Source organism: Drosophila gunungcola, unplaced genomic scaffold (genome assembly GCF_025200985.1).
Source record: "Drosophila gunungcola strain Sukarami unplaced genomic scaffold, Dgunungcola_SK_2 000053F, whole genome shotgun sequence".
In the NCBI taxonomy this organism is placed as follows: Eukaryota; Metazoa; Arthropoda; class Insecta; order Diptera; family Drosophilidae; genus Drosophila; species Drosophila gunungcola.
In genome coordinates, this window is record NW_026453217.1 from 276,934 (window position 1) to 349,022 (window position 72,089).

The 72,089-nt window shown below is 41.0% G+C and overlaps 1 protein-coding gene across 1 annotated transcript; it reads left to right on the plus strand.

Moving 5' to 3' along the window:
* Positions 1–17,289: 17,289 nt before the first annotated feature.
* LOC128264038 (28S ribosomal protein S5, mitochondrial) lies at positions 17,290–30,309 on the plus strand. The gene is made up of 2 exons (XM_052999336.1): positions 17,290–17,500; positions 29,195–30,309. The coding sequence occupies exons 1-2, from the start codon at positions 17,359–17,361 to the stop codon at positions 30,271–30,273; spliced, it is 1,221 nt and encodes a 406-aa protein (XP_052855296.1). The 5' UTR covers positions 17,290–17,358; the 3' UTR covers positions 30,274–30,309.
* Positions 30,310–72,089: the final 41,780 nt, after the last annotated feature.

A 72,089-nucleotide genomic window follows, 5' to 3' on the forward strand; every position in this document is an offset into this window, starting at 1 on the left:
TTGTTAATACAAAATAGTATTAAATTTTTCATCGGTAATCATTAGATCCCAAAGCCAGGAAAAGAACACACAAAACCAGCTTCATACAGACCGATAAGTTTACTCTCTTGTCTGTCAAAACTGCTCGAAAATTGCCTTCTGACGCACATAATCCTACATCTTAAAGAGCACAACGTTATTCCGGCGCATCAATTTGGCTTTCGAGAAAGCCATGGAACAATAGAGCAAGTTAACAGATTAACAACAGAAATACGAACTGCATTCGAGTCTCGGGAATACTGCAGTGCGGTATTCCTTGACGTTGCGCAGGCTTTCGACCGAGTCTGGCTCGATGCCTTATGCATAAAATCAGAACGTTACTACCGGAAAACACTCACAGGATACTTGAATAGTACCTTTACAACAGAGCCTTCGCCGTGAGATGCAACGCTTAAGCCAGTCTGGACTTACGGCTACGAATTGTGGGGAAACGCGAGCAGCAGTAACATCGACATTATCCAGCGAGCACAATCAAAAATCCTGAGAACTATCACTGGGGCACCTTGGTATTTTCGGAACGACAACATCCACAGAGATCTTGGCATTCTACCCGTAAAAGATGAAATATCAAAACAAAAGGCGTCCTACCACACCAAGCTAACTTCTCATCCAAACCAGCTCGCCAGACCCGATTGCAACGAAATGACCTTCCAGCTCAGCAACAGTTATTAGAGCCCTTACATCCCGCGTCAGTCAACTTGACTGTCAGATATAGCTTTTTAATTTAAGATTTTATATACTTATTGTTAGTCTCAATTCAGAGAAGATTCAATAAATAAAACGCAGGTCACGCGCCAAAATTGCATTTTACATACTTTCTGTTTTATATTTGTGTGAAGATCGCTGCCCTACAGTGTATTATTTTTTAAGGTATCGATTTTTTTGTAAAAATTTTTCAGATTTCTATAATAAACGCACGTCGCAGTAAGTAGTCCATCTCGCTCATTCTTATTGGATACTTATATGATGTGCTTGGAAGTTTTCTAAATGAAACAAATAAAAGTTATAAGTATTTTAACAGTTTCTGAAAGTAAAAATTTTTTGTAAAAAATAACAATTCTAAAAAGGTAATATTATATCAAAATTTGTTTTTTAATATTAAAAATGTTTAAGAATTTTAAAACTGTTTAAAATTTGTTTTTATAACATCTTGTATTTAAATTTTTGTCATTTAGAAATTGTCAAAGAACATGTAGAAACACGAACTTCAGAAGTATCCAATAAGAATAAGCAAAATAAACTTACTTATTGATTCATAAAAGAAATCAGTGGCGCTTTTATTAAAATTAAAACGTAAAAATTAAATAATCACTTAGTGAATTTTTAAAAAAATTAATTTTTTATTTCTTATTTACTAGTTTACACAATTGTCATTAATACCGAACTTAATTTACACTGCTAACGATATTCTGTTTGACGACCGGTCAATTCGGATTCAAAAACGGACTGCCTGATTTTGGTTCAATAATCAATAATCAAACCTCGGCTTAAGAGATTTATCTCAAAAATCCGATTAAGAGAGTCATCCAAGAGAGTCGGAAAATAGGATGATGAAATTTGTCAATTAAATTTGAAATTTAAATTTTGCAGAATTAAAATTCAGGCGGAAATCGATGTTTACGTTAGCGGACTTGGGGATCCCTTTTGGGGCTCGGGTGTTTACAATATCGGCTTGGATGTTTACAGAATCCGTTTGAAGCGGAGAATATGAAACTGATCTGGGTGGGAATCGATTGGAGGCTTTGTTTAAAGAATGAAAAAAGGCTCTTGGCTCAAAGTTGTTTATAAATTAAGTTATGTGTCATATAACTTGCATGCTTATTTGTGTATGTACCTACTATGTAGATTAAGTTGGTTGCAAATATACATTTATATATAAAATGTATTACACACTTATATATTTTTGTATTTTTAGTAAAATTCGATAATAAAATTTAATTATTCCTTTCTTAAATTTTCTCTTTGATAAAGAAAAACAAAAGGTGAGGAGGAAATTGAGATCAACTACGACACTGTCAAACGAACTCTACAAAGAATAAGGCAGCCAATCTTGCCAAAGTCTCTGACAACCAGAGAGCGTTCATTTAATGTTTGAAGATGAAAACGTCATAAGCCTTTTTGTTATGACCAAAGGAAATTCTCCACAACGCTTTTTCAAAAAAGTTTACGTATCAAGCTCATTTGCGTATTGCATTTTTTCTTCGGCTTAATTGAAAATAATATTGAGGAGCAAAATCGTAATTGATGCCACTTTTAAAGTTGGTCCTTTTGGAGATTTTAGGCAACTTTTAATAATTTACATTAAGCATATGCTAATTAATATAAATAGATTATATTATTTTTTGCATTGCTTTAGATAACGCCGTTTATATTCGTATTAATGACGCGAAAAACTGAGCTGTGCTACCAGCACATGTTTATGTATGTTGATTGCAACATTTGTTGCTTAAAAGCTTAAAACGCTCTAAAAAAAATTGCATCCCTCAATGAACTTATTTGCTTGTTGGTTCCATTTTACACAAGCATGCAGAAAAGACGTCCGGATTCGAAAAAATGCTAAAATGCAATAAACATGCATGTGTGCTCTTTCTCAAGTTTTTGTATTTACCGCTTCTACCCGCTAAAAAAATAGTCGAAGCTTTTAATATGCTGAAATGCCAAGCACAATCTTTTTTAAAGAAGATGTTTTCTCCATTTTTAACATATTTCGAGAAACAGTGGCTTAAAAAGGTTGGTTCTTTATTATAAGCTATTACTTATAAATTTGTGTTTTTCTTAGTTCTTTGGTATATTATAATGGATTATTTCTATTCTTAGGAAGGACCTGAGAACATTTCGGTTTTTAAGCGTTGAACTCGAATTAAGGCAATAAGATTCGAGCAAAAGGACATTTTTTTTAAATTTGTACAATGTTTAATTGATGCAGAATTTGAGAAAAGCCGCGAATTCGCCCTCCTGTTCCAAAACTGAGGTGTTGGAAATCAACCAATATCGAAACAGTTATGTTTGAGTATATAGTATTTTAAGAAGGACCTTAGAACAATTTTTTTTTTCAGAATCTTGCTCAAAAAATCATGGACGCAATGGAGTTGTTTGAGAACGGAGTAATAGATTTTCAGGGACTTTTAACTCGCACGGTTTCGCTTAACGATCCTCTTCAGAAGCAGGATATCTTTAACAGTGTGGATGACACGGAAACTAATTTGGCTGAGCTTTATTCTTCAATGTCATCTATTTCCCCAGACGGTTCCAATTTAAGTCAGTTGTCGGATACTGCTATTGTCCAAATGAACCCATGTAATGTGTGCCTATTGAAGCCTAAATCTGTGTTGCTGCGACCATGTAATCATGTAAATATCTGCGGCTTATGTTGGGATAAAATTGTCGAAATGATTCCTTAAAAAAAATGGGATTGAAGATGATGAAAGTGGAAATTTGAAACCGAAATGTCCCAGCTGTAATCAGCCTGTTGATGAGGCAATTCGAAATGTTGTTATTTACAATTAAGTAAGAAGTCAACTAAAGTGATGTTAATAAATCCAAAAACAAACAGTTTGAAGTAATACATATAAATGACAAGGTTTTTCCTTGAATTGGGACGGCATGATCCATCTTCACGGTGGTAAAATATTTATTTTTTAAACGTCATATCTCCGCGCGGAAATATGTCGTTTTTAAACGTCTTATCTTCGCGCGGAGGTATGTCGTTTGTAGAAGGGCGGAGATATGTCGCGCGGAGATCTGACGCTATGCCACTGTATCCTATGCGACTCTGTTTTATAGCGCTTCCACATTTGGAGGCTTCATCGTATATTCGTTCGTTACTATGGATTTGTTTAGGTCTTAACAATTTTCTTTTAAGCTATATATTGCAAGTTATTGTTAAGTAAATTAAGTTGACATTCAACATAAGGGCTTTGACAAATAGGAAACCAGTCACAAGCACTGTATTTATTCCAAAGCTCATTGTTTTCAATCCCTTAATAGTCCTTATAAGTAAACGATCCTTCGATATAGCTGTAACGATCCTGCTTTGCTGAGGTAGCTCAACGGTGTCCAGGTGTTCGTTCCAACATTTATTTATGTCAGGAGTGGTTGCTGGAAGAGTTCGACCTGGTTCCCAGAGTATGACACGTAAGCGGGGTTCAGTGAAATCGAATCGGTATGCGTTTATTAAGAATTATCGTGTACATATGATAGATAGAGTTCGTGCTGCAGGGGCTCTTCCGCCCGTAGGATGCCGGGGACTTCTGCGTCGTCGTCGCGGCCGGCGGCGGTGGCGGCGGGCGTCCTGTGGGTGAGAAAGAAAAGGCCACGTCGTCCATCTTGGCTATGCTTATGTCTATGAGGATGAGACAGTTTGGAGGCCGCTCGGGTCTACCAGTTTCGAGCAGAGGGTGGAGACCGCTTGGGTCTACCAGTTCCGAGAAGAGGGTGGAGACCGCTTGGGTCTACCAGTTCCGAGAAGAGGGTGGAGGCCGCTTGGGTCTACCAGGTGGGATCGGTTCGGCAGACGGCCGAGGAGCGCCTCGGAGAACTGAGTGGTGGAGTCCCCAGAAGATCGGGTGTCACTAATGACGGTCGGTCTTTGGGTGTGGGATCCCAAAGGTCGGATATCACTAATGACGGGATCCCACACCCCACACGGCCGGATATCGGCCGCAGAGTGAATCTGTATGGGCCACCGGCGCCCTTTTTATATCCCTCCCGGCCCTTGCCAGTCACAATTAGTGTGACTGTAGTTTCCTAATCCTATAGCCAGTGCCATAACGCGTGTGGCTTGTGGTGGCCGTTGGTCAGTGTGACCGTTTCTTTTGTTTGGCGCGCCCGCCCGGATTTTTAAATTTGAATATTTCCGTTTTAACTTATATTTATTTCGGCTTCTTGCCTACTTAACTTCTTGCTTCTTGCATTTTACTACTATCTTAATCTATAACTACTGCTTATGTTTATTATTTGTTTATTCTTATATATTATGTTTATTCTGTGCGCTCCTGAGCGTCTTTTAGGTCGTAATGGTATTTTTGTGTCTCTGCTGCTCCTTCCATGTTCTCGATCGCTTCGCTTCTGATGCCTCGTAGTCTCTTCCACCTCGCTGCCACTGTTTCTGTCGCTAATCCTGACCCTTTGGTGACCCTATCGAATAGTGCTCCCGGCAGTCGGAGTTCTCTTCCGTACAGTATTTGTGCTGGACTGAATCCCGTTGATTCGGATGCGCTGCTGTTATATGCTAGCACTAGCTCCGGCAGATTCTCGTCCCACCTAGTTTGTTCCTCCCCTGCCATTTGTGATATCATGGTTTTTATGGTTCGGTTTGTTCTTTCAGTTGGGTTCTGCTGCGGCGTATATGGTGCCGTGAATTGTTGCTGTATGCCCCACTATTCCATGGCGGTCTTTGTTTTTCCTCCCGTAAACTGGACCCCATTGTCTGATATCAGTGTTTTTGGCGCACCAACTCTGGCGATTATCCGTTCACGAAATATTTTCAGGAATGCCTCTGCCGTTGCGCTCCTTATTGCCGCGAGTTCGGTCCATTTTAAAAACCTATCCACTATCACTATTAGTGTGGTGTTTCCATGCTTCGTGCGTGGTAGAGGTCCGACGAAGTCGACACATAAGGTTTCCCATGGTGCTTCGGTTATTCTTGTCAGCATTTTCCCCGCTGTTTTTTGTTGAGACAATTTGTATCGTTGGCAGCTCTCGCAAGCCTTTACGAATTTTACAAAATATCGTTGCATAACCTTCCTCTGCGTTTTTAATATCCCCATGTGCCCCGCTTTGTGTTGCAGTGGTTTTCTTTAAGCACCGTTTGAATCTCGCTTTCTGAAATGCACAGCTTCCATGGTTGTCTATCCCTTTCTCTCCCGCATCTTTTGTAGAGCCTTTCTCCTTCTACTCTGAATTCCTCGTTGCTTGGGTCTTTCTGCGCAGTTCGCGGTTTTTATTTCTACTGGTGGAGCAATGCGTCTGCTACTGCGTTCAACTTTCCTTTTCGGTATCATTCCTTGCTCAGCTTCCGGCTTGCGTACGAGATGACATGTTCCCCCTCGGCGTCTTCCTGGTTTAGTACTGCTCCTATCCCCAGATCGCTTGCATCTGTCTGTAGCTTTAATGGTTTTGTGAAGTCTGGGCATGCTAGTACTGGTGCCATTGTTAAACTTTCTTTAATCTTCTCGAAAGCCTCTTGATGTTGGGTCAGCCATTCGAATTTTTTTCCTTTCTTTACCAGGTCTTGTAAGGCACTTGCTTTCTCAGTGAACCCAGGGATGAATTTCCTGTACCATGATGCCATCTCTAAAAAGCTGTGTACTTCCTTAGTGCCTTTTGGGGTTGGTAATTCTCGAATGGCTGCCACTTTCTCCGGATCCGTTCTGATGCCTCTGTCGGTTATAAAGTGTCCCAAGTATTTTAGCTCGGTTTGGATGAAATGACACTTTTCCGCATTTATTTTTAGGTTTGCCGCTTGTAGCCTTCTGAAAACCTCTCTTAATTTCTCCAAGTGTTCTTTTTTGTTCCTTCCGATTACCACGATGTCGTCCAGGTATGCGAACGCGAATGGCTCCATCTCTGGGCCTATGACCGTATCTAAAGCTCTCTGGAATGTGGCAGGTGCGGTTGTGAGTCCGAACGGCATGACCTTCCACTGGAACAAGCCTCGTCCCGGTACCGTGAACGCTGTGTATTGCCGACTGAGACCTTCCATTGGTATCTGCCAATACCCCGATTTCAGGTCTAGCGTGCTTATGAACTTTGCTTCTCTTAGCTGATTTAAGATAAAGTCCATTCTCGGTACCGGGTAGGCGTCTTTTTCTGTTCTTTCGTTCAACAGTCGATAGTCCACACACATTCTCCACTCGTTGTTCTTCTCTTTTACCAATACTACTGGCGCGCTGTATGGGCTGTGTGATGGTTCAATCAATCCTAGTGTCAGCAATTCATCCACTTGCTCATTTATTATCGCCTATTGTTTCGTGGGTAGTATCGTTGTTTTACCGGTCTGTCGTCCTTCATGTAAATTTTATGTGTCGTGATATAACTGTTTCCCTTCATTCCCTGGAATACTTGCCTTTGTTGTTCCAGAAATTTGCTGATCTCCTCCTCCGTCGGTTCCGTATCGTCTGTGCTCTGCCCGGGTTCTTTTTCTTCTTGTATTGTCTCTGCCTCGGTGATATCTAACTCCAGGTTGCCGCATTGGATTCTTGTGCGAGTTTTGGCCAGAAAGTCCATTCCTAATAATATTCCTCCTGTCACCTGATTTAAGATGAGAAAGTCAAACTCGAATTCTTCTCCTGCGAACTGTATGTTGGTTGTAAAATCTCCATCCGATCTTTGCTTTGATCCGTTCGCCAATGTTATTTCTGTCCTTCCCTTCCTCCATTTTCCATATTTTCTCAATTCGTTGTATCTTCTCTTGCTGATCACACTCCGTGAAGCTCCTGTGTCCACTGTTCCTTTTGCTTTTACTGGTCCGATTTTTACTGTGGCCAATATTTGAAATCCGTCACAACTTAATTGTTCCCATGTAGCTGGTATTTGTTTTTGGTCCTGAGCCGCCAGCGTTATCTGCTCAGGCCTCTGGTGTTTCCCGCTCCAGCTCTGCAACAGTCCGTTCTTCTTGTTCCATTTCTGCCGCATACCCAGCAAAACAGTCTTGGGGGGTTTTTGCAGGTTCTTGCGGCGTTCCATGTTCCTCCGCATCTCATGCAGATTTCCGACGTCAAGTTCTGGTTTCCTGTTGTTATTGGTCTGTTGGTTCCTTCCATTGTTTCTATTTCTTCCACCTCTTCTGCCAACCTCAGGAATTCTGTTAATGTTTTAAATCCCGACCGTCTCGTGTAGAGCTTTATTTTGCTTCTGCAGTTTCTGTATATCCGGTCCGACTTTGTCTCTTCTGAATACTCTGTGAATCTCATCAATTTCCTCAGGTTCATTGCGTATTCTCTTGTTAGCTCTGTTTCTCGCTGCCGTAGTTGCGTTATATGTGTTTCCAACTGTTCCTGATATCTTGGTGGCAAAAAGTATTCTAACAGTTCCTCCCTGAGGTCCTCCCATGTCCTTATCTGGCTTGGTGTGGTGTTCCACCAGTCCACTGCCACTCCTTCTAGGATGAATGGCATCGTCTGGATCAGGGCATCTTTGTGTATGCCGTAGCCTTTGGCCCATTCCTCCATCTTGCTGAAGAATTCCAAGGGATTGGTTGTTCCTTGATAGCGGATCCCCCAACTCCTTACTCGGTCTAGGATCTCCACTTCTACCTTTTGTTCCTTCCTGTCCGGCATGTCTGGAGTTTGTGATTCCTGCCGTGGTGGGGTGTTGATTTGTTTCACCAGTAGGCCGATCTGGTTCGCTATTGTGTTGAGTTCCTCCGCTGGTATGCTGCTCTGATCCGTTGCTCCTTTTTCCTTCTTGTGCTTCTCTGCTAGCTCTCCCAGTCTTCGCCTGATCGTCTCCGTGTGGTTTGGGTTCCTTGCGAATGCTGATAGTATCTGTATTAGCTCCTCCACTTTTCCTGTTGCGTCTAATCCGAACTCCCTTGCGTACTCGATCAGATCCGCCTTTGTTGCTAGGTACACCCACGTCGACCTAACTCTGCACCGGTGTCTTTCTCATTGCAACCACTTTAACCTGTTCGGGCGCCATGTAACGATCCTGCTTTGCTGAGGTAGCTCAACGGTGTCCAGGTGTTTGTTTCAACATTTATTTATGTCAGGAGTGGTTGCTGGAAGAGTTCGACCCGGTTCCCAGAGTATGACACGTAAGCGGGGTTCAGTGAAATCGAATCGGTATGCGTTTATTAAGAATTATCGTGTACATATGATAGATAGAGTTCGTGCTGCAGGGGCTCTTCCGCCCGTAGGATGCCGGGGACTTCTGCGTCGTCGTTCGGCGTCGTCGTCGCGGCCGGCGGCGGTGGCGGCGGGCGTACTGTGGGTGAGAAAGAAAAGGCCACGTCGTCCCTCTTGGCTATGCTTATGTCTATGAGGATGAGACAGTTTGGAGGCCGCTCGGGTCTACCAGTTTCGAGCAGAGGGTGGAGACCGCATGGGTCTACCAGTTCCGAGAAGAGGATGGAGACCGCTTGGGTCTACCAGTTCCGAGAAGAGGGTGGAGGCCGCTTGGGTCTACCATCGGTTCGGCAGACGGCCGAGGAGCGCCTCGGAGAACCGAGTGGTGGAGTCCCCAGAAGATCGGGTGTCACTAATGACGGTCGGTCTTGGGGTGTGGGATCCCAAAGGTCGGATATCACTGATGACGGGATCCCACACCCCACACGGCCGGATATCGGCCGCAGAGTGAATCTGTATGGGCCACCGGCGCCCTTTTATATCCCTCCCGGCCCTTGCCAGTCACAATTAGTGTGACTGTAGTTTCCTAATCCTATAGCCAGTGCCATAACGCGTGTGGCTTGTGGTGGCCGTTGGTCAGTGTGACCGTTTCTTTTGTTTGGCGCGCCCGCCCGGATATTTAAATTTGAATATTTCCGTTTTAACTTATATTTATTTCGGCTTCTTGCCTACTTAACTTCTTGCTTCTTGCATTTTACTACTATCTTAATCTATAACTACTGCTTATGTTTATTATTTGTTTATTCTTATATATTATGTTTATTCTGTGCGCTCCTGAGCGTATGTTCTCGATCGCTTCGCTTCTGATGCCTCGTAGTCTCTTCCACCTCGCTGCCACTGTTTCTGTCGCTAATCCTGACCCTTTGGTGACCCTATCGAATAGTGCTCCCGGCAGTCGGAGTTTTCTTCCGTACAGTATTTGTGCTGGACTGAATCCCGTTGATTCGGATGCGCTGCTGTTATATGCTAGCACTAGCTCCGGCAGATTCTCGTCCCACCTAGTTTGTTCCTCCCCTGCCATTTGTGATATCATGGTTTTTATGGTTCGGTTTGTTCTTTCAGTTGGGTTCTGCTGCGGCGTATATGGTGCCGTGAATTGTTGCTGTATGCCCCACTGTTCCATGGCGGTCTTTGTTTTTCCTCCCGTAAACTGGACCCCATTGTCTGATATCAGTGTTTTTGGCGCACCAACTCTGGCGATTATCCGTTCACGAAATATTTTCAGGAATGCCTCTGCCGTTGCGCTCCTTATTGCCGCGAGTTCGGTCCATTTTAAAAACCTATCCACTATCACTATTAGTGTGGTGTTTCCATGCTTCGTGCGTGGTAGAGGTCCGACGAAGTCGACACATAAGGTTTCCCATGGTGCTTCGGTTATTCTTGTCAGCATTTTCCCCGCTGTTTTTTGTTGAGACAATTTGTATCGTTGGCAGCTCTCGCAAGCCTTTACGAATTTTACAAAATATCGTTGCATAACCTTCCTCTGCGTTTTTAATATCCCCATGTGCCCCGCTTTTGTGTTGCAGTGGTTTTCTTTAAGCACCGTTTGAATCTCGCTTTCTGAAATGCACAGCTTCCATGGTTGTCTATCCCTTTCTCTCCCGCATCTTTTGTATAGCCTTTCTCCTTCTACTCTGAATTCCTCGTTGCTTGGGTCTTTCTGCGCAGTTCGCGGTTTTTATTTCTACTGGTGGAGCAATGCGTCTGCTACTGCGTTCAACTTTCCTTTTCGGTATCATTCCTTGCTCAGCTTCCGGCTTGCGTACGAGATGACATGTTCCCCCTCGGCGTCTTCCTGGTTTAGTACTGCTCCTATCCCCAGATCGCTTTAATGGTTTTGTGAAGTCTGGGCATGCTAGTACTGGTGCCATTGTTAAACTTTCTTTAATCTTCTCGAAAGCCTCTTGATGTTGGGTCAGCCATTCGAATTTTTTTCCTTTCTTTACCAGGTCTTGTAAGGCACTTGCTTTCTCAGTGAACCCAGGGATGAATTTCCTGTACCATGATGCCATCTCTAAAAAGCTGTGTACTTCCTTAGTGCCTTTTGGGGTTGGTAATTCTGGAATGGCTGCCACTTTCTCCGGATCCGTTCTGATGCCTCTGTCGGTTATAATGTGTCCCAAGTATTTTAGCTCGGTTTGGATGAAATGACACTTTTCCGCATTTATTTTTAGGTTTGCCGCTTGTAGCCTTCTGAAAACCTCTCTTAATTTCTCCAAGTGTTCTTTTTTGTTCCTTCCGATTACCACGATGTCGTCCAGGTATGCGAACGCGAATGGCTCCATCTCTGGGCCTATGACCGTATCTAAAGCTCTCTGGAATGTGGCAGGTGCGGTTGTGAGTCCGAACGGCATGACCTTCCACTGGAACAAGCCTCGTCCCGGTACCGTGAACGCTGTGTATTGCCGACTGAGACCTTCCATTGGTATCTGCCAATACCCCGATTTCAGGTCTAGCGTGCTTATGAACTTTGCTTCTCTTAGCTGATTTAAGATAAAGTCCATTCTCGGTACCGGGTAGGCGTCTTTTTCTGTTCTTTCGTTCAACAGTCGATAGTCCACACACATTCTCCACTCGTTGTTCTTCTCTTTTACCAATACTACTGGCGCGCTGTATGGGCTGTGTGATGTTTCAATCAATCCTAGTGTCAGCAATTCATCCACTTGCTCATTTATTATCGCCTATTGTTTCGTGGGTAGTATCGTTGTTTTACCGGTCTGTCGTCCTTCATGTAAATTTTATGTGTCGTGATATAACTGTTTCCCTTCATTCCCTGGAATACTTGCCTTTGTTGTTCCAGAAATTTGCTGATCTCCTCCTCCGTCGGTTCCGTATCGTCTGTGCTCTGCCCGGGTTCTTTTTCTTCTTGTATTGTCTCTGCCTCGGTGATATCTAACTCCAGGTTGCCGCATTGGATTCTTGTGCGAGTTTTGGCCAGAAAGTCCATTCCTAATAATATTCCTCCTGTCACCTGATTTAAGATGAGAAAGTCAAACTCGAATTCTTCTCCTGCGAACTGTATGTTGGTTGTAAAATCTCCATCCGATCTTTGCTTTGATCCGTTCGCCAATGTTATTTCTGTCCTTCCCTTCCTCCATTTTCCATATTTTCTCAATTCGTTGTATCTTCTCTTGCTGATCACACTCCGTGAAGCTCCTGTGTCCACTGTTCCTTTTGCTTTTACTGGTCCGATTTTTACTGTGGCCAATATTTGAAATCCGTCACAACTTAATTTTTCCCATGTAGCTGGTATTTGTTTTTGGTCCTGAGCCGCCAGCGTTATCTGCTCAGGCCTCTGGTGTTTCCCGCTCCAGCTCTGCAACAGTCCGTTCTTCTTGTTCCATTTCTGCCGCATACCCAGCAAAACAGTCTTGGGGGGTTTTTGCAGGTTCTTGCGGCGTTCCATGTTCCTCCGCATCTCATGCAGATTTCCGACGTCAAGTTCTGGTTTCCTGTTGTTATTGGTCTGTTGGTTCCTTCCATTGTTTCTATTTCTTCCACCTCTTCTGCCAACCTCAGGAATTCTGTTAATGTTTTAAATCCCGACCGTCTCGTGTAGAGCTTTATTTTGCTTCTGCAGTTTCTGTATATCCGGTCCGACTTTGTCTCTTCTGAATACTCTGTGAATCTCATCAATTTCCTCAGGTTCATTGCGTATTCTCTTGTTAGCTCTGTTTCTCGCTGCCGTAGTTGCGTTATTTGTGTTTCCAACTGTTCCTGATATCTTGGTGGCAAAAAGTATTCTAACAGTTCCTCCCTGAGGTCCTCCCATGTCCTTATCTGGCTTGGTGTGGTGTTCCACCAGTCCACTGCCACTCCTTCTAGGATGAATGGCATCGTCTGGATCAGGGCATCTTTGTGTATGCCGTAGCCTTTGGCCCATTCCTCCATCTTGCTGAAGAATTCCAAGGGATTGGTTGTTCCTTGATAGCGGATCCCCCAACTCCTTACTCGGTCTAGGATCTCCACTTCTACCTTTTGTTCCTTCCTGTCCGGCATGTCTGGAGTTTGTGATTCCTGCCGTGGTGGGGTGTTGATTTGTTTCACCAGTAGGCCGATCTGGTTCGCTATTGTGTTGAGTTCCTCCGCTGGTATGCTGCTCTGATCCGTTGCTCCTTTTTCCTTCTTGTGCTTCTCTGCTAGCTCTCCCAGTCTTCGCCTGATCGTCTCCGTGTGGTTTGGGTTCCTTGCGAATGCTGATAGTATCTGTATTAGCTCCTCCACTTTTCCTGTTGCGTCTAATCCGAACTCCCTTGCGTACTCGATCAGATTCGCCTTTGTTGCTAGGTACACCCACGTCGACCTAACTCTGTACCGGTGTCTTTCTCTTTGCAACCACTTTAACCTGTTCGGGCGCCATGTAACGATCCTGCTTTGCTGAGGTAGCTCAACGGTGTCCAGGTGTTTGTTCCAACATTTATTTATGTCAGGAGTGGTTGCTGGAAGAGTTCGACCCGGTTCCCAGAGTATGACACGTAAGCGGGGTTCAGTGAAATCGAATCGGTATGCGTTTATTAAGAATTATCGTGTACATATGATAGATAGAGTTCGTGCTGCAGGGGCTCTTCCGCCCGTAGGATGCCGGGGACTTCTGCGTCGTCGTTCGGCGTCGTCGTCGCGGCCGGCGGCGGTGGCGGCGGGCGTACTGTGGGGGGAAAGCTAACTACAATGTATTGGGCCGACGGGGTTCTACCCCCAGAGAAGTTTGCTCACACCAATGCGTAAGCCTTACCTTTTCCGCTCGCCGTCGGCCGCAGAGTGAATCTGTATGGGCCACCGGCGCCCTTTTTATATCCCTCCCGGCCCTTGCCAGTCACAATTAGTGTGACTGTAGTTTCCTAATCCTATAGCCAGTGCCATAACGCGTGTGGCTTGTGGTGGCCGTTGGTCAGTGTGATCGTTTCTTTTGTTTGGCGCGCCCGCCCGGATATTTAAATTTGAATATTTCCGTTTTAACTTATATTTATTTCGGCTTCTTGCCTACTTAACTTCTTGCTTCTTGCATTTTACTACTATCTTAATCTATAACTACTGCTTATGTTTATTATTTGTTTATTCTTATATATTATGTTTATTCTGTGCGCTCCTGAGCGTCACATAGCACTAACCAAAAAACATATAGACTGGTCATTTCATACAACGCATTTGGACACAAAAATAAACGGATCGGGCGAGGCCCCCCGTGCTCACAGCAGCAGGCCCCTGCACTTCGTGTGCGTTCGGGTTTTTTACTCTCTCATTCTTATTCTCATTATTATACTCGCGCACTCATTGCACGAGTCCAGTCATTCTCATACACGGGAGCATGTGTGCGCTTATTTCATTTCGGCGCATCAAGAATATTTGTCTTTTGCCACTTTTCAAACTTGGAACCTTAAGAATATGGGCGTATTTACTATTGGGTTATGATAAAAATATGAATATTCCGTCCGGGCAGAGCAAATGGTGAGCAGAGAGCATTGCTCTCTGCATAGAGTAAGAACTATATAAAGGCACCATTTGCTCTGCCCGGACCTCTGCCCAAGCTCTGCTGAGAGCCATGTTCGAAGCTAACCTTGATTTACCATTATTAAAGTCCGTCGGAGTCGTGGTATTAACAGTATTCAGTACAATTGCTGCAAAACTATCCAAAAGTCGACTTTCGCTAAGAAGATTACTATTGAAGTCGCTAGCAATGTTAATATCCACGTGGGCAACTGATAACTCAGTTATAAAGTCAACTAAAGGCGCATTGTCTATTAACCGATTTGGTGGGTATATACAGCCAATAAGTGCTTTGTTGCTTTGAAATTTGCTGCCCACCTCTCAGAATATATATTTTCTATTGCACTGTCTTTGCTGTATACATTTGTCTTTACATTTAAGTTTACTACTAACATATATGGCTACACCCCCAGCATGACAATCGCGATCAGAACGGTGTAAGACTTAACCATCACAAGCTGCCAGCAGGTTATTCATATTAGACGTAAATCATGTTTCTGAAACGCATATAACATCAACTTTAGACTGTTTAAACATACACCTAAACACATCGATTTTCTTCAATAGGCTCTCTGCATTTGTATGAACTACTTTCAGGCTTTTTTATAATTTGCTAGTATTTTTACCTATCCTAACCCTATTTATCATCCTGAATTGTTTTAATGATGACATTTTAGGTACGCAACCTCAGTAAAAGTAAAGGAATTAAAAAAATATATATAAAATTCGGTTGTGGAACGAACTGCCACAACGCCTCAAAACGATCACAACCACAAAGCAATTTAGAATTTATTTACCTTTTTTAAAATCACAAAGTTCCAATGTTAAGTTAAGTAGGGATCTACACAATTTGCTAGTTTTAATTAATTTTAAGGAAATCCTTGTAGCACCAGGAAATAATTAAGAAATGTGTAAATAAATCACATAAACTTATATCTAATAAAGAGAGCCAAGATCTATATTTAAGAGCGAAAGTCTTCCAGTGCCGCAGAACAATTATTCAACAACATCCGCATCATTGCGGACTGAGTAGCACTAGTGAGATCATCGCAATTAGGGCTTAAGCGCTCCTCCATACTCTCAATGCGCAATGCGTGAGATGCAATGAAAAGCAGGGCTGGTTGAACAGAGTTCAAAGGCTTCCTCCTTCCATGTACGGCACGCCATGCCGACTTTTGATGGACGGTGGATGGTGGAAGGTGGATCTGTGTGAGCTCTATCCATCAAAAATCCCAACCGTTTCGTTTGGATGGGCTCTGTGGGACTGGGCTATTAGTCCGCCATCCAAATTTGACTGACTTATTTTTGCGATAGATGGGATATGTTTTTTTTTTGTTTTTTTGAGCATTCTCTACAAAAACGTTTTCAATAATGACAAGGAACAAATGAAAATTGGAAGGCTCCAAGGAAAGAGGAGTGCACAACTAAGTTTGCTATTATATGTATAATTGAAATTCATCATTCAACTCCTCTAAATTATCTGCCAATAAAATCAGCTGCAACCCAAGGCTTTTGTGTTATAAAGCAAATAAAATTGTTGGTTAACTATTATTCGTTTTAGTCCTGCAGAATCTACGTTAACAATCTATGTTCAAGATTTGATGAGCCACATCGGATGGCGGGCAAAACCCATAAGGTTTTGCCGTGCCAACATTTTTTTAGTTGGTCCTAGATGGTTAAAATAACGTTCCTAATACCCCAGACCCACAGAGTTCATCCAAGCGAAACGGCTTGGACTAGAGTTGCAAAAAAAAATTTATGATATCATCGATAGTAACGATTGTTGGATCCCGGTCTTAAAAATACAATTTGGGAACGACGGGCTTAAATAAAGCCTAATAGCCTATTTCCACAGAGATCCATACACCTTCCACCATCCGTTGAAGGGATCCCAATTAGTCCGTCGTTAAGATTTGCCGGTCTAATTTATGCGCTAGTTAGACGATGTTCCAACGCAGTCCCACCCTGAAAACCCGTTAAGATATTAGAAAAAAGTGAAACTCCGATCCGACTTCCGATTTCAGCTGATTTGATTAGCTGTGGCTCAAAGATGGTTGACCTGTTGAGCGTGTTTACGTTTTGACGAAAAGTGAAGGCGGATGTGCTCTGTGGAAATCGGATTTTCACATTTCTTAAAATTCCAACCGTTTCCAACTGCAGGAATGTATGGAAAGAAGGCATATCGCACTACCTCTAAGCTACTGTTTATAAACAAATACTGGTTCTATCCTAAATAAAATTTTATTTTATCCTTCCAAAGATACCAAACAAATAGTTTATAAGGGTCCTTTTTGAAAGAAAACTAACATAAAAAATTGAACTTTAATTGCATATATTGCAAATTGAACAATTGAACAATTGCTCTATTTACCAGATCATTTAGCTTTCTGTGCTTTTGACTGATGTAAGACATGTGTTTTCATGGAGCCACCATCAATTTACATATGCCAAAAATTCCACCTGTTTTCCTCGGATGGACTGTGTGGGAAGATGGTATTACAAATTGGATTACGTTCCGTATCGCACTTATGCTCATGTTTGTTCCAGCAGCACTTAATGCGAAACAATTTAAACCAGAGGCGTGGTCGAAAAGGAAAGCTATCTGACACAGCGATTTCTAAACATGATTATATAAAACTGACAAAATTTGTATATAATTATTCCATAAAATTTAAGAATATATAAGAAGGGATAAGAATATTAAAAACAGATTGATTTAGTTGAAACGATGTTTTCAAAATTTTTCCTACGCCGTTGTGACTGTTTAATTCATTTTTTTTTTTTTGATGGAGCCACCATTGTGACTATTGACAAAATTAGAAACGTTTTCCAAGTTTCATCGTTTCACTTTCGTTGCTAACCGGCTGATGGTATTTTGACGTACATCTACTTAATGAACCGGTTAATTTATCCGCTTACGCTGCGATTTATTCCGGGCTACTCGGTTCCGATGTTTTAAGTATTCTTCGGTATACAAAAATTAATCAAAATGAATCAGAATTTTGTTGGAAGATTTTTTGTGGAGGCTTGGAGGTCGAAAATATTGTATTGTGGTCAACATTTTTTTAATCCCAAACAACAGGTTACACAAAACTACTTCTGCTTACGCAATACTAGTTTTTTTAACAAACGTAAGTGACTTAAAAGCTAAATAAGTACAGTGGGCAAATAAGTAGCAAAGTTATGTAAACTTCAGTACACAGTGCACTTAAACTTTTTTCCCCCTTATTTACATGGGTATGCTAAATCAAACAGAAAAACTTCTTAGCCAGGTAAAAAAGACGTGACGAACGCACCTACAACAAACAAAATTTCTGATTCCAATTTTCTTGACTAAAATGAACAAAACATTCAACAAAATGTAAACACTACAAAATTGTTTCTATTCGTCACGCTTAGTCCAGGTGTTTTGATTTTTTCCTATCTCATCGTGCCGAATTGGAACATTTTAAAATGAGCGTGCCTAGATTAGCTATTTCTAGCCGACTTCACGCTAAATACCCACACAAGAAAAATATTTCAGCATTCGAAAACAAGCCCTTACAATATGTTAAAACTTATTTAAAGTGCGCTATTGTGCGAAATACATTTTTTTTTTTATTTTATTTGCTTTATAATTCTATTAAATCTGATATTTTATACCAAATGGTCATTTATGGTATCAATTTTGTAATTTTAAACTGTCAGGGTGATACAGGTCTCAATATGGGTGTAACTATTCAAAATTTTTATATAGAAACAAATTTGTCGGGATGTAAAATTTGCAACTAACAGCTTTTGGAAACACAATTCAGGTAGACTCGGATGATGAAGCAGAAGGTTCGGGGTAAAATAAAAGAATTTAAAAAGGCTTTGGCGAAATCGACAGGTATTGCCCAAAACCAATGAGCCTGGAAACAAATACGGAGTGCTGAAGAAAAAAAGTATCAGTTCTCATATTTATACAGTGACTCGAAGCTTATTTCGTGTAAGAATATTTGTAAAATATTAATTTTTTTTTTAAATAAAATTGAAAACAATTCTTTATTTAAGCAAACTAATATGAAATCAGATACTTTGCAAAAAACTGAGCCAGATGTAAATATCTTAAAAACAACAGCTTACGAAAAATGTAATGTTCTGTTGGGAGCCAGACAACTTACTCGTTAATTTATAATTTATATATCCTTGAAATTGGTATTATATTTTCAGTCAGAAAGACACATTCCCGATCCTATCAGCATCACTAGGAAAGTCGATATTGCCATATCAGTTATAAAGCTATTAGTAGTAGTAAAAACAAGCCGAATCGGAAAACATATCATGCAGCTCCCATGGGAACAATCGAAAAAAAAAAATAAATGAACAAATTATAACGACTGCTGTTGGTTTGAATATACTTCGATAGAAATAAATGGTTTTTTGTTTCAGAATTACTTTTCTAATTTTATTAAATTTGGACAACGATGTCAAATAGCTGCTTGTAGATCATAAAATCATAAAAACGGAATATTGCTGTTTTAGGAAATATTAAATTTTTGGAATAGCTGCAAGGGTATATAAAATTCGGCTTGCCCAAGTGTGATTCTCTTCTTCTTAGTTAAGCTTTAAAGTCTTGCCAAACGTAGTTTGTAATAGTTTAACTAGTACTGATGTATAGCTTAAAGTTTTTTTTTAAGTCGTGACAATAATATTGGGTACTTTGACTATATTTTAACAAAAGCTTCTGATATCAAACAAAAACGAGGTACAAAATTGTGACGATCGCACGTTCAAAATAGAAAATATCTGATATAAAATTTTGTGAAGCATTCGACTAAGTAAATACACTTTTTAAATGTTATTCAACAGAAACGGGAACTTTTTATCAGCTCAGACAAGCTATCGCTGCCTGGGCAAGAATTTTCTCCTAAAAGTGTGCATCACCATTTTGTAACATAGTTTCAAGTTAAATGAATACAAATTTTTACTAAATATTTTTAAAATATTAATAACTTTTTTAAAATTAAATTTAAAAATATTAACTTTTTTAAAATTAAATTTTAAAATATTAATAACTTTTTTAAAAATAATTTTTAATAACTTTTTTAAAATTAATTTAAAAAAAAATATTTTAAGCAAGATTTAATTTTTAAAAATGCAGTCATTAAACGTAGTATTGATTTGATTGGGGTGTCGCTGGAAGCGTATTTATGGTCAGACTTTTTGCCCCACCAGCTCCAACTGCTCCAATAAAGAAACATTTTTTTCGCCCTTTCACCCCCATTTCTCCAGAACCAAATGACTTTCTAAAATTCTTAGTATTCAAAAACTTTTATAAAAGCGATACTTTTTTATTTTGCTATATCATTAATTAAGATCGGACTATTCTTTGCTGATTTTTAATATTGCGGCTATATATAGCACACTTTCCGATGCTTATCGTCACTACGTGGAAGGCCGTCCACTTTGATGTTTCCATGGGAAAAATAGGAAAAATATAAGAAATAAGAAAGGAAGCAAACTTCGGCAAGATTTGCGTCATACATTAAAATTATGATTTACTTGCGAATATGTTCAAAAACAATGAAGCTATGATGATAAGTAGTTCAATTATTCGACAGTTTCTATGGCAGCTATACGATATCGTTTTCCGATTTTAATAAAATAAAAAGCGTAATTCTGAACTGTCAAATTATTAATAAATCAAAAGGAATTTAAAAAAAAATACAAAATAGAAAAGTTACATTTAAAAAACATTTTTTATATCCTTGCAGAGGGTATTATAATTTCAGTCAGAAGTTTGCAACGCAGTGAAGGAGACATCTCCGACCCTATAAAGTATATATATTCTTGAACAGCATCACTAGGAGAGTCGATCTAGCCATGTCCGTCTGTCCGTCCGTTTCTACGCAAGCTAGTCTCTTTCCCAAAAGTTGTCTTTCTATTGCAGGTAGTATATAAGTCGGAACGAGCCGGATCGGACGACTATATCATATAGCTTCCATAGGAACAATCGGAAAAAAATACAAAAAAAATTATAACTTTGTTGTTTTTAAATTTTTCTATTAGTTCTTCAACATATAGTAATGGTTAAATATTTCAGAATTACGGTTTAGATTTCATAAAAATCGGACGACTATATCATATAGCTCCCATAGAAATAATACAAATATATAAAATAACTATCTAATAATTGAGCTGCAAATCGTCATAGCTTCAATTTTTTTAAGCATATACGCAAGTAAATCATAATTTTAATGTTTTCAAGAATATTTAGTTTTTGCAATAGCTGCTGGTATTTGAACTTCGGTTTGCCGAAGTTTGCTTCCTTTCTTGTTTTTCTTATATTTTTATTGTTGCCATTGGAGCTTTATGATATAGTCGTCCGATTTTACTGAAATTTAAACTGAAATTCTAATATAACCATTACTATATGTCGATAAGCTAAAAAAAAAATTAAAAACAGCAAAGCTATAATTTTTTTTTTTTCCCGATTGTTTCTATAGTCGTCCGATCCGGCTCGTTCCGACTTCTGTACTACCTGCAATTGAAAAAAAACTTTTGGGAAAGTTTGATGCAGATATGTTTAAAACCGAGAGACTAATTTCCGTAGAAACGGACGGAAAGACGGACATGGCTAGATCGACTCTCCTAGTGATGCTGATCAAGAACATATAAACATTATAGGTTCGGAAATGTCTCCTTCACTGCTTTGCAAACTACTGACTAAAATTATAAGGGTATAAAAATTATACCTTCGTTGTTTTTCAATTGATTTAAATACACTTCGATACAAAATATCATAAACTGCCCTGTTCCAAATTTCACTTCCAAAAGATTTGCACGGAATCTAAGTTCCCTCTGTTAATTCTCTGTTAGCTTCAGCAAAAAACCCACGAAAATTTTTCGCCAAGCATTTGGCTGACGGATTTAGATCCGCAAGAACAGAAATTAATTCTGTTAAAATACTTTGCGATAACCTAAAGCGCAAATAAAATTTTTACCTTATTCTTTGATGTTTGAAGAAAAAGTTATAAAAGCTTAACAGATTTGGCTGATCGTCACATATTTGACTTTTTAAAAATTATTTTCTGATGGGACCTCAGAAATTTGATAGAAACAAAGCAAGTGTTGTCATGGTACGAAAAAAAAAATTTTTTTTTCGGACTTATATTTAGCAAGCGTTTTTCGGTTTGTTTTTGTATGGTTAGAAATGTAAATTATCTAAGTTTAGTTTTGTTTTTCCTATTACCCTTTAATTTAATGTACTCATTGTGCAAAGCGTTTTGTTTTGGGACCTTTTTCATCGTCTTTGGCAACTTCGATCCCGAATACTACTTTTGAAAATTTGCAACACTTGTACCAAGCATATGATTCACGCACAAAATTTAAAATACAAAATGTACGACCCGGTTGCCAGGAAACAAAAGACTGCCGCAAGCTGGGTAACATGTGCAATCCAGGGATGCTTAAGTCGGGTCCAATTTTCTCAATAAGGAAATGAAATAGATCTTTGTAATTTCGAAATAATAGTTACTTGATGGCGAATTGGCAAATAAAAAATGTTCGCTTTGCATCTTAAATTCCGGTTATTGCGTTTAATGTCCAACAGTTGTTGTCCTCTCAACACGTTATTTGGCAAAAGTTGCAAAAGCATTGTTAAAATCAAACCAACAATCTTTGAATTATTTCGGGCAACACAGCTGATTTACAAACGAGTATGTTATTTTTGGCTACCAATGACTTTTTGACTGATTTTAGACATTAAATGTGAGCACCAACAATGCATAAAGATTAGGAGCAGCACCGGGCCAGAAGATGTTGATCAGTGATTGGGTTGGAAAACTTAGGCAAATAATAGGCTTTTGTTAAGAGCAATAGCGGCAGTCAGCTGTTTTATTTCCTTCCAAATAGTAACTTCCCCAGGAATTTGGCTATCAAACAAGGGAACTTTGATTATGTTAAACGGAACTCCGCCAATGTTAACGGATTCACTTCCGAGTGAAAACTGGAACAGTCCTGATAGTTGATTGTTAATCATTAAAGGATTTAATTTTTGGATTAGCTAAAACTTGTTAGATAAGCTTTAAAGTCTTGTCAAACATAATTTGTTAAAAAAAATAAGTACTGAAGTATAGGTATACGTTTTTTTTGTAAAAACCATGGTCACAATATTGGGGTACTTTGACTATATTTCGAACAAAAACTTCTGATATCAATTAAAAACACATCTTAACGAGGTTAAAAATTCGTGACGATACAAAATATCTGAAATAGGGAACTTTGATTATGTTAAACGGAAATCCGCCAATGTTAACGGATTCAATTCCGAGTGAAAACTGGAACAGTCCTGATAGTTGATTGTTAATCATTAAAGGATTTAATTTTTGGATTAGCTAAAACTTGTTAGATAAGCTTTAAAGTCTTGTCAAACATAATTTGTTAAAAAAAAATTAGTACTGAAGTATACGTATAATTTTTTTTTGTAAAAATCATGGTCACAATATTGGGGTACTTTGACTATATTTCGGACAAAAACTTCTGATATCAATTAAAAACACCTATTAACGAGGTTAAAAATTCGTGACGATACAAAATATCTGAAATACAATTTTCTGACGAAAAATGATAAAGAATTCGACTAAATAAAAACTCTTTTTAAATGCTTCCATTAGGCACGCTGAGATAAAAATGGTTTGTAGGCAAACACCTGAATGACAGCATGACTTTTGACGGCTTGCTTGACATTGCGCTATCTGAAGTGATCCATGTTAAGAATTCTTTTGGTCGCTTACTTTGTGTCAAATCCAGAAACGTGTGTTTATTAAGAATGTCACCACTGCAGGATTAGAGCTTAAAGATAAATCTGAAAAGTCTGTTGAACGAATCCACTGCTTTCGCAAGACTAACTTTGACCGCTTAAATACATGTATATCTGGCTTTAAATGGTCCGAACTTTATTTATGCACTAACATGTCTGCCGCCTTTTATGTCTTTCATAGTGCACTAAAATCCTTATCCTTAATCTCCTCACTAGAGTCTGACCATGAGCCATCTGGTTTTTTAAGGTATCCCAAGGAAGGGGTTGGTTTCGGAGAGGATCTTCCTCAGCCGAGCTGCATCGGTTGTTTCCTCTATGTTTGAGCCAAAGGTATACCAAGCTGATTGTTTTCCTTTTCTTATGGCCTTCTTATAGGAGGCTAGTTCCAATTTATATTGTTGCCATTTTCGATCATCATTGCAAATTCTTCGGCAAACACTGATCAGGCAATTGCCAATCTTTTTGCGCAGTCCTAATCAGTCCTATTCAGAAGGAATGTCGAAGTCTAACATAATTTTTTGTCCGAGTCTGAGTGAAAGCTTCCTTCTTCTAGCGTAAAGCCAGTCTACTCACCGGGTCCTGACGGTGTTCCTGGCTGTGTGCTTAGATACTGCTCAGAGACTCTGTGCAGACCCACTCACAAATTGATTACCCAATCCTTAGAATCTAGTGAATTCCCATCTATTTAGAATAAATCATTTGTTGTTCCCCTTCAAAAAAAAAAAATAAATCAAAAACTAGCAATTATAGAGGTATCTGCATGTTGTCCACTATCCCCAAGCTTTTCGAAAACGTTATTACCCTCCATTTGCAACATCTTTGTAGATCGATTATATCTTCTTGTCAGCATGCATTTGTAGCACGCAGTTCTACTACGACAAACCTTTTGGAGCTATCATTGTTCGTTATAAAGGGCTTTAGAAATAATTATCAGACTGACATAGTGTACACGGATTTTATTCCGTAAATCATTCGCTCCTTGCACGGAAGTTAGACTTATTAGCGTTCTTCTTACATGGATTTCGAGTTATTTCAGTGGTAGGATACAACGAGTCCTTTTTAAAAACTCGGTCTCTAAGTTGATCCAAGTTACCTCAGGCGTGCCGCAGAAAGCCACCTTGCCACACTTCTTTCGGGCCAATACACAGTATGCCACGTATACTTTGGGTGGTTGTGAGTTGACTAGAATTTAACAAATTGATGACCTTGGCGTCCTTCTGGTCCCAAAACGTAAGTTTTCTGACCATTTTACTTCCATGGTAAATAAAGCCAGGGTAGTGCTTGGATTTATAAAAATGATTGATTTGATGATCCCTATGACACAAAGACTTTGTTCATTTCACTAGTTGGTCCAATCCTGGAGTTTAGCTCTCCAGTTTGTAGTCCCCAATATGATGTGTATATAGACTGGAAAGAGTCTGTGCAAAAGAACTTATTACTGTTTGGTCTTTGGGGCCTTAAGTGAGATGCAAACCTAATTTTACCATTTAACCCTAGTAGACCTCACCTAATTTATTTACCATATTTATCCATCCGTAGGACGACGCTTGGTATTACTTTTAATTGTAAACTTATTCTGGGGGATGTGGGGAGTACCGAGTTACTGGGCCGCCTACATTTCTCAGTGCCTAATCGTATCACTAGAAACTAGATTCCTCTTATTTTGAAACATTGTAGATCAAACTAATGACTATAGTAAACTCTACCATATTATTTTTATTAGTGACTCTTTTCCAATTTAAAAAGCATTAATCTTATCTTACTTAACACGTAATAGGTATATGTAGTTGGTTTTTAGTTTGGTATTTATTTTGAATTAGTCTGTCCGTTCATTTACTGCCCCTTTTCTTTCCTCCCTCGCGTTTTCGTTTTTACGCCCCGAGGGGAAGAGGGCTCTTACAAATAAATGCTTAACTTTGAGGAATATACATAGAAGTTTTTTCATCGATTTCAACAAAAACTAGGATAGACTGATGGGTCAAAAGTATTTTTGGTTTATCTTTCTAGCCTTAAGGATCATTGTAAACTCGGTACGTAGGCCTCTCCATCAGCCAGGTTGTCGTTCCACACCGCTTCCAGCATTGCCGGCCTTATGTGTTCCGATCCTGGCGTTTTGTAGGTGTGGAAAGATTTGATGGCACATAGTGTATTTTCTTCAGCTATAATATTTTTTCTAGCATAGCAAACAAGGCCTTGCTGGTTCTTTATCTAACAGACTTTAAATTCTGGAAGCTTAAGTGGAGCTAGTGAGGTCTAAGCTATTGTGGGCGTCACAATCATCTTGTCAGTTTCTACACTTTGCTCTGTTAAATAAACTGGTCGTTTCCTTTCTTATTTGTCCGGTGTCCACCATGCTTGGACCTTAGGCCGACTTTAGTGCAGAATTTAAGGTAGAATGTGCAGAGGTCTTTCGTAAGCTTTTTGAATGCCATCACTATTTTTACTGGTAGCTACTCAAGCTGGCGAGTGAGAATAGCTATAGAACTTATCCCAGTTAGTTTTCCTATAGTTTCTGAAGGGTGGACTTACCTTCTTTGTGCAAAGGAGGACGAAGTGCACATTGTAATGGCTTGTCTTTCCGTACGTCCGTCCGCTTGTACGCTAAATAGTATATAAGGTGCAACGGGCCAAATCGTACGACTATATATAAATGTATATGTATAACACAGCTTCCAAAGGAAAAATCGGAAAAAAATTGTGTTTTATTTATTTATATATAGATACTACAAGGTATAGTAAAGGATTACGCTTTTTCGGCTGATTGTTCGATTTTTGAACGTTCGCAGAAGTTCGGCTGTAAAGTTGGCAATTTGGCACGTAGCGCCGGCCTACAAGAGCTCTTGGACCCATTGCGCAAACTTTGACAAATAAACCGCAATGCTGGGGCTTTTCAATAAAAAATAAATATTTCCAAAATATCAACCCGTTTCTTATAGCCATTTTAAAACGCAACTTTTTCGTGGACCACCCTGTAATAGGCACCTTTTTTAGTTTTTTTACTTAAGACGTGCTAATATTTTATTCGTACATTTTAAATCCTATTTCCTTAGAGTTACAAAAAAACGTATGTTAATAAACGTTCAACTTTTTTTCCAAATACTTTTTCAATACAATTAGGGATGAAAAAAAACAACCAAATAATAAGACATCTTTATTTGCTCAGTAATAATTTCAATGTGTTTTATTTCATTAAGTTTCTTAGCGGGTAACATTGATGAGATTCGTATTCTAGTCTTATATATGACCTACGCAGAGACCGCAACTTTGACCACCGCACAAGTCCTTTGTGCAGAATGGGAAACATTTTAAGTGATAATAATTTAAAGACTCGTGTGGCCTGCTCTGACAGATTACAAGTGCTAACAACTGTTCCCTTACATGGTTTAAGCAACAGTTCGTAAATTATGGCTCTAGATCCATTGGCAATCTGTGAATCTTATAATAGTGATTATTATCTTTTTTCTAATGTCCCACGAAGTGGCTTGTTTATCCAAAACTTGGATTAGAGTGCGATTAGAGCGATATAGTTAAGGAAATTCTGTGACCGTTCGCAGGAGGTCTTTTTGGATGTTATGTGTATATGTTTTTTGTGTATCGCAACCCATTAATGTTTTGTAAAAAAAAAAACTTCTACGACTCTGCTATTATATCTTTCCAAACCTAAATTTTAAATAAACTATTGACTCAACTCAAATGCGGTTTTTTCAGTAGTATTTTAACATATATATGTTTATATGTCACTTCATTTGTTTATCCGTTTTATTCAATAATATATAACAAGAAAGGAAGCAAATCATCATATATCGAAGATTATTCAAATTAATTAAAAAACAGCGGACTTCTTTTTTTTCTGGGGGCTATATGATATAATCGTCCGATTTTAATAAAGTAATTTTAATAAGTAACTGTAGGTTCTAAAATATTGAACCATTACTAGCGACACTTTGACTCACACGGATTCCCAGACCCGTTCCAGTTTTCACTTCCGAAAGATTCATACGGAATCTAAATTCCCTCTGTTAATTCTTTGTTAATTCTTTCGAATAAAAACACTGAAGCTTTCTACCAAGCAATTGTCTGGACTCAATTCCGCAAGCAGATAAATTAATTATTGAAAAATGCTTTGCTTACTAAATTTATAAATTATTATGTTTTTGTGTCTCAGAATCAGTTTGGTATTAGCCTTCATCATTTTTGCAAATCCGCCGTCTTTGTTCTACTTTCAAAACGAATTTAAGCCAAGGGTTGTCATGGTACAAGCAAGTCCCTTTGTGTTCTTTAAATGTGGAAAGAAATTTAATGTAAGTAAAATTTAAAAGCTTTTTTGTTTTTCTTTTAACAACTTAATTAAATGTACTATTTGTGCTGGAAGTTTTTTGTTTGGACTTTTTTTTATTTCCTTCAGCAACTCTTTCACAACACTGCCACCAAAAGTTTTCAGTAATGGCTAAAAGGCTGCTGTCACAATTACGAACTTTAGAAAATGAGTATTTGTGGCCGCCAATGCCAGTTCCTTCGATTTAATGCGTTTATGGGTTATAAAATGTTGGAAGGCCGAAAAAAACGAATTTTTTTTGAATATTTTTTAAAAAAACATCTCAATTTATTGACCTAAAAATTTTAACTTTAATCAGCTTACAAGCTTCAAAATAAATATGGCCTTCAAAAACAATTGGGGTCTAGGTGACGCCATCTGTCAAACTGCTTTCCCAACACTAAAAACTAAGAGCGTGCGGTACCCCCACCCCCGCTAACAGTTTTTTTGTTCTGTCTTTACATCAGCGATCACCACGGCCCTATCTAATGAGCAAAGGATAGTTTTTAGCGGCAGAGCAGCGGCGTAGGAGTTTATAACTAAAAACCTACTAAAAAAATAGCTCGATCTTGTAAAATTTTGTGTCTACCGATAGATATGACCGAAAAAACACACGCAGAGCCCAAAACCCAAGGTCTATCTTGTCTCAGAGTGGAATGAAAAAATCTTTAATTTCTAGCTTTTGTAGTTTCCGGAGTCTCGACGTTTATACTGACTGACGGACAGACAGACGGACAAATCATTACATGATTAAAAGATATTTAAGATAAGATTTTAAGATATTTATGTTTAAAAGATATTTAAGTCGCGTCCGAAATTACCATAATGTATTGTACAATAAAAAACACAAAGGTATTTTAACTATCGGTTAATTGCCACCGCAACAAAAAGTATCATGGCTTTGATTTCTATAGCCTTATAGCCATCAAAAATTTAAATTTTTACCGAATTTATGCTATGTTGGCAACAAACAGGTTCGACTTAAAAACAAATTTGTGAATGAGTATTGTGTTTAACTATTAAGATCAGGGGTGCTCAAAGCTGCCTCGTGGCTGTGCATTTACCAACACATTTAAAATAGATCGCGAACACAAGTAACAAAGTGAGTGTAGCCATTAAGACTTATCAGTAACGAATTGGACCGCAAGAAAGAAACGAAACATTTTTAGAGTATAGCTAATTGTGCCCAGCACACATATGTATTGGCTCTCACATCTCCATTAGCATTGTGCATTTACAAAAACAATTGTCTATATCAACTCGTCAAGTTATTCTGATGAAGAATACATGTACAACTTTGTTTTTAAAAATTTTTGAAGCAGTGAAAAACACATTTCCGACTCTTTAAGGAAATGTAAATTTCACTGCTTTAAAAATTTTTGAACAACAAAGTTTCACACATTTGCACAAATTTTTATACAATTGACAGCTGTATGATGTTGTCCGATTTAATTAAATTCCGCCGTTCCTATTTATATATACCCCCTACTAGGAAAGTTTCATCTTAAAAACATTTCAATTGTAAGATAAATTTGCGTAGTATCGCACAGGCAGACATACATCTTTTTTGACTTGCCAAATGATGCTGATATGTTTCCTTGCGTTGCAAACTTCAGAATAAAATTATAATTTAGTTTTCAAGGGTATGAAGGTTGCCCTAAAAGGGTCTGGCTGTCTGCTTTAAGTAACTGAAAATCACTTATGGGAATTATTTTTCTTTAATTTTAGTTCCTGCTGAAGACATTTGGCGTGGAGTAACTGCGGTTAGCAATGCTGGAAAGAAAAGAGGCCGCGGAAAAGGAAGTGGAAAGAAAGTTGCAAAGGATCTAAACAAAGGACAAACCATCGGCCTCGGAAAAAGCAGTCGCATATGGCCTGGACTAAATTCACCTGTTATACGTGGAAATGAACTTATTCACCAGCAGAAGCTTGACAAAAATTTAGATATAGAAAATGGAGTTATGAAATTACGTGATTCAATGGGAAATTTCAGATTAATGAAGTTAAATCCAATAGATCGAGGTTGGTCTGGAAGTAAAATGCCTGGACGAAGTATTGGGTCGCCTGACCCTATTGGTGAAGAAGAATTTATTTCATTTGATACTCGAGTCTTGGAAAACAAAATTGTTTTTATTATGAAAGGAAATATGGGAAGGAAACGAAGGTATTCTGTCTTGTCGGTCACAGGAAATGGTAAGGGCTTGGCAGGATTTGCTACTGCTAAAGCGCCAGAAGTTCGAACGGCTCTTCGAAAGTCTAAGAATCGAGCAGGACAAAAACTAATCAACATAAACCTTTGTGAAAACAGGACTATTTACCATGATTTTCGTACAGACTTTGGAAAAACAAAAATTTATTGTTTTCAAAAACCTGATGGACATGGATTAGTTTGCCATCGGTCAATACAAACAATTTGTAAAGTTATAGGTATAAAAGATTTGTATGCCAAAATTGAGGGGTCAACGAACCTTCAGCACATTGTTAAGGCATTTTTTATTGGTCTAATGAGTCAAAGGTCTTATCAAGACATTGCTAATAAAACCAATTTTAACATTGTTGAACAGCAAAAGACGAGGAATGGATACACAGAAGTAAAAGGAATCCCGTCTTACAATTCAACTTCCGTTCATACCCAAGTCGCTGACTATATGCATTTTACCTTAGGAAATAAAATTGTTTTAAAACAAAAGGCTATCTTACCATTCTATGCTTGTACAAAAGGACACGAACTGCACCAAATTAAAGCAGAGCGTTTTCGAAACCAAGCTGGTGTTCGACTACACAAGCTAGTTAATTTATATGTTTAACTTATAAAACCCTAAATAAAGACTTTATAAATTGAATATTGTAGTTTCTTGAGAATCATTGGATTTTTTAAAACATTTTTTTATTGAATAGCGTCAACACTGCGTTTTTTTTTAGATGGGCACTTCGTTAATGTGGCTGCCCCTGGAGGCCTTACACTAAGTCATCCCTTCGAACCAAATTTCAGATAAAAAGATCCTTAATGGCATTAATGACGACTTTAACCTTGTGCTTTAGGTAGTCAATCGTCTCAAGGTGGTTGGCTTAGCACTTAATTCTTGACGGCACCCCAAAAAAAAAAAAATTTAAAGGGATGAAATCGCAGCTGTGAGGCGGTTGACATCGCCTTTTCGGCTAATTGTTCGAATTTTGAACGTACCGTATGTCTTGATAGCGCTCTCCATTGACTGATTCTTTTTCGAACACAAACGGACCAATAATGCCGCCTGACCACATACCGCACCAAACAGTCACTCGTTGTAAATGCATTGGCTTTTCCTAGATTTTCTATCCCCAAATGCGGCAAGTATTGAAGCAACCATCTTGGTGAAAATAATCTGAAAAGATTATTTTTTGATAAAAAATTATCTCCTTCCACCAAGCACTCTTCTGCCTGTTGCGCGAACTGAAAACGAATGAAGTGTTCTTCCACAAATAAACCGCAATGTTGGGGCTATCCATTACAAATACATATATGCAAAGTATCAAACCCTTTTTTTTATTCCCATTTTGAAAAGCATATTTTTCGTGTTGGACTCTTTATATTTGTGTACCAATTTAATCCATAAAATCATATCAATGGCTTATGCGGTTACAAATACATATTTTAAAATTGCAATCAGCTGTTTTACCGTTTTGCGTTCTTTTTACACAAAAAATATTTCAAAATACCTTGGCAACAGCTGAGGAAAAAACCTATGTCTAAAAAGTTTCATAAAATTTTAGACCGTGTGCTAGAGCTCGTTAAAATTGAATGAAGAATTGGAATATTTATGGATGACCGAATTTTTGATCCGGTAAACTACCTTAAAAAGGAATTCATTGAAATATATAAAATAGAAATCTCGTACCAGTAAAGTCCAGTGGAATTTTATGTTTGAAAGATTCCCATTTGCATTTCACTATCCATGATTAAGATGTCTCCGCTGATTTCGTTATCTATTGCAATAATTGGAGTCAGCTCGATGAAAAGCTGACGTTGGCTGGACGACGGTGTTGTTGGACGAAGGCGGCCAGGGCCGGACTTGAAATGAAGACGGACACGGGTGGGCTTATTTTTCAAATCCTTACCCCTTTGAGTACAAAGACGGCCAGAAAAACGTTACCGGAGTAGAGGCCGGAGCGGAGTTCGGGGCTTCAGTGGTTGTGAATTTTATTATGTGCCTGCGTCTAAATGAGATTGCTTCAAAATATTTATGGTTAGAGCGGCAAAAATGCTGTAGGTGGCTGCTTGTTGAATAGTGAAGAGTTGGGTTGCTCATGAGTGTGTAAACAAAAAATAGTTGTTCACTTAAATGAGTGAACTGAACATGTTGTTCATTATTACTTAATATATTTAGGACATAACAATTTTTAAGAATATCAATATATAATAATAAGCCTGTACACTAATATTTTGTTTGTGATAAGTTTGTAAACTATTTTTTCTGATAAGTTATCATAAATTTTAGTTTAACCATTGTTTTTTTTTTATTAATAATATTTTGGTTTATTATTCTTGTATTGGTATTCTAAAATCTCAATAAATGAACTATTTAATAGACTTGAGCTCCTAACTGCTTTTGCTCGCACAATTGCTCCGTTGTCTACTCACTTTAATTGCTTTATTGTTCTTGTTCTTTATTTCTCAATGTTTTGTGACTCAGTGGTTCGTTGGTTCGTTGGTCGTTGATTTCGTGCATCGACTCCCACTGGCACGCTAATGTGAAGTTCAAGTGGTGGCAACGGGACTTCATGCCTTAAAAATAGTTGAGGAACCCGATTTAGAGAAATTTGTCCAAAACGTGTCCCATTGCCCTGGCTGCGAGTTGCCGACTAGTAAGACTCTTTCAAAATGTGTTCCTTAAAATTTTGATTTCCTTTATAATTTTTTCAAATAATGAAAAACAAGTTAATAAAAATAATAGTTGAAAATCGATTACCATTACTGAAAGCGTTTTATCAAGTAACACTAGAAACACGTCCTAATAAAAATGATACTCTCTTTCTCACTATCTCTTGAAAAATTATCATCCATAAATATTTCGGTTGCAGTGGTTGTTGAGGATTTTAGGGTGGGAAGCATGTTTCTTATAACTCTTAAATAAAGCTATTTATGATCTAAAAATTACGCGATTTTATATTATACTGATTTTATAATCTTGATATAGGGAATGTTAAGAACAACATAAGAAAGTAAGTAAAGTAGCAAACAAGTGTTCAGCAAGTGAAACTTTTCACCAACCAAGCAAAAAGCCATTGGAGCAAAGATTAATTAACTGAGGAACTGAAAAACTGGGCAACTGACCAAGTGTGAAACTTAACAAGTGAGCGCCTTAATAACTAAACAACTGAGAAGCTGAACAAGTAAGTGAACAAAGTGAGTGAGGTTTATCACTCATTAAAAAGTAAGCAACTGATCTTTTTTACGAAAGAGAACCGTCTGCCAATGATAAGTCCCCTTATCCCCTTTCAGCAATTTTGAAAAAAAACCTTCATTATTCCACTCCACAAAAGAGGCATCGGACTATTAGTAACTACCAAGGCATAGCCAAACTTAGCGCTATTCCTTAGCCAAACTTATTCCATAGCTTTTTGAAAAACTTATTTTTGAAGAACTCCAGCATCAAAAATAACCAACTAGAATTCACTACCTTCATTAGTCAAGGGTTTTTATCTTCAAAACAAACTTATGTGATTTTTACTGACTTCAGCAAAGCCTGCCATAGGCGCCTCATCCTTAGATTCCACCCAGCTCTTTTGATGGTCCTAATAGGTCCAATACAATGGCATATATTCTAAAACAGTCTTTTTGTTATGTATCCCAAAGGTAGTTACCTTGGTCCATTATTATTTGGCTTATTTATTTATTATCTTCCTCACATAATTGGGTCCTGTATGCGGATGATGTGAGGTTGAGTATGCAAATGGCATCGTCTGGTTCTTACATAAAGCTCCAGCTCGACTTAAATTACCTTCAATCCTGGTGCCAAGTCGATAACCTACTGCTCAATCGAAATAAATGTAAATCCATGTCATTTTATCGATTCAATCCAATTGTTCACACATGCTCTATTGGAAAATCCGTGCTCGAACGTATTGAAACTATCCAAGATCTAGGTGACTTGTTCGATCATAAGATATATTTATATTTATATTGAACATTTTTAAATTTGTTTGATAACTTAAGATATTTCTTAATCTGACAAAAATGTTATTATTTCTTTCACATTTATTTATTGCTAAAATTACTATGTTGCAATAATCTAACTAATTTTAATTTTATATTTTTTTCTATTTATTTATTTTTGATATGCTTTAATCGACACATTACCATTTCCAACAAAGCTAAAAGTCTGGTCCAAGGAATTTGATGACCTTATATCATAAAGCTCCATTATGTTTCATTAGTTCGCTCAACGCTCAGTAGTAGTGGTAGAATCAGTCCAGAAACAGTTCCTTTTATTTGCATTCCGAAACTTAAACTGGGAATCAGGACGCCGACTTCCTTCCTACAGAGACAGATTGCTTCTTTTGGACCTGCCAACATTAAAGGATCATCGTATTTGTGGTGGAGTGAATTTCCTTTATAACTGGCGTTGTGGACTCATCTCAACTGATAAGCTCCTTTAATTGGAATGTTCGTCAATTCCGTGAGCAGATCAAAGTACTCCCGTTTTGATCCGTTCTGTGTTCTCTGCGACAAATATATTTAACTTTATCACGCTCATATAATTTAAACTCTAGTAGAGTCCTAACTTGACGCTGCCATTGTACTTATGTAGTTTAGCTGTGATTTCAAAGTATAATGGTTCTCTGCAATCAGAAGACAGGAACGTTCTTGGTATGCTTGATACCAGCAGAAGATTATTTTAGAGTTGGCTGATGTATTTTAGCAGCGCCACTATGGTTTTTTTTTCCGTTTTTTTGGAATAAAATCTAATTTTAAACCTATTGAATTGAAATTTGGTTTGTATACATTTTTTAAGCTCCCAAGATGGCCTACCAAGTTTCAAATGATTTGGGGCACTATTTCATATAGCTGTCATATAACCAATCTGGCCGACATGCAAAAAAGCTCCATTAAACATTTTTATTTCATATTTTCTTTATATCAAATGAAAAAAAAAACAATTATCTAAGATCACATTTTAGTATTCATCTCCATTATTAGTGCTTCATTCTGAAAGTAAAGATACATTTTACAAAATTTTAAATAAGTATGGTTATGTTACTTACTATAGAAGTTACTCAATTTTCTTCTAGTTCAAAGTATTCACATTCTGCAGCAATAACCTCAAGTCCGTCCAGTTCTTCAAAATCTTCGTCGGACGAATTCTGTGTGGAATCTGGATCATCATTTTCATAATGAATTTCCAACTGTGGTGCTTGTAGTAGAGATATAACTGCTGCTGGAATGGTTTTCTTTTTAATTGTATTTAGTCGATCTTTTAGAAATGTACTGGACAGCAATGGATCAGAACTATCCATGGACCTTTTGAAAACGTCTGTAATATTGTCTAATCGACTACATTTTCTAGCGTGGCCTCTTCTATCGTTCTTGTATAACTTATTTCGGGACTCTGATGCATGTTCACAAAGGCATTCTACAGGAATTGAACAAGTGTCTAAGCCTAAGACTCTGTGTACACTGGGCGACATCGGATACCAAGGATATTTTTTGTGATATGCCACAAAATCTTTAGCACAGAAGTCTTTAAACTTTTCCGAGTTTATTTCGTACTCGCAGTTAATTTTTATTAGAATTGTATGAAAATGTAAAATATCATAGTCATAAACCAAGAATTGATGAAAGTAAAGCTGCATTGGAAAATGCTCTTCTTGCAGTGTTGCCGTTATTGGAGTTTCCACTGCCATTTGAAAGAGGCTTGTTCACATATAGGCCCATTTCTTTAATCATTTTTAATTGTAAAAGTCTTTTTCGTTCTTTTAGTTTAGGCTTATCGCTGCCCTTGACATGCCACTTCTTAAGATAAATTCTATATGAGATTTTTAAAACCAACTCGAAAAAGCGGATCCAACCATGTAAAGGACTGATTCCATACTGAAGAGTGTGTGTCTTAGTTTAAGACTTTACCATCTATTAGTGTCATGTGACCAATATATATATTATATATTTTTTTCTTTAAATTTATACAAATATATTAGCATGTTGCGAATCTGGGCATCCAAATTTTCATTTTCTTTTAATATAAGCGAGGTAATTTCCTTAATGAATTCAATCTTCAATGGGCGGCAAAATATAACAGATTGCGGAGTCTTATTGAGCCAAATAATTTGTTGCGTTTCATTTGTCAATTTCAATGGGACAATTGTAGTAACAAATATTGAAGGACTATTATCGTGGATCTGAAAACTATGTTTGTATAAACTCTGGCCGGACGAACCATCATATCCATAGCTGAAGAATAACTTGCAATGTACCACGTTGGGAAGTGTTTCTAAAACCTCGTGTTGCAATTCAAGAATACGGAATGATGTATGAGCCAAAAGATTTTGCAATGATACAAGTGCCTTATTTTCAAAATACTCTATTCCTTTTGGTCTGAGTTTTAATTTAGAATTAAGTACGGCCGGATATGCCGGGTATATATCACATCCGTGCATTTTTCCATTTCGTTGTATATTTATATACTGACGTTTTGTAAATCCATTTTCCATTAAAAATTTCAGCTGACATTTGTTTGGGCCCATCCGCAAAAATCTTTTTCTTCTTAATGCTCTTAGAACTTGCAGCTGCTTTTAAAACAACAGCCAAGTCTTTTTCGTTCGATTTTTTAGCTGAAAGTTCCGCGGCCAATTTTCTTTTCAGACGAGGATCACCGCTTTCGTAATCACATTTTGGGCGACCCACTTTATTTGCCAATGCATAATGACCAGTGATTTCTATGAACAAGCTTTTCCCAAGCCTTTTTGCGTGCTTTCCCTTAAATCTTTCTAGAGTTGAATTACATTTAGGCAAGCGTTTATTTACGTAACTGACAAAGCCTTTCACTTTTTCCTTAATCGACTTTATGGTTTCGTTATCTAAATGTTTTTGTGCGATCACTCTCAATATGTGCTGTTGTACGGCGTCTCCTGAGCGATTGTTGTTGCTCCAAATGTCAACCAGATGTAGTGTACAGCATTATTTATTTAGACAGCACCAGATGTTCGGAAAATATTCCATCTAGTGTATAGAAGAGTCGGAGTCGTGCACTTCTAGCATTGCTCGGTACTAAACTCGCCGGATGGGGGGTGGTTCTTTCCTCGTCCTCTATATGATAAACACTGTCACACAAAACAAAAAAAAGTTTTAAGTGCACTAAGCGGTAATCTAACAGGTTCCAAACAAATAGGGATGTAAACAGACTTTTTGATAAGCGGACGGACGATGAAGACTAAGTAGATCAAGATTAATCAAGAGTTCGGGGTAGCTAGGTGATATTCACTCCCCGTTCTGTACCCTCCCTACCTTGATAACACGTGAGAAATTTGGCGGTTATCCCTTATTTGATTTTATTTATAAATTCACAAACTTAATTCATGTAACAGCAGCATTGTATTTCAAACACGGACATATGTGGTCCAAATCAATCAAACATTTTCATTTTTAAATTCAAATTACTTATTATCAAACAAAATATTCACATCGGTGCGTTTCATTCTATATGCTTTATGTTATTAACGATCAATTATTAACGGGATATTTTTCCTTAACCTTATCATTATTCAATAGCAGATTATAATACAAAGTAAATTATTCATACACATATATAAACGATTAAACGACACACAATCAAATCCCCAAAAATATTATATTCATGAAATGCGATATAAGGTTTTCGTTCACTTACGTACGTATCCGTTGACGCATTTTCGTTGGGCCCATCGAAGATGCTGCAGCAACCTACATTATGTAAAGTTATCAGAAAAATTGGTTTTTACAGTGGGCTGAACATGTGTGTGATTTGCACGGCTGGGGATTATAACATAATTTATCTCGTATAAATGGATCCTAAATAAACGGCTATGATCAAAAACCTAAAATACAAGAGTTATAAAAAAAAATCTAAACTATATTTACAAAAAAAAAAGAAAAACTCGAATGTTCGTCACATTTTTAAATTTACAACATCTTCCAGTAATTCTTAGACCAGAGACTGCTCGAAGAAAAGATCCTCCTTGGGCAACTTGCTAAATCCTGGGTTTCGTCAGTTATACTTCATTCATGCCGCGCGTGGCGCGTGCTGGTGAGGTTATGAAGCTGCAGTCAGATGACTACCTCAACGCCTTCCATAAGATTGGGGTGATCCTACATCTTGGTGGCTTTGCGCAGCGGTCTCAGCGCAGTGTATACTTTGTAGACGGCTGTTATTCTTGGCCACACATACGTAATGTTGATAATCACCACGCAGCACTTGGCATGCTGCGGTCAGAAGTCGTATCCGTTAGGCGGGCTAGTTGCAGGGGGTTTTCAAGCCAGATATATTTGCTGGCTCGGTCTCCTTTTGGGCGTCTTTGATGAGGAAGAGATGTATATAATCCAGCCGCACGTGGCGTGCGGTGTTCCGGTGACGTAACCGACACAATTCTTGGACACAAGAATTTACCGCTGCCTCACAATGCTGATCCTCAAGCTGTCCGCCGACCAGTAATCGAGCGCGATAGTAGCAAGCTCGGTACTTCCTGGCCAGCTTTTACTACCACGACGATATTGGCCTTCTGCAACAAAATAACACTATCTTTTTCTGACCTGCCTATCGTATTCACAATTACCTTCTGTAGTTTTTTTTTTTTTTTTTTTTTAATAAAATGTGTAGCACCATAACTCAATATTGGCTGTCTCGCCGGTATAAAACACTTTTCACTAGTTACACGTGGCGTTATTTTTATTCACTTTGAAAATTGCGCTCGCAGCGTAGACGTGTGTACTGTTTTACGATTTGAAATGAAGTGAACGAAAATTCTGGCACGCGCTGCTGTCTGCACTAAGCGAGGTTGCGAAACTTCAAATAACGGAATCCTTCCAGGTTTTTTTCTCGTTTTCTCGTAAGGATGCTCTCTGGCCGGGGTACAGATCTCAGTCAGATCCAGGAGTCCTTTACAAGAAATTTGTAAATCACCGAAACACCGGACTAGAGAGTATCATTCAACGAGTGAATGAGTCGTTTGGGGAGTCACGCCGAAGGTTCTCATAGACGCCGGGGGAGAGAGAGTTGGTGTCGGAGCTGGTCACGCCGTGTCTTGCCCCTGGGTGAAAAATTCCACGGGCTGGACCTTGGGGCGAGGCCAAGCCAGACGAACGGTTTCGCGAGTATGGGGACGCCGGGTAGTCCCGCCGATCACTTCCGCGATTGGGACACGTAAGTCGCTTTCCGCGTGTCGCAGGCCAAAAATTCACCGGGCTGGACCTTCGGACGAGGCCAAGCCAGGATGCTATTTCGCGAGAGTAGGACCGGGGAGTTGCGTCGCGCGCAAGTCGTTCTCGATGTATCGGATGCCAAAAATCCACCGGGCTGGACCTTCGGGCGAGGCCAAGCCGGATAGGGTTTGTCAGACACGAGGGGGGATCGAGGTGAAAGGATGGCGGTACGATTGACCAGTCGGGAATGATGTCCGCGCGCAGGTCACATGCACTACGAAGAGAAAAGCTATTGTACTAGACCAGACGGGCCGGGTGTCCACGTGCCGGTCGCATGCGCTACGAGGAGGAAAACTAGGGTACTATACCAGACGGGCCGGGTGTCCACGTACAGGTCACATGCACTACGAGGAGGGGAATCTAAGGTACTAGACCGAACGGGATGGGTGTCCACGTCGGGTCTCAAATGCTACGATGTGGGGAACCAAGATACTGGACCAGACGGGCCGGGTGTCCACGTACAGGTCCCAAATACTACGGGGAGTGAGGTTAAGATACTAGACCGGACGGGACGGATGTCCACGTACAGGCCCCATGCACTACGAGGGGGGGGGGGGGGAATCTATGATACTAGACCGAACGGGATGGGCGTCCACGTCGGGTCTCAAATGCTACGATGTGGGGAACCAAGATACTGGACCAGACGGGCCGGGTGTCCACGTACAGGTCCCAAATACTACGGGGAGTGAGGTTAGGATACTAGACCGGACGGGATGGATGTCCACGTACAGGTCACATGCACTACGAGGAAGGGAGCTAGGCTACTATAAATAAAAAGAATCACGATCATGGAATTTACTTTGTTTTATTATTCTATTTTATTATTATTATTATTATCCTTTTTTTATTTATCTACTGTCTTCCTACGAGTCCGCTACACCGCCTTTGTTTGACGGATAGGAATTTTGCATACACTAACCTCAAAACAATCACTCGTCCACTTCTTCACGAACCGCGTGCCTTCGCGCGGTCGAGGCGCAACTCGAATTATCTGGCAAGCGAGTTAAGGGAGGCGCGTCCGCTACGTTCTACTTTTCCGGCACCAGAGACCGCCTGCTCGATCGGTGTGAGACCACCTTCCCCACGCTCTCTTTTTCCCGCTTTCGGGATTTCTAGTATATTTCTTAATTTCTAGTATTTTTCCTTACCCACTAAAAATCTGTTGGCGTTGCCACTCGGGTTAGGAACTTAGCTTAATATTCAATTTCAACTTAAAATTTATTATTCATTATGGATCACTTACACCTATAACTTACATACTACTAACTTAATATTTAATATTCACGGTCCGACGCTTATACCTATAACCTAACATATTATTATTCAAAAATTGTATCGTACGCCTAAGTGTGTACGTTACACCCCCCCCTTTCTTCCCGCGGCGCGATAAAGAGGCGCCCGTCGCTCTTGATGGTGACGATGAAGCGGAGTCCGTCACCTCCTATGGCTATGCGGACTCGGCGTCCGCGGCCGGCCCGGGTCGCTACCTTCCTCTCGATCTCCCGGACGATACGCCTGGGTAGGTAACGTAAACCGCTACCACCAATCCAGCCCTCCGGCAACGGGCAGAGGTCGTCCTCCCCTCCTGTGGGTTCCGTCAACCTCAGTGCGGAATTCGATACGGCTTCTACGCCGTCCGTCGTCGTGGCATTCGGTGGGGTATTCCTAGCGGCGGATTCGGTCGAATCGATCTCCGAAATGTCCATTAGGACCTGGTCCAGCAAGCGATCTTCCCACTCGGTCAGCTGGTCGATTGGATGAGCACAGCTAGGGAAGTGCTGGGGATCTACGTCCCCGTCCCACCGCTGTCCAGCGTCGCCTCGATAGGGGTAATCTGGCCGAGATCTGGCCGAGGTGTCCACGTCCCGCGGATCCTGCTGCGGCGACGTCTGGAAGCACCGGCGGAATAATGGCCTTTCCCCTTCGTCGTCCTCGCTGTCGGAGATCAGTTCGAATCCCGCCAGGTATACGGGATCCGGGGAGTCTGATGTTATGACCCTGGGTTCGGGGAGTCCCGCTTCCTGTACGGGTTCTACCTCCTGTACCCGAACTTGGTTAGCCGGAGAGGTCTGGGTACTCTGGCTAGACATTTTCGTCTCCTTGACCCGCTCCACGGCTGGGGATGTCTGAACCCCTAGAGAAACCGACACGGGGGGCACTACAGTACGTCGGGGCGGGGTCCTCGGTTGTCCTATCCTCTCGCCGACTGCCTTCTCGACATCAACGTCGGGATCTATCACTCTGCTGTTTTCCAACGCCGGGGGCAGAGGCGGGGATGGCGGCTCGTCGACGTAGGGTCCCTCTGCTGGTAACACCGGGACTTTGACTACCACCGAGCGGACGTCGATGCGCATGAACGAGACGTGTCCCGCATACCGGCAGACCTGGTCTTCGGACGTATGATGGTACGAATGTTCCACGTCCGGGAATCGCGGAAGACTGGGCCTTGGGTAACCCGGATGGCCTGACCGAGGGTCGCGTCGGGTCCACGGGTACTCCTCCCCCGAGGTGGGCCGTCGGGACTCCGTATAGTACGGCTCCCCTGGTCGTCGTCCGTTGGGGTAACCGCTGGACCCACCTGGTGAGCTTTCCCTGGAACGTGGGGGCCTGCTGAACATCTCCGAATCCTGGTCACTGGCGTCGTCTTCGTCGTCTTCCAGGCGGTAGGGAGCGGACTGGGGCGACGTCGGATGATGATATTGTCGCGACCCGTCGGGTCGGGGGCTCCACAAGCCTCCGCGGAGTCCTGCGAACCGGGATCCTTCCGGAGTCTGGGAACAGTCGTCTATCTCCACCGAGCTACCGTCTGCTTCACCGTCCGACGTGAGGAACTCCCTTTCCATCGCTTCGTCGGCTCCGTCATGATGACCCGTCTCCATGTGGAAGACCTCCGTGTCGTTGGAGTCGTCCGACAACACAATTACTTCATCCATCTGAAATGGTAAACTTAACTTATTGATATTGCCCCACCTCTTCGAACTCCCTACCTGACGGTGTAGCTAACAAAGGACTCGGCCTTAATCTATTATAATGGTTATACAATAGTTACTCGACTGGTTACACAATGGTTATTCGGTGGTTATACAGTGGTTATACCGTGGTTATACAATGTTTACTAGACTAGTTGTTATACTATTCTGCGGCTGTACGCCGCTTACTGCATCGGGTCGTTCGATCCGACAATACTATCGTCGATCCTATCCGGAGGGGCTTCTGCGTAGTACGGTTTGAGCTGGGATATGTTGGCGATGCGTCGCCGTCGATCTCCGGGACGTTGCAGGCGTACCAAGTTCGGAGATGTGAACTTCGTAACGGTATAAGGGCCGTCATACTTGGGAGCAAGTTTGGCGGCGAATCCCTCGACTGCTTTCGATAAGGGATGCTGACGCAGCCAAACTTGACCGCCGAGCGTGGGTCTCCATTCTCGCCTTCGTAGGTTATAATGTCTCGCCTGGTCTTGAGACGCTCGCTGAAGATTCGCTCGTACGATGTCGAAGATGCCTTTGAGGTGAGACGCCTTGTCTTCAGGACCTGTATGCACGACCGCCGATCCGGGGGTCAGTTCATCATACAGCATCGCAGGCAAGCGTGGTTCCCGTCCTTGAGTTAGGAACGCGGGACTATACCCCGTCGAATCCGATACACTGCTATTGATCGCGAGGGATATCTCTGGCAGCATATTATCCCACGAACTCTGGTCGCCTTCCGACAGCTGGGATATCAGCGTCTTCACAGTGCGGTTGGTCCTTTCTGTGGGATTCTCTTGTGGACAATATGGAGCCGTGTACTGGACTTCTACGCCGAGCTTGGTGAAATAGTCTTTCAGGACCCGGCTTGTGAACTGGGTTCCATTGTCGCACACGAACTTCCGGGGAATGCCCACTCGTGCAAGTATACGTTCCCGAAACGCTTTCTGCACTTGAGCTGCGGTGGCTTTCCGGAGTGGTATCAGTTCTACCCATTTCGAAAATACGTCGTGAAACACCAGAAGCATGGTATTACCTTGTTTTGACCGGGGTAGCGGGCCTACAAAATCCGCGCAGAGAATGCCGAAAGGTTCGCTGACAACCCGGGTTAGCATCTTACCTGCCGCTTTGGTTTGTTCCGTCTTAAACTTTTGACAAGATTCACAATGGCGAACATGGCGTTTCGCGTCGCGATACATACCGGGCCAGAAATACCTCTGGGTCAGACGCGTAATTGTTTTTCGGACTCCCAAGTGTCCTGCGGTCGGGGAATCGTGACATTCACGTAAGACGCGGCTTCTACGAGAAGTTGGCACACAGAGCTTCCACGGGAAGTAGTCCTCATCGTCAGCTCGGTAACCCATGTTCCTGTAGAGCTGGTCGTTTTCGATCATGTAGTCCGCGAATTTCTCGGGTTCCTCCTGTATTTGCTCCTTCATCCTTTTGATCCAGTCGCAGTGGTCCTCGAGTTCGACAGCACCCTGCAGTATCTCACAAGGCTGTCGAGAAAGTGCGTCGGCCACGACGTTCAATTTACCTCGTCGATAGCGTACGTCGAATTGGAATTGCTGCAATTCTAGCGCCCAACGCGCTATTCGGCCAGAAGGGCTCTCAATAGAATTTAGCCACTTGAGAGCTAGATGGTCAGTAACGACCTCGAATCGGTACCCTTCCAGGTAGCACCGCATCTTCCTGATTGCCCAGATTATGGCCAGACACTCTTTCTCCGTGGTAGTGTAATTTCGTTCCGCGGAGGTTAATCGGCGGCTAGCGTATGCGATGACCTTCTCTTGACTTTCGGAGCCCTGTGATAAAACTACGCCCAAGCCGACGTCACTCGCGTCTGTTTGCAAGATGAACTTCTGGTCGAAATCCGGACAGCCTAATACGGGAGCAGTAGTCAGGCATCTTTTAATTTCTTCCAAGGCGGCTTGCTGTTCTGGTCCCCAGGTCCACTTCCGTCCTTTCTTTAGTAGCGCGGTCATCGGTTGCACGATAGTCGCGAAGCTAGGGACAAATCGCCGATACCACGAGGCCATCCCGATCCATTGGCGGAGTTCCTTTAAGTTAGAGGGGGCCTTCAACCCGTTGATAGCAGACACCTTCTCGGGATCAGTCTGGATTCCGTCACTGCTGATGACGTGGCCGAGGTAGACGAGTTTCTGCTTGAAGAAGCAACACTTCTTTGGATTTATCCTTAAATTCGCGGCCCGCAATCTGCGGAAAACTTCCGAGAGATGAGTAAAGTGCTGGTCTTCTGTCGCGCTTATGATAATAATATCGTCTAGGTAAGCGAAGGCGACCGGTTCCATTTCCACGCCGATTACACTATCCAGAGCGCGTTGAAACGTGGCGCTGGCAGAATGCAACCCGAAGGGCATGACCTTCCATTGATACAATCCGACAATGGCGACTATCCCTAGCCATGGGAATTTGCCAATAGCCGTGCTTCAAGTCCAACGTGGAGATATATCGGGCGTGGCGTAATTTTTCCAAAATGTGATTGATTCTCGGGACTGGGTAGGCGTCGGGCACTGAGTGTGCGTTTAACTGACGGTAATCTATACACATGCGCCAATCGCCAGTTTTCTTCTTGACCAATACGATGGGAGCGCTGTGTGGGCTTCTGGAGGGTTCGATGGCCCCGTCACGGAGCAGTTCGTCTACTTGGGCATCGATGACATGTTGCATCGCGGGATTCCGGGGATAATATCTTTGTTTTACGGGTTTGTCGTCGCGCATGACGATGGTGTGCTCGGCGACGTGAGACACCCCGTGCAATTTCTCGAATACGGCCAGTTCCCGATCGATGAAGCTTTGTTGCGCCGGACTCAATAATGTGCTCCGTCGCTGTTCGTCGTTTTCTACCGTCTCCGTCCTAATGGGCGCGCCGGCATTAATGTTCGGGGTTATAGTTCGCGTAGGAATAGGACTGGGTGCCTCTGCTTCTTCTGGCCTGGCAGTTCCCAAATGGGCACCAACCGCAACAGGGTGTACCGTTTTCTCCTGGTTGCCCCGCGCCTTTATAAGTACTGGCTGTAAAAAATGGTCTCCCGCCGCTTGGGCTTCATTTTGCAAGTCGAGGGTAGCTCGACCGCATCGCACCTGAGTTCCCGCTACTTTGAGGAAGTCCATTCCAAGTATTATACGATCTAACATGGTGGGCATTACTAACATGGGTAAGAGCACCGTAGTGCCGGCCAACGTAACCGAGGTTCGCCAGAGCTTTGTCACATCCAGACATGACCGATCGGCCAACGCTATTCTAGTGACAACATCCTGTAACTCGTCTGCACGCGCGGCCAGTCGAGAAAAACTTTCACTGACGAAACTCCTCGATGCCCCTGTATCGATGGTGGCGTCCACACGTTGTCCTCCGACTTCTATCGCTGCTGTGATGAGCCCGCCGTGTAATCTCAACGGGGGTTTTACTGGGGTCGGGTTGCTGCTCCGTTCGTCTCCGCCGCACCCGGGTTCCGGCGGAGGCGTTCTCCGTTTCCCGACGCATTTCGACGGCAACATTCTATCGTTAAAACTCCTGATCGTCCACAGTCCCAACAGAAATCCCGACGTGGATTGGGGCAGTTCCTTTGGAGATGTCCGTTCTCTCCACAGCGATTACAAGCCCGCCTTATATCTACTCGAGAGGTTCCTTGACCGATCATCTGATGGGTCACGTGTCCTGTCTGCGTTAAATTCACCGGATTCCGGAATGGGTTCGGCGATCGGCGAAGTTGAGGTTCTTCTTGCCTCCTGTCCATGGTTGCTTTTGGCTCGCGTCGAGTCGTCTCGAGTTGTTTGACACTCTCATATTCTGTGGCCATATGGGTCAACTGTGTCAAAGTCGCGAATTCACTGCGTTTAATGTACAGTCGGTATTCTGGAGCCATGTTTTCATATGCCCGGTACAATTCTTCCTCTTCTCGATAACCGGCTTGCTGCATCTTGGTTCTGAGCTCGATCAAGTAGGTCTTGAAAGGCTCTCCTCTCCGCTGCACGTGGGTCCGTATCTCATCTTCCAACCGCTCGAAATATCGAGGTGGTAGGAAGAAGTCGAGGAATTCCCTCCTGAAAGTTCCCCATGAGGCCGACTGTAGGTGGCTCGTGCGAAACCACCGTGCCGCCGGGCCCTCCAAGATCTCGGACATAACGCGGGGTACCTCCTCTGGATTTATCCTGTATGTCATCATTTTTTCCTCGAGCGCGGCGATGAGAGTCAACGGATCCGAACTCCCATCGAACCGTAGATTCCATTTGTGCATCTTCTCGGGGAGCAGATGTTGAGATGGAGCCGTGCTGCTCCGTGTGTCTTGTCCTTGTAGATTGGTGGGTAAGCGGGCGTCTACCGGTGGCATCCAGCTACCGTTCGTCGATCCTGGGTGGATCCCTCGATGGCGGGCTGGTGTCTCGATCGATGTGGCTCCGGTCGTCATGGGAATGGTGAGGGATTCTGCGAACTGTCCCGTCTCACCGTTCCTGCCTGGAGGGTTCGGACTTGGGGCCCGGCTACTATATTGCACCTGCAACTGAGCCAGTCGGTCCCACACACTTTGTGGGAACGACCCTGTGTTGACGAGGTTGGCGAATGCCTTCCTGGTCTCCTCGACGGTTCCGTCGGTTTTAAAACCAAACTCCAGGGCGAGAGCGCTGAGTTCATCTTTTCGGCGAGCGTATATCCAGCGGACTCCTATACCTGGATTCTTAACAAAATCGGCTTCTTCGTACTCACCGTCAGATTCCTTAGGGTTACTCATCATTGGTTATCCTCTTCGATTTAGTTTGGCGTGAACTTCCTTTTCAAGTCTTCTAGATCCTTCCGGAGATCGGTTCGGGTGACTCTACCCTTCCTTTTCTTCAGTGGGTCTTTAAGCCACTTGGGTGATTCTCTAGCTAGTCTCGGTGTCCCTGTTCGGGCGCCACTTGTAAGGATGCTCTCTGGCCGGGGTACAGATCTCAGTCAGATCCAGGAGTCCTTTACAAGAAATTTGTAAATCACCGAAACACCGGACTAGAGAGTATCATTCAACGAGTGAATGAGTCGTTTGGGGAGTCACGCCGAAGGTTCTCATAGACGCCGGGGGAGAGAGAGTTGGTGTCGGAGCTGGTCACGCCGTGTCTTGCCCCTGGGTGAAAAATTCCACGGGCTGGACCTTGGGGCGAGGCCAAGCCAGACGAACGGTTTCGCGAGTATGGGGACGCCGGGTAGTCCCGCCGATCACTTCCGCGATTGGGACACGTAAGTCGCTTTCCGCGTGTCGCAGGCCAAAAATTCACCGGGCTGGACCTTCGGACGAGGCCAAGCCAGGATGCTATTTCGCGAGAGTAGGACCGGGGAGTTGCGTCGCGCGCAAGTCGTTCTCGATGTATCGGATGCCAAAAATCCACCGGGCTGGACCTTCGGGCGAGGCCAAGCCGGATAGGGTTTGTCAGACACGAGGGGGGATCGAGGTGAAAGGATGGCGGTACGATTGACCAGTCGGGAATGATGTCCGCGCGCAGGTCACATGCACTACGAAGAGAAAAGCTATTGTACTAGACCAGACGGGCCGGGTGTCCACGTGCCGGTCGCATGCGCTACGAGGAGGAAAACTAGGGTACTATACCAGACGGGCCGGGTGTCCACGTACAGGTCACATGCACTACGAGGAGGGGAATCTAAGGTACTAGACCGAACGGGATGGGTGTCCACGTCGGGTCTCAAATGCTACGATGTGGGGAACCAAGATACTGGACCAGACGGGCCGGGTGTCCACGTACAGGTCCCAAATACTACGGGGAGTGAGGTTAAGATACTAGACCGGACGGGACGGATGTCCACGTACAGGCCCCATGCACTACGAGGGGGGGGGGGGGAATCTATGATACTAGACCGAACGGGATGGGCGTCCACGTCGGGTCTCAAATGCTACGATGTGGGGAACCAAGATACTGGACCAGACGGGCCGGGTGTCCACGTACAGGTCCCAAATACTACGGGGAGTGAGGTTAGGATACTAGACCGGACGGGATGGATGTCCACGTACAGGTCACATGCACTACGAGGAAGGGAGCTAGGCTACTATAAATAAAAAGAATCACGATCATGGAATTTACTTTGTTTTATTATTCTATTTTATTATTATTATTATTATCCTTTTTTATTTATCTACTGTCTTCCTACGAGTCCGCTACACCGCCTTTGTTTGACGGATAGGAATTTTGCATACACTAACCTCAAAACAATCACTCGTCCACTTCTTCACGAACCGCGTGCCTTCGCGCGGTCGAGGCGCAACTCGAATTATCTGGCAAGCGAGTTAAGGGAGGCGCGTCCGCTCCGTTCTACTTTTCCGGCACCAGAGACCGCCTGCTCGATCGGTGTGAGACCACCTTCCCCACGCTCTCTTTTTCCCGCTTTCGGGATTTCTAGTATATTTCTTAATTTCTAGTATTTTTCCTTACCCACTAAAAATCTGTTGGCGTTGCCACTCGGGTTAGGAACTTAGCTTAATATTCAATTTCAACTTAAAATTTATTATTCATTATGGATCACTTACACCTATAACTTACATACTACTAACTTAATATTTAATATTCACGGTCCGACGCTTATACCTATAACCTAACATATTATTATTCAAAAATTGTATCGTACGCCTAAGTGTGTACGTTACAGGCTCCTATGCGCTTTCGCTGACGCGCGAAAGAGATCGCGCTATGCGACTCCGTCAACGCGAGAGAACATTGCGACTAGCTGACGCTCGTCTGCCTGCTTAACGCAACGTTGCCAAACTTCAATGGAATTTTCCTAAACTTCTTTCGCTTATTCTCTGCCTACGCGCGCAACTGTTCTGAGAGAAAGAGAGAGCGCTATTCGATCATGTCAGCGATATACACTACTTGTGACTCGAGGAATATACGAATTTGAAGGGCAAAATACATTTCGCTAAATTCATTGAAATTAATTTTCCTATAAGTTCTGGCCCCCACAACCAAAGTTAACTCAGCCAGAGTAACATCTCGCCGAGGGGCATTGTGCATTATCTCTCGAATTTATCACGTCCTTATGTCTTTTAAATGATATTCGCCTAATGATTTCTTGGCTTCATTCTCTAACTCATAATAAGTCGGGCCGATCTTCTTTGTAACGGATGCTTTCATGAAAACAGGGGCTAACTTGCTATTGAACTTTTTCCCCGCATTGCTTTGAGCGAAACTGCGGGCGAATACAGAGTCTCCAACTTTCAGATGTACCGATCGACTCCGCAAATTATATACCCTAGCATTTGCTGAGTGAGATTCCGAGATTTTCTTTTTAGCCTGTTGGCGCGCTATTTGCAACATGTCGGCAGTTTTTAATGCCACATCGTCGGTCAATGCGCTTAAATCCCTAAGCAACTCATAGTCCCGCCCGTTGATTATCATATTCTGTCCAAAACAAAGAAAATACGGAGAAAATCCTGTACTTTGAATTTGTTTCCTTATTTCATTATACTGTTCTGACTGAAACTCCTTTGAAGCCAGATCAATCACAGGTCCTCCATCATTTATCTCATTAATTCCTCTTCGCGACGTGACAATGCGTCCGCAACCACATTTTGAGATCCACTGCGATGCTTGATCGTGAACGAGAAACCCTGCAGACGAATCGACCATCTCGCTAAACGTCCTGTCAGGTCTTTCTGTCTCATCAGCCATTGCAATGCTGAATGATCAGTAATCACACAAAAATCTTTTCCTTCGATATACGCTCTGAACTTGCTAATGCCCTTTATAACTGCTAAGCACTCTAATTCACTGACTGAGTAATTTCGCTGCGGCTTCGTTAGCTTTTCCGACATGTATGCTATAGGCAATTCGACTCCATCTTCGTTTTCTTGAGCTAAAACGCAACCTAGACCGTATAAGCTAGCATCACAAAGAAATATAAATGGCTTCTTGAAATCCGGCGTTCTTAAAACTGGAGATGAAATTAATTTGGCTTTTAGCTGAGTAAATGCCTCATCTGCTTCTTTAGACCAAGTAAGAACTTTGTTTTTCTTCAACAGGTCTGTCAAAGGAACGGCAATCGTGGCATAGTTATCCACAAAACGCCTGTACCAGCCCGCTAAACCTGGAAATCTACGTAGCTGATGACGGTGGTTGGTATTGGGAATTGTTCAATCGCGCATACTTTGCCTGGGTCAACTTTCAGTTCACCATGTCCTATGACAAAACCTAGATAATTAATTTCAGTCATACAGAACTTCGACTTGGCTATGTTTTGATTTGCGCTGCGAAGGTACGAAGCGACTTCTTCTAAAAGTTCCATATGCGACTCGAAATCATCTGACAAAATCAAAAGGTCGTCTAAGTATACGAACACTCTAGTACGCAACTTAGCAGGTATAACTACATCCATTAGTCTACACAAGGTTTGAGCTGCATTACAAAGACCAAAAGGAATCACCTTGTACTGGTACAGAGGCCTGTTCGGTATAGTAAAAGCTGTATATTGTCTGGACTTCTCCTCAAGCGGTATTTGCCAGAAAGCTTGTTTCATATCAATACCAGTGATGAAGCGTGCAGGAGGTAGTTGACTTAATATCCCGTCTTTATGAGGGAGTGGATAAGCGTCTTTTACAGTTAACTTATTCACCTCTCTCGAATCGAGACATAAGCGAACTTTTGTTCCTTTTTGACGAGAACACAGTTGCTGCTCCATGGACTTTTAGATTCTTCAATCACGCCTAACGCTTACATATTTTCTAATTCAGAAAACATCAGATTCTCTTTGGCTGGCGAGATTGGCCAGTGGCGTTGCTTAACTAATTTCGCGTCAGCTGCATCGATAACATGCTCCATTAAATGAGTTCTACCAAGACCATCCTTTTCGTAAGAAGGTAACTTAGTTATAACTGCATCTAGTTTTTCTTTTTGTCCTGCTGACAGTAAATGCACATCCAAAACGTCGTCCTCTCGGCCTTCGTCTAACTCCAAGACGGCTTGTTTGTCATCGACTATTTTGTTGAGTAAACCGAAGTCACGCCAAAAATCAATCACAAGATAAACATCTTGTTTGAGGTCTGGGATTATAAAGAACTCTACTGGCTTGGTAAGCTCGCGATAACTGATTTCAACTATTAGTTTCCTGTAACTGAACATTCGGCGTCGTTTACCGTTCGAATTCTGCCTGAACACCTACTCACTTTTGGATGTTGGCCTAATTCTTTAGCTGCTGTACCACCTATACAACTTATGGACGCACCTGAGTCCAATAAAGCTACATATTGATGATTAGCTATGCTTATATCAGTATAAAGTCGATTGTCAGAGTTCATAAAAATTGCGGAGATCAGTTTCTTTCGGCTTCCTAGAACCTTTTTCCAGAAACTGCGCATCCGACTGGTTGAACGTCTGGTGTTCTTGATGAAATTGCAAGAGCTAAAATCTCCAAAGATTCGTTTTCTTGCTGCTGCGTATTTCGCTATTCTAACATGATATGGCTTTGGGTATTCGACGATAGCTGGTAATATTCTGTCCGGTTGTTTATTAGAAATATCCGTGCTTAATTTTATATATTGTTCTGTCTGGGTACCACTATCGGATTTTACTGCCTCGGATGCGACGCGTGGTTTTTGACCGGCGCATCCATTAGATAGTTTTCCGAAGGGTTGCACTTTTGGCATTTGGGCTTGTATGTGTTCTTCGCCGCACATCCATAGCAAAAGATAGTGCGAACTTCAAGACAATCGTCAGAACGATGTCCAAGTTGCTCACAATTCCAACATTTAAATTGCTTGCGTATCGCTGCTATTTCAGCCGATTCGCTAACGCTAAAATCTTGTTCTATCTGAGAGACAACCGAGCGTTGCTGAAGACTACTCTTCGCTGGTTGAGCTTTAATTTGCTTGCAAAACTGCTCGTGAGTCCTGATTTCTTCTCTAAGACTAGCTAAAGTGTTTATGCGTAAATGCATAAGTTCATACTGAAGAGAGGGCTTAGAATGCCGTATAAGAAGTCTAACCAAGGATTCTTCTGAGATTGGGTTACTCAAACGAGCAATAAGCTTTTCCACTTGAAATTGATATTCTTCAAATGGCTCTTTATCTGCTTGACGTCTGCTATTTATTGATTCCCAAATATCCATATCGGTATCACTCTCTTTACACTTATTACGGAACTCCCTACAAAATTCTATCCAATTGAATTGATTATACGTCCGATGAAATCTCCAGTACCATTCACTAGCCTTGCCGACGAAAAATAAATGCAATTTATCGCACAGTTGACGCTCTCCATTTAAATTCTGTCTAGCTAATGCTTGCACTCGATAAAGAAATTCCTCAGCCTGTAAACATTCCCTTGATCCATCAAACTTGATGTGCCAGCTCTGAATAATATTCGGCACCTTGTCTGGCTGAATCGAAGAAATTGACCTATCGACACGCTGAGTATTCAGACGAATGTCCTGATACACAGCTCCTGCAGAATTTACTTCCGCTGGTCGTTCTTGATTATCGGTCATTCTCCTATTGGGAGTTTGAACTGAACTGCCAATCTGTAGACTCGCTATTTGCGTTCTAATTAGCTCAGACAGTTCTTGCCTAAAGCTTTGCTGCTGCGCTTGCATAGCAGTGCGAACTACTCTCTCTATATCCTCAAAATGTTCCGCTTTAAAAACATCTACCACTGAGTCTGTGTCTAAACTTCGCTCATGGCGATCCTCTAGCTGGTTTCGGTTCGACCTAAGTGTCATTCCAGCACGTGGTGCTGTACGTCTCTGATGTCCTCCACTTCTACCTCTTCTACCGCCTGCTCTACCTCTACCTGCGTTTCTGCCGGCCGATAAAATATTGTTTACCGCATTAACTTCTCCTGTCCTTCTATCAGCAGCAGAAAATTCTGCTAACAGGTTGTTGTTTGACAAAGATAATTGTTGCACCGTGCACTCACGATTGCAAACTGGGCATCCACTCGACTCAAGCACATAATCTCTGATACACTGGTGGTGGAATGTATGACCACACGGCGTAGATGCTGTTAAATCGTTCGCGATCAATGGTTGTGTACAAATTGTACAGGATGTTATCTCAGCGTCCACCGCGAGTGATAAATCGAGATTACTGTGACGTACAGACATTTTCGACAAATTTTTTAAAATTGGCTACACCAATATTGATTTACTCTGGTCCGTGTTTTTTTTTACAACTGCTTGCTTGTTACATAAAATACTCTTAATTATATCTTGATCACTTGTCAAATTAAATCAATTAAATCAAAATTTTTTTGTATTCTTGCCTCTCAAATGACGTTTTCTACACTGGTCAGAGATCGAAGTGTCTCCAATACTCTGCATTTCCTGGCATAGACTATCAGCTTTTGAAACGAGTTTAACGAAAAATATCTGAAAACGAGGTATAAAGTAACGGTTGGTTCTGGTCGACTTTTCCGTAAGAACTCGAAATACAATCGCGATTCCTAGACACCTAGTTATCTTTACCATAATTCACAGAAAATTTCTGATTCATGTTAACTCCGATTTCTGTAGATTGCGCTGGTTCCTAGATTTGTGTGGTCGTCCCAATCCGTAAGCTCTCGGACTGTGGACGCGTCTCCAAACAACAAATTTATAGTATGCCTCAAACAACTGAGAAATGAAACTAAGCTTAAGCTGAATCTACCAGAAAAAAACAAAAATAGTAAAGCAATTCCGTGAAGCAAAAGCTTCTCCCAGCGTCCTGCACTTTGAAATGCACAGATTTCTCGGTGGTTTCGGTTCCTAGGGTTTTCGTACTTGGAAATGGAATTTCCCAATTACTTTTTGTTTAACATTAAGCTTCTGGTGGCCCCACGTTGGGCGCCATTTTCTTATTTGTGTAGTGTACAGCACGCCGCGCGTTGGAGTGCCGTTTTGATTTAGACAGCAAAAGATGTTCGGAAAATATTCCATCTAGTGTATAGAAGAGTCGGAGTCGTGCACTTCTAGCATTGCTCGATACTAAACTCGCCGGATGGGGGGTGGTTCTTTCCTCGTCCTCTATATGATAAACACTGTCACACAAAACAAAAAAAAGTTTTAAGTGCACTAAGCGGTAATCTAACAGGTTCCAAACAAATAGGGATGTAAACAGACTTTTTGATAAGCGGACGGACGATGAAGACTAAGTAGATCAAGATTAATCAAGAGTTCGGGGTAGCTAGGTGATATTCACTCCCCGTTCTGTACCCTCCCTACCTTGATAACACGTGAGAAATTTGGCGGTTATCCCTTATTTGATTTTATTTATAAATTCACAAACTTAATTCATGCAACAGCAGCATTGTATTTCAAACACGGACATATGTGGTCCAAATTAATCAAGCATTTTCATTTTTAAATTCAAATTACTTATTATCAAACAAAATATTCACATATACGCGTCCGGTGCGTTTCATTCTATATGCTTTAACTTATTATCGATCAGTTATTAACGGGATATTTTTCCTTAACCTTATCATTATTCAATAGCAGATTATAATACAAAGTAAATTATGTATACACATATATAAACGATTAAACGACACACAATCAAATCCCCAAAAATATTATATTCATGAAATGCGAATAAGGTTTTCGTTCACTTACGTACATATCCGTTGACGCATTTTCGTTGGGCCCATCGAAGATGCTGCAGCAACCTACATTATGTAAAGTTATCAGAAAAATTGGTTTTTACAGTGGGCTGAACATGTGTGTGATTTGCACGGCTGGGGATTATAACATAATTTATCTCGTATAAATGGATCCTAAATAAACGGCTATGATCAAAAACCTAAAATACAAGAGTTATAAAAAAAAATCTAAACTATATTTACAAAAAAAAAAGAAAAACTCGAATGTTCGTCACATTTTTAAATTTACAACATCTTCCAGTAATTCTTAGACCAGAGACTGCTCGAAGAAAAGATCCTCCTTGGGCAACTTGCTAAATCCTGGGTTTCGTCAGTTATACTTCATTCATGCCGCGCGTGGCGCGTGCTGGTGAGGTTATGAAGCTGCAGTCAGATGACTACCTCAACGCCTTCCATAAGATTGGGGTGATCCTACATCTTGGTGGCTTTGCGCAGCGGTCTCAGCGCAGTGTATACTTTGTAGACGGCTGTTATTCTTGGCCACACATACGTAATGTTGATAATCACCACGCAGCACTTGGCATGCTGCGGTCAGAAGTCGTATCCGTTAGGCGGGCTAGTTGCAGGGGTTTTCAAGCCAGATATATTTGCTGGCTCGGTCTCCTTTTGGGCGTCTTTGATGAGGAAGAGATGTATATAATCCAGCCGCACGTGGCGTGCGGTGTTCCGGTGACGTAACCGACACAATCTTGGACACAAGAATTTACCGCTGCCTCACAATGCTGATCCTCAAGCTGTCCGCCGACCAGTAATCGAGCGCGATAGTAGCAAGCTCGGTACTTCCTGGCCAGCTTTTACTACCACGACGATATTGGCCTTCTGCAACAAAATAACACTATCTTTTTCTGACCTGCCTATCGTATTCACAATTACCTTCTGTAGTTTTTTTTTTTTTTTTTTTTTTAATAAAATGTGTAGCACCATAACTCAATATTGGCTGTCTCGCCGGTATAAAACACTTTTCACTAGTTACACGTGGCGTTATTTTTATTCACTTTGAAAATTGCGCTCGCAGCGTAGACGTGTGTACTGTTTTACGATTTGAAATGAAGTGAACGAAAATTCTGGCACGCGCTGCTGTCTGCACTAAGCGAGGTTGCGAAACTTCAAATAACGGAATCCTTCCAGGTTTTTTTCTCGTTTCTGGCTCCTATGCGCTTTCGCTGACGCGCGAAAGAGATCGCGCTATGCGACTCCGTCAACGCGAGAGAACATTGCGACTAGCTGACGCTCGTCTGCCTGCTTAACGCAACGTTGCCAAACTTCAATGGAATTTTCCTAAACTTCTTTCGCTTATTCTCTGCCTACGCGCGCAACTGTTCTGAGAGAAAGAGAGAGCGCTATTCGATCATGTCAGCGATATACACTACTTGTGACTCGAGGAATATACGAATTTGAAGGGCAAAATACATTTCGCTAAATTCATTGAAATTAATTTTCCTATAAGTTCTGGCCCCCACAACCACAGTTAACTCAGCCAGAGTAACATCTCGCCGAGGGGCATTGTGCATTATCTATCGAATATATCACGTCCTTATGTCTTTTAAATGATATACGCCTAATGATTTCTTGGCTTCATTCTCTAACTCATAATAAGTCGGGCCGATCTTCTTTGTAACGGATGCTTTCATGAAAACAGGGGCTAACTTGCTATTGAACTTTTTCCCCGCATTGCTTTGAGCGAAACTGCGGGCGAATACAGAGTCTCCAACTTTCAGATGTACCGATCGACTCCGCAAATTATATACCCTAGCATTTGCTGAGTGAGATTCCGAGATTTTCTTTTTAGCCTGTTGGCGCGCTATTTGCAACATGTCGGCAGTTTTTAATGCCACATCGTCGGTCAATGCGCTTAAATCCCTAAGCAACTCATATTCCCGCCCGTTGATTATCATATTCTGTCCAAAACAAAGAAAATACGGAGAAAATCCTGTACTCCTATGTATGCTCGATCTTAACGAAGCGCATATCGCGTCGATTTTTGAATCCCAACTCGTATGGTCAGCGCCTACGTAAGCTCTAATTGCTGCTAAAACGAATCTATTTACTCGCTCACTCGCGTTGGCTTGTGGCGAATAGATAGCTGTACAAACGTGTTTTACACCAAATCGATTAGGAAATGCTCTAAAATAACCTGATTTAAACTGAGAGCCATTATCTGTCAGTATGGATTCTGGTGCTCCGAAAGTATAAAATACGTGCTTTTCCAAATATTCACAAATTCTCTCAGAAGTAAATTTCCGTAACGGCTGCAAAAAATGAAACTTTTTATTATGATCAAGGACCATTAGTAGACCTATATTTCCTTTCTTGGACCTCGGATATGGACCAAGAAGATCCATATAGAGCTTCTAAAAAGGTCGATCTGAATTTACTGGTCTGCCCATGGGTGGTCTAAAAACTCGGTTTGGGCTCTTTGTTGACTTGCAAACGGAACATTCTGACACATAATTGCGTATTTGCGTTACCATTCCTGGCCAGAATAGATACCGTCTGATCTTATCGATCATCTTGCTCATGCCGATATGTGCAGCATCGGGTGCCTTATGTGCTCGGGCTAAAACTTCGCCTACAAGGTTCATGGGAACCCTGAGTTTCCATGACTCCTCATTCTGCAATAAATTTCCCTTGGCTGGTTCGGTCCTTTAATACACAAAATCATCCACGAATTTGTTTCCTTATTTCATTATACTGTTCTGACTGAAACTCCTTTGAAGCCAGATCAATCACAGGTCCTCCATCATTTATCTCATTAATTCCTCTTCGCGACGTGACAATGCGTCCGCAACCACATTTTGAGATCCACTGCGATGCTTGATCGTGAACGAGAAACCCTGCAGACGAATCGACCATCTCGCTAAACGTCCTGTCAGGTCTTTCTGTCTCATCAGCCATTGCAATGCTGAATGATCAGTAATCACACAAAAATCTTTTCCTTCGATATACGCTCTAAACTTGCTAATGCCCTTTATAACTGCTAAGCACTCTAATTCACTGACTGAGTAATTTCGCTGCGGCTTCGTTAGCTTTTCCGACATGTATGCTATAGGCAATTCGACTCCATCTTCGTTTTCTTGAGCTAAAACGCAACCTAGACCGTATAAGCTAGCATCACAAAGTAATATAAATGGCTTCTTGAAATCCGGCGTTCTTAAAACTGGAGATGAAATTAATTTGGCTTTTAGCTGAGTAAACGCCTCATCTGCTTCTTTAGACCAAGTAAGAACTTTGTTTTTCTTCAACAGGTCTGTCAAAGGAACGGCAATCGTGGCATAGTTATCCACAAAACGCCTGTACCAGCCCGCTAAACCTAGAAATCTACGTAGCTGATGACGGTGGTTGGTATTGGGAATTGTTCAATCGCGCTTACTTTGCCTGGGTCAACTTTCAGTTCACCATGTCCTATGACAAAACCTAGATAATTAATTTCAGTTATACAGAACTTCGACTTGGCTATGTTGATTGTAAGATTTGCGCTGCGAAGGTACGAAGCGACTTCTTCTAAAAGTTCCATATGCGACTCGAAATCATCTGACAAAATCAAAAGGTCGTCTAAGTATACGAACACTCTAGTACGCAACTTAGCAGGTATAACTACATCCATTAGTCTACACAAGGTTTGAGCTGCATTACAAAGACCAAAAGGAATCACCTTGTACTGGTACAGAGGCCTGTTCGGTATAGTAAAAGCTGTATATTGTCTGGACTTCTCCTCAAGCGGTATTTGCCAGAAAGCTTGTTTCATATCAATACCAGTGATGAAGCGTGCAGGAGGTAGTTGACTTAATATCCCGTCTTTATGAGGGAGTGGATAAGCGTCTTTTACAGTTAACTTATTCACCTCTCTCGAATCGAGACATAAGCGAACTTTTGTTCCTTTCTTGACGAGAACACAGTTGCTGCTCCATGGACTTTAAGATTCTTCAATCACGCCTAACGCTAACATATTTTCTAATTCAGAAAACATCAGATTCTCTTTGGCTGGCGAGATTGGCCAGTGGCGTTGCTTAACTGGTTTCGCGTCAGCTGCATCGATAACATGCTCCATTAAATGAGTTCTACCAAGACCATCCTTTTCGTAAGAAGGTAACTTAGTTATAACTGCATCTAGTTTTTCTTTTTGTCCTGCTGACAGTAAATGCACATCCAAAACGTCGTCCTCTCGGCCTACGTCTAACTCCAAGACGGCTTGTTTGTCATCGACTATTTTGTTGAGTAAACCGAAGTCACGCCAAAAATCAATCCCAAGATAAACATCTTGTTTGAGGTCTGGGATTATAAAGAACTCTACTGGCTTGGTAAGCTCGCGATAACTGATTTCAACTATTAGTTTCCTGTAACTGAACATTCGGCGTCGTTTACCGTTCGAATTCTGCCTGAACACCTACTCACTTTTGGATGTTGGCCTAATTCTTTAGCTGCTGTACCACCTATACAACTTATGGACGCACCTGAGTCCAATAAAGCTACATATTGATGATTAGCTATGCTTATATCAGTATAAAGTCGATTGTCAGAGTTCATAAAAATTGCGGAGATCAGTTTCTTTCGGCTTCCTAGAACCTTTTTCCAGAAATTGCGCATCCGACTGGTTGAACGTCTGGTGTTCTTGATGAAATTGCAAGAGCTAAAATCTCCAAAGATTCGTTTTCTTGCTGCTGCGTATTTCGCTATTCTAACATGATATGGCTTTGGGTATTCGACGATAGCTGGTAATATTCTGTCCGGTTGTTTATTAGAAATATCCGTGCTTAATTTTATATATTGTTCTGTCTGGGTACCACTATCGGATTTTACTGCCTCGGATGCGACGCGTGGTTTTTGACCGGCGCATCCATTAGATAGTTTTCCGAAGGGTTGCACTTTTGGCATTTGGGCTTGTATGTGTTCTTCGCCGCACATCCATAGCAAAAGATAGTGCGAACTTCAAGACAATCGTCAGAACGATGTCCAAGTTGCTCACAATTCCAACATTTAAATTGCTTGCGTATCGCTGCTATTTCAGCCGATTCGCTAACGCTAAAATCTTGTTCTATCTGAGAGACAACCGAGCGTTGCTGAAGACTACTCTTCGCTGGTTGAGCTTTAATTTGCTTGCAAAACTGCTCGTGAGTCCTGATTTCTTCTCTAAGACTAGCTAAAGTGTTTATGCGTAAATGCATAAGTTCATACTGAAGAGAGGGCTTAGAATGCCGTATAAGAAGTCTAACCAAGGATTCTTCTGAGATTGGGTTACTCAAACGAGCAATAAGCTTTTCCACTTGAAATTGATATTCTTCAAATGGCTCTTTATCTGCTTGACGTCTGCTATTTATTGATTCCCAAATATCCATATCGGTATCACTCTCTTTACACTTATTACGGAACTCCCTACAAAATTCTATCCAATTGAATTGATGATACGTCCGATGAAATCTCCAGTACCATTCACTAGCCTTGCCGACGAAAAATAAATGCAATTTATCGCACAGTTGACGATCTCCATTTAAATTCTGTCTAGCTAATGCTTGCACTCGATAAAGAAATTTCTCAGCCTGTAAACCTTCCCTTGATCCATCAAACTTGGTGTGCCAGCTCTGAATAATATTCGGCACCTTGTCTGGCTGAATCGAAGAAATTGACCTATCGACACGCTGAGTATTCAGACGAATATCCTGATACACAGCTCTTGCTGAATTTATTTCCGCTGGTCGTTCTTGATTATCGGTCATCCTCCTATTGGGAGTTTGAACTGAACTGCCGATCCGTAGACTCGCTATTTGCGTTCTAATTAGCTCAGACAGTTCTTGCCTAAAGCTTTGCTGCTGCGCTTGCATAGCAGTGCCAACTACTCTCTCTATATCCTCCAAATTTTCCGCTCTAGAAACATCTACCACTGAGTCTGTGTCTAAACTTCGCTCATGGCGATCCTCTAGCTGGTTTCGGTTCGACCTAAGTGTCATTCCAGCACGTGGTGCTGGACAGAAACGGTTAGTTTCTCTTTAATCTCGTTTATAACTTTTTGCAACACTTTGCCATGCAAAAGTACTGATCCACGAAACACAACTACACTTGTTAAGCTCGTTCTAAAAATACACATAAACAAAACACGGTACAATTGGACAAAAACATATAACAACGACACAAACATTGGTAAACTTTAGTATTACATAAATGGACAATCGTTTCCCATATTTATTCATCAAACTTTTGCCACAACAAACGATCTAAGTCACAAAATTTTTCACGCCAATTTCATACAAAACAGATTGTACAAAATCAGCTGACTTTAACAGCTCGTCAGCAGAACAGTGTTGCTCCATATGTTAAAGTTAGATGTTTTTTTATCTGTCTAGGGTGCTTAAAAATTAAAAATAAACATTAAAATTTTGTTTGATCACTATAGATCTATATTATTCTAAAAAATTGATATTATATTATATATATTTGTTATTTATTGTTAAAATTAATAAGTTGCATTAATATTTCTGATATAACTAATTTTTATTCTGTTTGTTTCTTTAATTTAATATTTTTGTATTTGATACTTTTTATTTTAAATATATTTTGTTTTATTTTAAATAGTCCTTAATGTTACATATTAACTGAGTTTTTAATATAATAGTTTTTAAGTTATGTGGTATGCTGTTCCAGAGGCGTATAGCATTCATAAAAAATTGTCTATTTGAACAAAGTGATTTAAATCTTGGGCATATAAAATTAAGATATACGATAGTTGCTGAGAATTTACAATATTATGGAAATAAACAAGAATCCTATAATCTATCCATGTGGTCAAGAGTAGGCCTAGAAAGTTAATGGTCAAGTGCGAAACATGGTCAAGTCGTTTCAGGTTATATACATATCTGACTATAGAATTTTACGCTACTTTTAACTTGTGTAAATCTCTAGTATCACAGTGACCAAAATTTTAACCCCATAAAAAAGTGTGGAAATTAGGATTACTTTAGATACTCTCATCCTAATATGCTGTGGCAGATAGTTTTTTGAAGCCGAAAGCTGACGTCCAGTTGCTTTGAAAATGTGTTTACCCCAGCTCAAGGTATTGCCAAATGTGATACCTAGATTTGTTGCAAACTCCTCAACTTTTATAGGCATGTTATGAATTGTCGGGCTCTCTAAGCATCTGGTATCCAATGATATTTTGCTAATTAATATGCATTTTGACTTGGATGGATTTATGCTTAAGCCATTGTCTTTCGCCCAATTGTCAACAAGACACAGAACATTATTACTCTTACTAACACAGGCATTTATTTGATTTATCGGACTACTAACATAAACTTGGACATCATCTGCATATAAATGGACTTCACAACCGGACAATACACTAGGTAAGTCATTGACTTATATTGGAAACAATAGAGCTCCTAGGACAAATCTCTGAGGAACTCCCCTAGTTAAATCTCTAAAGCTGGACATATAACTCCCAGATTCCACTGCTTGTTGCCCGCCAGCAAGATATGAAGAATTAAAGTGTTCAGCAGTATCTGTATCTGTTTGAACAGATTTTTTAGCTTACTACTAGGAATGTAGTGGTTCTCCGAGTGAAATGCTTTGCTATGGTCAAGGGGCGTTAAGAATGTTGCACAATTATTGCCCAGTTGGCAGCGAATGTCTTCAACGATGTCTGTTTTTGCACTTATACAGCTCTTTTTTTTCTAAACCCAGACTGCTTTTGGCGAAAGCAACGAGTTCCGTTCAAGAAAAGTCTGAATTTATAAGGACATTACATTTTCGAGAGCTTTGGCTAGGAAGGGTAGAATGGAAATGGGCCTGTATTTTTCATTAGGTTTAATAAGTGGGATAACTTTAGCGTTCTTCCAAATTGAAGAAAAAACAGACGTTTTAATGGATGTGTTAACAATTTTTTAAAGAAGAAGCAGCAACAGAATTTTGAGCAATAAGGGCTAATATTGTCTAATCCTTCAGAATTCGATTATATTTAAAGGATACACTCTAAGACATCACATTCATTGACGCACACAAAGCTAAAACTATTATCACAGTAGGGTTAATAGTCAGGTAATTATTGCACATAGCCTCAGGTACTTCAAGTTGTGAGAATGGACGGCAAAGTACCTCAATATCAACGTAGTGGTCAATCATTTGTTTACATTTCTCTATTCCAAGGTTATTAATATCCCTCAAAGTTTGTCTAGCGGAGGCAGAGTTTTCAAATTTATTTTAAAAGTGATCGCGCATTTTTTATTGTTTTGGAAATTTTGCCTCTGGTTAATTTAAACTGTATGTAGTGAGATGCAATGAAAAGCAGAGCTGGTTGAACAGAGTTCTAAGGTTTTCTCCTTCCATGTACGGCACGCCATGCATACGGAGGTCAGCCAAATTATTTGTCATGCTGTGTGCTGCAAGTTTGGCCTCTACGCTACCCATTTCTCCTTCATTGCACGCATGTCCGCAATCTCCGGGTCTGCTGAGGATGCGCGTCTCCACCTCCCGACCCAGGGTAGCAATTTTATTGGTGTGCTCCTGCAGGCTTTCGCGTAGTGATGTGGACATCAAATCGGAGTGTTCCTTAAGGCGTAAAGTGAGTAAGGCCATAAGCTGGGGCGAAGAGGCCTCAGAGCTGCGCTCACTGACAGTCCCAGCGTTGTTGCGGTTTCACTTGTTGGCCGTCGAAGAAGAAGACATTATGAGGTTTTGTTTTTGTTTTGCAGTTCACAGTTCACTTATTTCTCTGCTTATCTATAGTTTTCCAGTTGTTGGCGGTTCTACTTTGCCAATAAGAATTTATGTTTTGTTTTAAAGCAAGTGGCCCACAAGTGAAGTTTTAAATAATTCTCAACTAGGCCAAGTGCTTATCTATCGAATGGTACAAAAAAAGCCGAATTCTAATAAAGTTTTTCGCTGTCAGACGCGTCTGACTTGTTGTTATTGCTCTCTATCTCTCTCCATCCGAAGTAAATTGTCTATTAGTGTCACTGGCAATTGAGTTTACTATTCCAAAACTACAAAATAATTCTCTTAACTTTGTTTTTGGTTTCAACCCACCTTAAAAAATAATTTGGAGAACGAAAAAAAAATTACTAATTGGTTCCGCAACTTCAATATGAATTCTGTTCCAAACTGAATTTGGTGGATTCCACGCTATTATTGGACTTTTTTCTGGACTAGATACGAGTTTTTAACAAGAAAGGCAACATTTTACCAAGTTTTCTATATCCTTGTCAAGTTTGGGCCACCAAACATAAGATCTAGCCATAGGTATATTTTTGACTATTATAGTACAGTTTTTAAACAGTTTACACCGACCACGTTTCGTGGAATGTTCTTTTCTTCCCTTCTTTTCATCCCAGGGCTGGCACATTTTCAGGGATACAATATATACAAGGATACTTCATTTTCAGGGATAAAATGTTACAGAGTTAACTTAAAACTACTTTGGCCATATACTAGCTTACATATGTTCTTTTTATTACTAAAATTCGTCCTTCCTGACTATGAGGATCTCCTGATACTCGTTGACTTACTTCTAGTAATTATGCTACTTTGGCCATATTTATTTTTTCTCAAAGTGTCGTTTACATCTATATTTTTACTATTATTTTCTGTATAACTAGCTTCGTTTTTATTTAAATTAATTTTATTTGTATTGCCAAAATAGTCCGCATCATCTAATTCCTTATCTTCTAAATTTGAATTTTCATTAACTTTAGTTTTTTCTTTAAGCCAGGGTTTTATTTTATGCACTGTATATGGGCAGAATATGGCATTTGGGACTGCTGAAAGTTCTCTAAGTCTTCAATAAAATAACTATCATTATCTAACACCTTGGACAATGAACTTACTAAACACACATTGCTGCGTGTTAAAGTTTAGAACTCCCTCCAAAAACTGTTGATGTTTTTGGCAATTTAAATCAACATAGTTTTTGTTATGTTCTTATGCCTTTTTCTTATGCTTGTTGTCGTATTTTCGCTTAAGTTTGTGTCTAAAATTTCATGACTTTCATCAATAATATTTTCTTTTAGACTGTCAACATAAAAACCATCCTGCCTAATTCCAAACAACATTACACTTGGGTATTGATTAAATCTGTGTTGTGTTATTCATTGTATACTATTCATTGCATAACTAAATCTCTATTAACTCTTTCTAGTTGTTCGTTAGATTGTTTGTTTTGTTTAACAAATTCCTTAAATTCCTTTGATGTAAAACAAGTGGTCTGAAATAGTTTTGAAATGCTTCGATTGCATCCTTGGAACTAGTTGTTTTGGTTGGATATAGTTCGGTGAATTTTGTACATGCGTCAATTATTACTAGTATAGGTATGTTCGTTTCCTTGCTATTTATCGGACCATAGTGAACGAAATAAGGACTTCAAACGGGCTTGTTCCTTTCGGAATAGAATGTAAAAACCCTCCGTTTTATCTGTTTTATTAGAAAACGCTATACACTTTTATCTTACAGATGGGAACCAATAACTTTTACTTATTAAGTATGTAACTTTATCAATCCCTACATGCCCCATTTCGTTATTGTACTTGTACATAACATTTTCTTCCATTGACTGTGGGACACAAAACAGCAGCCTTCCACTAATTTTTTTATACACGACACCATTTCGTTGTTCATAGTGCTCATCCTCTTGATTAATTAATATTTCCTTGACTTTTTGTATACTTCATATCTTCCCTGATTATGAGATTATCTTCAAAAGTATTTGTTTCAATTACAAGAATGTTATTACTTTCTTTCAATGCCCTCTTTCCACACAGTCCATCCGTAGGAAACGGTTGGAATTTTTATCAAATGTGAAGCTCCAATTTCCACAGAGCACATTCACCTTCCGATTTCAGCTAATCTGAACAGCTGTGGCTCGTCAAAACGTTAACAAAACGTTGACCTGTTGACTAACCATCTTTGTTTATGTTTTGATGAGCTACAGCTGATAAGATCAGCTGAAATCGGAAGGTGGAAGGTGGATGTGCTCTGTGAAAACCGGAATTTCACTTTTTTTTTCAAAAATCTCAACGGTTTATCAGGGATGGAAAGAGGGTTGCATTGCAGAAACACCGGCTTACTATCGCATACATTAGTCCGTGAAAGTCCGTCAAATTTTAACGGCGGACCAACTGGAAAGTTTTTGGAACGGCAAAACTCTTAATCTCTGTGGTAATACGCTATAAGTTGCTTTTTTTCCGATATGTGCTCAAGCTCATAGTCATAGTTTTGAAGCTCTTAAGCCTATTTCGCTATGCGGGGATTTATACCTTTTTAAACCCTTGCAGAGGGTATTATAATTTCAGTCAGAAGTTTGCAACGCAGTGAAGGAGACGTTTCCGACCCTATAAAGTATATATATTCTTGATCAGCATCACTAGTAGAGTCGATCTAGCCATGTCCGTCTGTCCGTCTGTCCGTCCGTCTGTCCGTCTGTCCGTTTATATGCAAACTAGTCTCTCAGTTTTTAAGCTATCTGCATGAAACTTGTCTTTCTATTGCAGGTAGTATATAAGTCGGAGCGAGCCGGATCGGACGACTATATCATATAGCTCCCATAGGAACAATCGGAAAAATAAATGAAAAAAAATTATAACTTTGCTGTTTTTTAATTTTTTTTTTAGTTCTTCGACATTTAGTAATGGTTTAATATTTCAGAATTATGATTTAAATTTTATCAAAATCGGACGACTATAGCATATAGCTCCCATAGGAACAATCGGAAAAATAAATTAAAAAAATTATAACTTTTCTGTTTTTTTAACGGACGACTATAGCAAATAGCTCCCATAGGAACAATCATAAAAGTAAATAAAAAAAATTATAACTTTGGTGTTTTTAAATTTTTCTATAAGTTCTTCGACATATAGTAATGGATAAATATTTCAGAATTACGGTTAAAATTTCATTAAAATAGGACGACTATATCATATAGCTCCAATAGAAATAATAAAATTATATAAAATAACTACCTAATAATGAGCTGCAAATCATCATTGCTTCAATGTTTTTAGACATATACGTAAGTAAATCATAATTTTAATGTTTTCAAAAATATTTAATTCTTGCAATAGCTGCAAGGGTATATAAACTTCGGCTTGCCGAAGTTTGCTTCTTTTCTTGTTTATTTAGAGTTAAAGTTAGCGAATCAATTAAAATTTTTTATTTAATCCCTCGAAATCTTTTTATCGCGTTTTCAACTCAAAGCTTTAGATGGCTCGGTTGCCTGACGCCTGGTAAACGTCAAAAACGGCAAAAATGTAAAAACACTCTAAAACTCCCTCTGTTACTCCTTAAGCCTAACACCACCACCAAGGAACAGTGAGATTTTCTGTGCTCGTAAAACGCAGCGCGGTAATGTGGATCCTGTAATATTCTAAAAAATGAAAAATCTGCGGGACAAAATATTGTTACTGAGGACCCTGTAAATGTATCGCCGCGAAGGATAACAACCACTTACGCTGAATCAAATGGGATTCGACTCTGAAATACGTACTATATAAACTATCAGCTATTCAAGGAGCAATATACCATCTTAAAGAAAGCTATGCATCTTAAAAAGGCGAAAAAAGTGACTGCAGTATTTACGAGTCGTGGCCTGGTTCATGTAAAGTGTGCTGAAGATGAAACATTCCATTTCTTCGAAGGAATGCAGCAATTTACGGAGGCCTTTCTATCAACTTAGTTGTCATTTTGAGAACCACAATAACAATTATTTTTCTTCGGTAATATAATGGTCTATAATTTGTATGTATTCTCAACGTATCTTAACCATAACATTAGTTATTAAGCAATCTGATATTGTAGTTTTCGCTTTTATTACTATTTTTCCTCTACCTTATAAAATTGTAGTTTTTACATTATGCCAACTGAGATAAGCCCTTTTGTAACTTATTTTGTTGTCTATTGATGCAAGTCGAAATAATTCCTTCTTTTTGTGGAAGTATCAAATAAACTTATGCATTTGAAGGTTATTGTTAGGTGTAATTTAAGACGTTATACAGATGTTATACTCACTGGAGACATGAACAGCAACTCATTAAAAGAAGCGCATCTCTTAAACTACTTTAAATCACTCGGATTAAATATAATTAACAGTGTAATACCTACACACTTGTCTAACAACTGTGATACATTACTTGACGTAATCTTTCTAAATGACTTTGTAACGACCCGAAGGCGGTATAGCTCGCCGTGGACAGGGTTCAAGACAGAAATGTATATCCTCTTTGGATCAATTTACCTCCCTTTCCCAAAGAATAAAACTAATCGAATGCTACAGAGTATGGTTATATTTGATAATACGGTTGATTAGGGCTACGTTTCTAATTATACTTATCACGGCGCTAAGGGACGGCCGAGTGGGGTACTACTTGCTGGGTTGATGCCGGCGCTGCTGAAGTGCCGTGGGTAGTACTGCTTGCTGAATTAATGTCGGCACTGTAGAAGGCCCGAGTACAGGACTGCTTGTTGAGTGATACCGACGCTGTAGAAGGGCCGAGTATATCATTTTCTTAGTGGAAGGGTCCAGTATATCTCTGCTTGCTAAGTGGTGTCGACGCTGTTGGAGGGCCGCACGGCTTGATATCACTGGTTGTGCACTGCTTTGTGGGAAGAACTCACTGAGATGGGCCTGAATTCAAGGCCGGGCCTGGGTGCGTATTCGTAAGCCCCACCAGGTCGCAGAGCCGACTTAAAATCGCACTCTTACGAATCCACCAACACTATCTACCAGAACACTTACCCAAATATTCTTCCTTAGCGATATTCCCTCGATAGTCGTCGACATAGAATAAGAAACTGTATAGAGGCACCATTTGCTCTGCCGCTCTCTCGAGTGACTTTTCCAGTGATGCCACCTAGACTAAAAAAGGAGAAAATTTCAGTCTCTCACGGTTCGATTCGAACTTGTAATTCGGTCCCGCGGTGAGTTTCTGCAGCTGAACTGGTCGCTCCCATTGCTAAGGGCTGGTGCGAGTAGTGCAGTTGCAAGTTCGCTGCGGGAGCGAATTGCAAGTTCGAATCAAAAACTAAAAAGTGGGGTGGGAAATCAAGTTTAGCTTTTAACATGGCTCTCAGCAGAGCTTGGGCAGAGGTTTGCTGAGCAAATTGTGCCTCTATACATTCCTTACTCTATGTCGTCGGAACGCAAGTGACTGGTCTGGGAATGTGTCTCCGCTTATATAAGTGCCGGTTAGTGTGACCAGATCGGACGATGACGTTAATCCTGATTGGGGTAATCGGGCTATTGGGCGATAACTATCGGCGATCGATAACTCGATCAAATAAGTGTGACTGGGTGTTACTGGCTTTGAGCGCGCGTGCGAATAAATTTTCAAAATAAAATACCAGCATTTGGAATGTTCTTATGTTTAATTTTAATGTCAATGTATTTAGTTTTATGAGTTGTTGTGACGGTGGGCCGTCACACTCCCCCCCCCAATGTTTTGGTTATTGTTACGTCGCTTTGGGTTTGGTGTATTTATTTTACACGACACCACTTCCTAGTTCATAGTGCATGAAAATTTAATACTAGTTTGTATTAACGAACGCGAAATTTGTTTGACTGCAATAGTACTCGGATGATTTATTTGCGATAATAACTTGTGTAAAAGTTTGCGAAAATGCGACGACGAAAGGGAGTGGTTTCGATAAGAGTTCAAATGATCACTATATATAATGTTCCAATTAATTCTCTTAGAACCTAACTTATGGTAAGGTGGCGAGAGACGGAACGAATTCGCAAGAGCGACCGAACGAAAGCTTTATTGGCTCTTGCTCTCGCCTTTCATCTAGTAACTACGACGTCCTTCAGCTTAGAACGGGCAACAGGGCCAGTCGGTGGCCTGCTCGCCGATACTCCCCTTCCTGCGTCCTGATATCCGCCACGCTAATCTGGCTATCGGCGCCGGCGTGCATCGCTACCACACGCCCTATCCTCCACTGGTGGGGCGGAAGACACGAGACAGCTCTCCAACGTCGCAAGCAGGTCAGGCTGATCTGGTCCTGGCCAGAAGAGGGCCGCCGATTAGCAGATGACCGTTGGTCAGGGCTTCGCCGTCGTTCGGGTCGCTGATAAGAGCTCCGAGGGGCCTGGAGTTGAGCACGGCTTCCACGCTGGTGAGGAGAGTTCCAAGCTCCTCCGCGGTCAAGAGGTCTTGGTCTACCGTCCGAAGGAACAGATGCTTTGCAGACTTCACGCCTGCCTCCCATAGTCCGCCGAAGTGCGGTGCTCTGGGCGGTATGAACGCAAACTCGCATCCTTTTTTTGATGCGAATGTTTCGATACCGCCCCCTGCTCCATCAGACGGGTTCGGAAGTCCCTCATGTGCCAATCTGCGCCGACAGGTTGGTGGCGTTGTCGCACCACACCTTCTCCGGAATCCCGCGATGACTCGCGAACCTTTGAAATGCCAACAAGAACGCATCAGTGTTTAGATCAGACACTAATTCTAAGTGGACGGCTTTGAACAAAACAGACGAACAAGGCTTACCACGGATACGATACGTTGTGCTGAAGGGACCACAAAAATCAACGCCACAGATATTGAAAGGGCGGAGAGCTCGAAGTCTATCTGCTGGCAAGTTCCCCATAATCTGCGTCAAGAGTTGCGGCTTACAGCGAAAGCATTAACTAGCCAGATTTTCTCGCGCAGACGACTTACGAGAACTCGTGGGCCAGCGTGACAGTTCGTAACGTGCAGGTATGAAACATAGGATCTGACGAACTGTGAGCTTTTAGACAGCAACAACGGGAATTTGGCTTCGTACAAGATAGGAGCATTAAAAACCCCCAACTCGTAGCAATGTCGAGGAACACTAATCTTATTTATTTTCCTGAAGAAAAGGGTTTAGCTTTTGAATATTCTTTGCCACCGGTTTATTTTTCCGAATTGTACTTATGTCGTCCCTGAGTTCGTGATATTGGATAACTTCAACAATTTTCTCAAAAGTGAAATCCAGTTCTCTTTTCGAAATACCTTTCAAACGGCTTCGACACCTTTCTGCACCTTTGAATAAAACGGAAAACCCACACGAACACTCTCAGAAGCTTCAGGTGTGACGAAAAGGACTCTATTTTCTGAAGCAAACAAATTGGCTCTGGGTTGACTACGAGAGCTAGTGCCGATTATCGTAGCAGATCGAAATGTCTATATACAGGCCAATTATTTTCTGAGTCTAGCAAGAACGGAGGCCCACCGAACCAAATGGACGTTGTAAGCTTCTCTACGTCACATCCTCGGGACACTATGTCTGCTGACTGTTGACTTTCGTGTCTCCAAATTGCTTTCTCCGACCACTCCTGAATTTCTGCAACCCGGTTTAAAACCGACAACCACGAGAGATGGGTTTTGATCCAGTGTAAAGTGATCTCTTAGTCTGTCCACAGGAAAACATTCTCAATGGGAAAATTTAGCAATGGCCTGACACACCAAAGCGAGCCAATTTTTTGTCTTGAGGAGAGCTACTTTCGATTTGGCGGTCAATAAAGACACTTTCAAAACTTTAGCAGTTTGAGTACAACGTAGATGCACGCTCCATACGCTCGCATGGGAGCTTCAGCGAAACCATGTATTTGAATCGGGACTTGTGGATCTGTGTTGACTAATCGCGGTACCTTAAATTTCGGCAGCTGCAGAAGCGTCGCTTTAAACGTCTCCTACGATGTGAGCAACTGCATCGGTAGCGTCACGTCTAATTTTCGAAACCACAGTTCCTGTAACAACATTATTGGCTTTGTAACCAAAGGACACCAGAGGGCAAGTGGGTCGAAAAGTCGAGCAGTCACCGACAAAATATTTACCTTAGTCGCGCGAAGATCCAGGAAAGAGTCATCCAACCAAAATTGAAAGTAATCTTTAACCGGTAACCAAACCACGCTAAGTCTTAGTTACGTCTGGGTCTGCCATAAGTGGCATAACAGCGCTATCAGATGCGGATAACTCTGGGCATTTTGAAAACTACTTTGACAATTCAAATCCTGCCTTTTGCAAGACCTGAGAAACTTCGTCTCGAAGACTTTGCAGGTCATCAACGCATACGGCGCCAGTCAACAAATCGTCAACATAAAAATCATTCTGAATAACCTTTGCGGCTTTTGGATGAGTTGCTTGCGCCATCTCTCCTAGCCGTATTAAGCACCGAATCGCCAAAATGGGTGAATTTTGTCATTGGTGGAGGACAAGTAGCCCATTAAAAATATTTCTTCATGAATTCAAGATACATCTTCTTCAAAAGTGTCCTTTGACAGTTTCCTTTCTAGCGACAAAAATCTACGTTTCGCAACTTCATATGATGAACCAAGAGATTTTGGGTCAGATTTGAACGGCAATCGAACCGAAAATCTACTGGACGACAATCTTTAAGTATTTTTCTCAAAGTGTTGTTGACAGAGTTGTTGCTTAGGAGTATGGACTTAAGCCTTGGGCGGCCAATCCTCCACAGACCAAAATTTCTGCAGGGTTGTGTCGATTAACTCCAACGCTACTTCCTGGCAGCTTAGATGTACCATTTTTCCAGCCTTTACATTATTTTCAGAGGCACATCTCCTTGACACTATCCAGCCGAGAACTGTCTTTTGTAAGATGGGGAGTTCAGCCCCTGCTTTATCTGGCCAATAGATAAAAGTTCA

Excerpts from the sequence above, each read along its gene's own strand:
- LOC128264038 (XM_052999336.1), top strand. The coding sequence starts at position 17,359 with ATGAATCAGAATTTTGTTGGAAGATTTTTTGTGGAGGCTTGGAGGTCG. Across the intron at positions 17,501-29,194 it reads TACTAGTTTTTTTAACAAAC|TTCCTGCTGAAGACATTTGG; the intron begins GTAAGTGACTTA and ends CTTTAATTTTAG.